The following is a 72,089-nucleotide window of genomic DNA, read 5'->3' on the forward strand; positions in this document are numbered from 1 at the left end:
GTGAGTCTGTCAGGTTCAAACACTGACGACATCTATTAATCAGACAAGAAGCAAGGAATCATGCAGAGAGAGAGTTCAATTTAGCTCATGGGGAGAACGCATGGAGCTGCACACTTAGTCACAGTCATCCAGCAGCATTCCTCCATTCCCGCGTCACAAATCCTTGTGTCTTGTCTCCCCGTGTTCCCTCTGGTTCTCTGGCTGCTTCTTGGATCTCTTCTAGGAACTTTGACGCCTCTCCAATTCCCCCGACTTCTTACCTGTTCTCTGGACCTCCCCCGCCGTGTTCACTTGTCTCGTGTTTTCCTTGTCGTCATCCGGCAGCATTCCTCCGTTCCCGCGTCACGAGCCGTGTGTCTCGTCTCCCCGTGTTCCCTCTGGTTCTCTGGTTGCTTCTTGAATCTCTTCTAGGAACGTCGACGCCTCTCTATTGCCCCTGACTTCTTACCTGTTCTCTGGACCTCCCCCGCCGTGTTCACTTGTCTCGTGTTTTCCTTGTCGTCATCCAGCAGCATTCCTGCGTTCCCGCGTCACGAGCCGTGTGTCTCGTCTCCCCGTGTTCCCTCTGGTTCTCTGGCTGCTTCTTGGATCTCTTCTAGGAACTTCGACACCTCTCTACTGCCCCCGACTTCTTACCTGTTCTCTGGACTTCCCCCGCCGTGTTCACTCTTCTCGTGTTTTCCTTGTCGTCATCCAGCAGCATTCCTCCGTTCCCGCATCACAATCCGTGTGTCTCGTCTCCCTGTGTTCCCTCTGGTTCTCTGGCTGCTTTTTGGATCTCTTATAGGAACTTTGACGCCTCTCTACTGCCCCCGACTTCTTACCTGTTCTCTGGACCTCCCCCGCCGTGTTCACTTGTCTCGTGTTTTCCTTGTTGTCATGCAGCAGCATTCCTCCGTTCCCGCATCACGATCCGTGTGTCTCGTCTCCCCGTGTTCCCTCTGGTTCTCTGGCTGCTTCTTGGATCTCTTCTAGGAACGTCGACGCCTCTCTATTGCCCCCGACTTCTTACCTGTTCTCTGGATCTCCCCCGCCGTGTTCACTTGTCTCGTGTTTTCCTTGTCGTCATCCAGCAGCATTCTTCCGTTCCCGCGTCACGAACGGCGTGTCTCGTCTCCCTGTGTTCCCCTCTGGTTTTCTGGCTGCTTCTTGGATCTCTTCTAGGAACGTCGACGCCTCTCTATTGCCCCCGACTTCTTACCTGTTCTCTGGACCTCCCCCTCCGTGTTCACTTGTCTCGTGTTTTCTTTGTCGTCATCCAGCAGCATTCCTCCGTTCCCGCGTCACGAGCCGTGTGTCTCATCTCCCCGTGTTCCCTCTGGTTCTCTGGCTGCTTCTTGGATCTCTTCTAGGAACTTCGACACCTCTCTACTGCCCCCGACTTCTTTCCTGTTCTCTGGACCTCCCCCGCTGTGTTCACTTGTCTCGTGTTTTCCTTGTCGTCATCCGGCAGCATTCCTCCGTTCCCGCGTCACGAGCCGTGTATCTCGTCTCCCCGTGTTCCCTCTGGTTCTCTGGCTGCTTCTTGGATCTCTTCTAGGAACGTCGACGCCTCTCTATTGCCCCCGACTTCTTACCTGTTCTCTGGACCTCCCTCGCCGTGTTCACTTGTCTCGTGTTTTCCTTGTCGTCATCCAGCAGCATTCCTCCGTTCCCGCGTCACGAGCCATGTGTCTCATCTCCCCGTGTTCCCTCTGGTTCTCTGGCTGCTTCTTGGATCTCTTATAGGAACTTTGACGCCTCTCCATTGCCCCCGACTTCTTACCTGTTCTCTGGACCTCCCCCGCCGTGTTCACTTGTCTCGTGTTTTCCTTGACGACATCCAGCAGAATTCCTCCGTTCCCGCGTCACGAATCCTTGTGTCTCGTCTCCCCGTGTTCCCTCTGGTTCTCTGGCTGCTTCTTGGATCTCTTCTAGGAACTTCGACGCCTCTCTACTGCCCCCGACTTCTTACCTGTTCTCTAGACCTCCCCCGCCGTGTTCACTTGTCTCGTGTTTTCCTTGTCGTCATCCAGCAGCATTCCTCCGTTCCCGCGTCACGAGCCGTGTGTCTCTTCTCCCTGTGTTCCCTCTGGTTCTCTGGCTGCTTCTTGGATCTCTTCTAGGAACCTCGACGCCTCTCTATTGCCCCCGACTTCTTACCTGTTCTCTGGACCTCCCCCGCCGTGTTCACTTGTCTCGTGTTTTCCTTGACGTCATCCAGCAGCATTCCTCCGTTCCCGCATCAGGAATCCTTGTGTCTCGTCTCCCCGTGTTCCCTCTGGTTCTCTGGTTGCTTCTTGGATCTCTTCTAGGAATGTCGACACCTCTCTATTTCCCCCGACTTCTTACCTGTTCTCTGGACCTCCCCCGCCGTGTTCACTTGTCTCGTCGTTTTCCTTGTCGTCATCCAGCAGCATTCCTCCGTTCCCGCGTCACGAGAAGTGTGTCTCGTCTTCCTGTGTTCCCTCTGGTTCTCTGGCTGCTTCTTGGATCTCTTCTAGGAATGTCGACGCCTCTCTATTGGCCCCGACTTCTTACCTGTTCTCTGGACCTCCCCCTCCGTGTTCACTTGTCTCGTGTTTTCCTTGTCGTCATCCAGCAGCATTCCTCCGTTCCCGCGTCACGAATCCTTGTGTCTCGTCTCCCCGTGTTCCCTCTGGTTCTCTGGCTGCTTCTTGGATCTCTTCTAGGAACTTTGACGCCTCTCCAATCCCCCCGACTTCTTAACTGTTCTCTGGACTTCCTCCGCCGTGTTCACTTGTCTCGTGTTTTCTTTGTCGTCATCCAGCAGCATTCCTCCGTTCCCGCGCCACGAGCCGTGTGTCTCATCTCCCCGTGTTCCCTCTGGTTCTCTGGCTGCTTCTTGGATCTCTTCTAGGAACTTCGACACCTCTCTACTGCCCCCGACTTCTTTCCTGTTCTCTGGACCTCCCCCGCCGTGTTCACTTGTCTCGTGTTTTCCTTGTCGTCATCCGGCAGCATTCCTCCGTTCCCGCGTCACGAGCCGTGTATCTCGTCTCCCCGTGTTCCCTCTGGTTCTCTGGCTGCTTCTTGGATCTCTTCTAGGAACGTCGACGCCTCTCTATTGCCCCCGACTTCTTACCTGTTCTCTGGACCTCCCTCGCCGTGTTCACTTGTCTCGTGTTTTCCTTGTCGTCATCCAGCAGCATTCCTCCGTTCCCGCGTCACGAGCCATGCGTCTCATCTCCCCGTGTTCCCTCTGGTTCTCTGGCTGCTTCTTGGATCTCTTATAGGAACTTCGACGCCTCTCCATTGCCCCCGACTTCTTACCTGTTCTCTGGACCTCCCCCGCCGTGTTCACTTGTCTCGTGTTTTCCTTGACGACATCCAGCAGCATTCCTCCGTTCCCGCGTCACGAATCCTTGTGTCTTGTCTCCCCGTGTTCCCCTCTGGTTCTCTGGCTGCTTCTTGGATCTCTTCTAGGAACTTCGACGCCTCTCTACTGCCCCCGACTTCTTACCTGTTCTCTAGACCTCCCCCGCCGTGTTCACTTGTCTCGTGTTTTCCTTGTCGTCATCCAGCAGCATTCCTCCGTTCCCGCGTCACGAGCCGTGTGTCTCATCTCCCTGTGTTCCCTCTGGTTCTCTGGCTGCTTCTTGGATCTCTTCTAGGAACTTCGACGCCTCTCCATCGTCCCCGACTTCTTACCTGTTCTCTGGACCTCCCCCGCCGTGTTCACTTGTCTCGTGTTTTCCTTGTCGTCATCCAGCAGCATTCCTCCGTTCCTGCGTCACGAGCCGTGTGTCTCTTCTCCCCGTGTTCCCTCTGGTTCTCTGGCTGCTTCTTGGATCTCTTCTAGAAACTGTGACGCCTCTCTATTGCCCTCGACTTCTTACCTGTTCTCTGGACCTCCCCCGCCGTGTTCACTTGTCTCGTGTTTTCCTTGTCGTCATCCGGCAGCATTCCTCCGTTCCGGCGTCACGAGCCGTGTGTCTCGTCTCCCCGTGTTCCCTCTGGTTCTCTGGCTGCTCCTCAGATCTCTTCTAGGAACTTCGACGCCTCGCTCCTGCCCCCAACTTCTTACCTGTTCTCTGGACCTCCCCCGCCGTGTTCACTTGTCTCGTGTTTTCCTTGTCGTCATCCAGCAGCATTCCTCCGTTCCCGCGTCACGAGCCCTGTGTCTCGTCTCCCTGTGTTCCCTCTGGTTCTCTGGCTGCTTCTTGGATCTCTTCTAGGAACTTCGACGCCTCTCCATCGTCCCCGACTTCTTACCTGTTCTCTGGACCTCCCCCGCCGTGTTCACTTGTCTCGTGTTTTCCTTGTCGTCATCCAGCAGCATTCCTCCGTTCCTGCGTCACGAGCCGTGTGTCTCTTCTCCCCGTGTTCCCTCTGGTTCTCTGGCTGCTTCTTGGATCTCTTCTAGAAACTGTGACGCCTCTCTATTGCCCTCGACTTCTTACCTGTTCTCTGGACCTCCCCCGCCGTGTTCACTTGTCTCGTGTTTTCCTTGTCGTCATCCGGCAGCATTCCTCCGTTCCGGCGTCACGAGCCGTGTGTCTCGTCTCCCCGTGTTCCCTCTGGTTCTCTGGCTGCTTCTCAGATCTCTTCTAGGAACTTCGACGCCTCGCTCCTGCCCCCAACTTCTTACCTGTTCTCTGGACCTCCCCCGCCGTGTTCACTTGTCTCGTGTTTTCCTTGTCGTCATCCAGCAGCATTCCTCCGTTCCCGCGTCACGAGCCCTGTGTCTCGTCTCCCCGTGTTCCCTCTGTTTCTCTGGCTGCTTCTTGGATCTCTTCTAGGAACTTCGACGCCTCTCCATTTCTTCCGAATTCTTACCTGTTCTCTGGACCTCCCCCGCCGTGTTCACTTGTCTCGTGTTTTCCTTGTCGTCATCCAGCAGCATTCCTCTGTTCCCGCGTCACAAGTCGTGTATCTCGTCTCCCCGTGTTCCCTCTGGTTCTCTGGCTGCTTCTTGGATCTCTTCTAGGAACCTCGACGCCTCTCCATTGCCCCCGACTTCTTACCTGTTCTCTGGACCTCCCCCGCCGTGTTCACTTGTCTTGTGTTTTCCTTGACGACATCCAGCAGCATTCCTCCGTTCCCGCGTCACGAATCCTTGTATCTCGTCTCCCCGTGTTCCCTCTGGTTCTCTGGCTGCTTCTTGGATCTCTTCTAGGAACTTCGATGCCTCTCTACTGCCCCCGACTTCTTACCTGTTCTCTGGACCTCCCCCGCCGTGTTCACTTGTCTCGTGTTTTCCTTGTCGTCATCCAGCAGCATTCCTCCGTTCCCGCGTCACGATCCGTGTATCTCATCTCCCTGTGTTCCCTCTGGTTCTCTGGCTGCTTCTTGGATCTCTTCTAGGAACTTCGACGCCTCTCCATCGTCCCCGACTTCTTACCTGTTCTCTGGACCTCCCCCGCCGTGTTCACTTGTGTCGTGTTTTCCTTGTCGTCATTCAGCAGCATTCCTACGTTCCCGCATCTTGATCCGTGTGTCTCGTCTCCCTGTGTTCCCTCTGGTTCTCTGGCTGCTTCTTGGATCTCTTCTAGAAACTGTGACGCCTCTCTATTGCCCCCGACTTCTTACCTGTTCTCTGGACCTCCCCCGCCGTGTTCACTTGTCCCGTGTTTTCCTTGTCGTCATCCAGCGGCATTCCTCCGTTTCCGCGTCACGAGCCGTGTGTCTCATCTCCCCGTGTTCCCTCTGGTTCTCTGGCTGCTTCTTGGATCTCTTCTAGGGACATCGACGCCTCTCCAATGCCCCCGACTTCTTACCTTGTTCTCTGGACCTCCCTGTTGTCTGTGGCGTCTCCTTCCTCCTATACAAACGTAGCAGATATTTTATAACGATGCTAGAACATCATTAAAATTGCACTAACAAAAGTTTTGTGACGGCCACAGCTCGACCCTGGAACAGACTATTTTCCGGGATGGAAATGAAAATGTTTTTCTGTGACAGATTGTGTTTGGCATGTTTCCAATGCTGCAAAGTACACGCTGAGATTGCTGGTGTGTCATCGACTGCAGTGTCTGTTTTATCTGGATGAGAAACGAGGGGTGCGGGGGAAGTGGGTAGGTGGGGGACATCGTCAGGTGCGAGAGAACGCAAATCCGAGGCGACAACTTTGACTGGAACACAATATGCGCTAAAATGGCATTTTTCTTGTCACATTCGACATGTGAGGAGGAGGAGGAGGAGGAGGAGGAAGGGGGGTGAGGCGGGCTAGTGTGTGGCCATGCGAGAGTACGTGTGTGTACCTCACTCCCAGACAGTTTGGGCTGAGAACTCGTTACTCAGGCGAGGATGACGAAAAGGGCGGGCCCAAGCCGACAAGGAGACGTGTGTCTGTTTGGTATAAATCAAGCCAAGGTCTTTCTTCCATGTCGCTGTCCTCCCCCAGCAGGACGAATGTCGGACAAAAATCAACAACAAAGTTTGTCTGGTCAAGGTCCTGACTCGGGAGTTTTTCCTGACCTCCGTCGCCAAAATGCTTAATAAAGAATAAGCATGTACCGAATTTTCCGGAGTCATATTATTATTATTTATTTCTAAATGTAAAAGACTTCCTTGTGGTCTACCTAACATGTGATGGTGGTTCTTTGGTCAAAATGTTGCATAGATGATGTTTTACAGATCATCTTCAAGCCGCTTTCTGACAGTCGCTTCAGGATGCGCCGTTTTGTAGGCGGTCTTATTCACGTGGTTCACCTTTGACAGCGTCTTCTACCCCGTCGTCTTTGTTGTAGCGGTGTAGCGTGCAAGGACGGGAGTGGAAAAAGTGTCAAAAGATGGAGCTAACTGTTTTAATGACATTCATACTTTACTTCAATCAATAATAGAGCAGTATCTCCTCATCCGTAGCTCACTAGCCGGAAATGTGTCCCGTGAAAAAAACTTCCGACCGGAACTCTCTAATAACTAAAGTTCCTTGGGTGAATAATGTAAACTCACTACACCGGTATGTTTTAGCGCTTTCATGGCGAGTTTACTGACAGATATACGTAAGAACGTCACACTACTTTATATTAGAAATGGCAACAGCGGAGGATGAATGTCCCGTAACTACGGCGTAGGCACGGACTACAAAGTTGGACGCGTGCAATTTTTCAGGACTTATGCAGATCCCAAATACAGATCAGCAGGTACTAGAAGGTAAGAAAAGTTGCTTTTGCATAATATTGCGAAACAAAACGCGAGATAATATGTCTTACCTTATACACACACCATAATAATACTCCTATGTTGAAGCACAGTACAATCCATGAAGCGGTGCGGCTTCATAGCTTACCAAAGTCCTACTAAAACATTTTCATAGATTTTTTCGCACCGTGTGTAATGTTCTTTATTTTCAATGGAACTTATAAAATGTTGGTGTTGTTCACTTGAGTCATATTGCCATCATATTGCAGTCTACACGTATCTCTTATGTTTGACTTCCATCTACTGGTCACACTTATCAATACAACATGTACCAAATAAAATAGATTCGAGGTCGGTAAGCTCAACCAAACATATTCCCTACATTAGGCACGCTGTCAAACTAATTATTTTAAGTGCACCTTATAGTACGGAAAATACGGTATTAAATCCTCCAGTCTCACAAAAGCAATTTTCATTATTCAAACCTCTACAATACAGGTGTGAAAATCAAGGCCCGGGGGCCAAATCTGGCCCGCCACATTATTTTAAGTGGCCCGCGAATGCATGGAAATAATATGCGTTAAAAACAAGATTAATCGTTTCTCACTAAATATATTTGTTCTTTCCCTTTTGACATTAAAAATCATGTACTGCATGCAATTGCACATAATTTAAAACTCAATATTATCAAAATCAAAATATTATATTATCATGTACTGCAAAAATATTTTTTGTTAAAATAAAGATACATACTGTGCTTAAATATCTGCTGGACTTATGATTTCAAAACAAATGATCAATCAAATTGTAGACTGTAAAATTGACAATAGATTTAGAGTTCTTTTGCCTGTAAAATCAACTTTGGTACTCTTTTTTTCCATATACAGTAAGACACTAAAACCATTATAAAACAAACAGAAAAAACATTAAAACAACAATATTTTACAGTAAAAACAAAACAAAACCGGCAGCTCTGTTGCTTGAATTTTACCGCTAAAAACTGGTATTGTTTCTCCATTCCATTCCATTTATTCCATTTTGTTATATGCTGTAAAAAACCCACCGTTTTTACTGTAATATTCTGGTGACTGAGGTGCCAGTTTTTGAAGTAAAATTTTAATATTTATTTTACAGCTTATGTATATATATATATAAAAAAAAAAAAAAAAAAAAAAAAAAAATATATATATATATATATATATATATATATATATATTTATATATTACTCATTGTTAAAAGCGGCCCTCTGAGGGCAACCATAACTGCGATGTGGCCCTCAATGAAAACCAGTTTACAACAAGTACTACAACTACAAAAAACACAATACACTACCACAACTACAAGATACTACAATACCCTACTAGAAGTGTTACAACTACTAAGACTATAAAAAGGACTACATTTACAAGATACTACAACAAAAAACTACAATACACTACTACTTCTACTACAACAATAAACTACAATACACTATTAGAAGAATCAGAAATACTAGAAACTACAATAATAGAAGTACTACAACTACAAGAACTACAATACACTACTACGACTAGTACTACTACAAGAAACTACAATGCACTACTACAACTACTACAGCAAGTACTACAAGTACAAACAACTACAATACATTTCTAAAACTACTCGAACAGCAAAAACAACTACCGGTACTATTACTACTACTGCAACAATACCTTAGTGGAAGTATTGCAACTACTACAACTGCAGAAACTACAATACACTACTTCAACTACAAAAAACACAATACACTACCACAACCGCAAGAATATACAACATACTACTACTAATACAACAAGAAACTACAATATACTACTAAAACCACAGTTCCCTACAAGAAGTAGTACAACTACAAAAAAAACAATACACTACTGCAACCGCAAGAATGTACAAAATACTACTACTAATACAACAAGAAACTACAATATACTACTACAAAGTACTACAAGTACAAACAACTACAAGACTATTCTAAAACTACTACAACAGCGAGAACTTCGTTGCACAACTACTACTATTACTACTACTGCAACAGAGAAACTACAATACCCTAGTGCAACGTTCCCTCTAAGGTGCGCACTGCTCAAGCGTCCTTTTGCAATGCAACTGTGAGTAACAGGTGACGAAATTATTGTAACGTCTGTGGATACACTTAAAGGAGGACAGGAATTCCATCGGCAATGTTCCCTCTAAGGTGCGCGCCTGTGCAATTGCGCACTGCTCAAGCGTCCTCTGTGCACGACAAATCTATGCCACGCACAAAATCAAATAAAAAGATGAGCGCATAACAATTTTCGACACGACACTGACACGACAGAGAAAACAATTTTCGTCATCATTGTTCAAATATTGTAATGTCTGTCGAGACGCTTTGAGGACATGAATTCCATCCATCACTTTACTGAGCAAAACTCTTTATTGTCGGCCATAAACACATCACCAAAACATTAGTAAAAAAAATGATATCTAGCAAAAGTGGTCATTTTCTGCAGTACAAACCAGACCAAAAGCAACTTTGTTATATCAACAGCAGCCGCTCGCTCTTTCTCACTTGCGCCAACACATGCACATATGGCACTTAGCCAGTGATGCGTTTACAGCCACACAAAAAGTCGGACAACTCCAACACCACACATAAAGTGTCATTCCAGGTCGTTACACTATGATTTACCAATCAAATGTGTGCTTATTCTAGTGTCATTTATTCGGAATCTTAATTTATAAATATTAATCATGAAATGCTGTTAGTATTTTAGATAAATACTAATACAAATATTTTTTTTACAAACAAGAAGTTGCAGGAATGTACACATGATCCCCTGCTTACATCTCATTGTGCAACATGTGAATGTTTTAATGGGAACTAAATGCAATGTCTGAAAGGGGTACAAATTATTTCCAAAACAGGACCTCCACCCAGACAAACAATACAAGTACACAGTTCATGAAAAACAATATTTGTTGTTATTGTCATTGTAAGTGGGCCTAAATACTTATTTTAGAAATGGAAATGACTGCTGTCATTTGATTATAATAATAAGTGAATGTTGTCTGTCTATCTGTGTTGGCCCTGCGATGAGGTGGGGACTTGTCCAGGGTGTACACCGCCTTCCGCCCGAATGCAGCTGAGATAGGCTCCGGCGACCCCAAAAGGGACAAGCGGTAGAAAATGGATGGCTGGATGGAGATTGAACTTGTTATTTAGTGAGGTTTGGGACAGGTGTGCTGCTGGTGTAGCCACAGTGTGCACGTCTGATGTTGCTCACATGGGCTCCACTCAATGCTCATAATACAGAGATCCCCAACCACCGGGCCGTGGCCCGGTACCGGTCCATGGATCAATTGGTACCGGGCCGCACAATAAAAAAAAATTAAAAAAAATGTTTTATTATTTTTTATTATTTTTATAAAATTAACATAAAAAACACAAGATACACTTACAATTAGTGCACCAACCCAAAAACCTCCCTCCCCATTTTCACTCATTCACACAAAAGTATTGTTTCTTTCCGTTATTAATATTTATGGTTCCTACATTATATATCAAGTATTATCTGCTCTCTTTTTCCTTGAACTGATTTATTTGATGGACTGAAACATGGCCGCCCTTTTCCCGACACTCCCTTGCAGCGCCTCACACACGCATTTGTCCATCAAACCATCTGGTGTGTTTACCAGCCATGACAAACGAGTGCAGGGCTTTGTGACGTTTCTCCGTGTGGCGTTGCTTGCGTGAGTGCAAACTTCTGGACAAAGGCATCATGGGATATATTCAGAGCCTCTCAACGCCACATCACAGCGTTGTCATTTTGGGAGAGACGTCATTGTTCGCCTTGGCACTCGCCACTCGCCACTCTTTTCATGTGTTTCAGTAGTGTGTATGAAAGAAAATAATTTCAGTAGTGTGTGTGAAAGGTTTTCAGTAGTGTGTATAAAAGGTTTTCAGTAGTGTGTATGCAAGGATTTTAGTAGTGTGTAATGAGAGGATTTCAGTAGTGTGTATGAATGCTTATCAGTAATGTGTAATGAGTGGATTTCAGTAGTGTGTATGAAAGGATTTCAGTAGTGTGTATGAAAGGATTTCAGTAGTGTATGAAATAAAATTATTTCAGTAGTGTGTGTGAAAGGTTTTCAGTAGTGTGTACGAAAGGATTTCAGTAGTGTGTAATGAGAGGATTTCAGTAGGTTGAATGCAAGGATTACAGTAGTGTATGAAAGGATTTCAGTAGTATGTATGAAAGAAAATAATTTCAGTAGTGTGTGTGAGTGTGTTTCAGTAGTGTGTATGAAAGAAAATAATTTAAGTAGTGTGTGAAAGGTTTTCAGTAGTGTGTATAAAAGGTTTTTAAAAGTGTGTATGAAATGAATTCAGTAATGTGTAATGAGAGGATTTCAGTATTGTGTATGAAAGGATTTCAGTATATATATATATATATATATATATATATATATATATATATATATATATATATATATATATATATATATATATATGTATACATATACATATAGAGAAAGATACATACATATCTCATAGTCATTCACATCGACGTCCCACTGGGGTGAGTTTTTCCTTGCCCTTATGTGGGCTATACCGAGGATGTCGTTGTGGCTTGTGCAGCCCTTTGAGACACTTGTGATTTAGGGCTATATAAATAAACATTGATTGATTGATTGATATACACATAGGTATACATATGCATATGCATATATATATATATATATATATATATATATATATATATATATATATATATATATATATCTATATATATATATATATATATGTATGTACATATATACATACATATACACATAGGTATACATATATATATATATATATATATATATATATATATATATAGGGATACTATATATATATATATATAAATATATATATATATATAAAAATACATACATATATATATACACACATATTTACATATATATATATACATATACTGTATATATATATATTTGTATATATATATATATATAAATACAAACATATTTACATATATATACTGTGTATATATATATATATATATATATATATATGTATGTATATGTACATATATACATACATATACACATAGGTATACATATACATATATATATAGAGATACTTTATATACATACATATGTATGTATATGTATATGTACATATATACATACATATACACATATGTATACATATACATATATATATAGAGATACTTTATATATATATACATATATATATATATATATATATATACATACATATATATATATATATATATATATATATATACAAACATATTTACATACATATATACCTATGTATGTATATATGTATATATATGTACGTGTATATATATATATATATATATATATATATATATATATATATATATATATATATATATATATATATATATATATATATATAGTAAGCATTATATTATGTCAGGATTACAGTAAGTTTAATATATGTACTTCTCAAATACCCTTTACACTTATTTTGACGACGTGTAGCAAAGCCTGCTTTTTTTTTATTATTTAAAAAAAAAAATTGTTTTACAAAGGCGTCTTCCCGGGCGGGTTCATCCAGCGAGGAGTGGGTCAGACGCGATAAAGGATTTTTTCCCCCCCCCTTGATGACGTCATAAAAAGGCACACACGCTAAAAAGCGAGTGTTCAAGCACGTCGTCTCTCCAAAATATATCAAAAGAAGTAAAAATGCTACATTTGCATGACTTTTGGTGTCCATAAACAGGATGTAGGGATGCATCATCCTGTTCACACATCATTACATGTCATATTACAAGCCTGGTCCCTCACTAACTAGCCTGGGAACGCAATGGTAAAGTGCAAGGCTCGGTATTAATATCAAGTAATATCTTGCTTAACTAAAACGTGACTAATGAGATGCGGGATGCAGGCTCACTATTTGGCGAGCGGTGCTTTATCTGCCGCAACGACTCTTTTTTTTTTTTTTCATAAGGGCATGGCTTGGTAATTAGTGCCTGCATAAATCCTTGATGAGGGTCGCCATTGTGTAACGTGGCTAAAATAAAATAAAAACTGGTGGAAAAACCTTGAGTTAATTATTGCTTTAATAATTCAGGTGGACTTAACGAAGGGAGTTGTCAGACTAAATCATTGCAGCTGGAGGTCAATGCGAGGATTATGATGACTTAAAACCTGCTTCACGTTATATATTGAAAGCCGATATCGGATTTCTGTGCTACCCGTTGGAATGGGTACCAAATTCGGTACCGCAAAATACATTTTTACATTGGTGGCACGGTTCAAGCGCTTGGCGGGCAAACAAGCGTATTCTTGGTAATATTGCAGTTTTCCATGTCAACGAAGAAATAGGACACAAGGGTATCACACCACTTTTCAACATTTTAGCATGCTAGCTTTTTAGCTCATTTAAAAAAGGTATATATTTTGGTATTTCACTGACGCTAACTGTAAACATGCTAACGTACTCTTAGTTTTTTTTTTCCCCCCAGCTCATTTTTCTCATATTTTTTTGCTATTTTGACGCCATCTGGCCAGCGTGCTAACTGTTAGCATTTTAGTTTGGCCATTATAAGTCAATAACAGCAACACACATGTTAGCATATTAGCTAACGTTAACGATGCCAGCTTGATTACATTTTGATTTTTCGTTGTTTTTTTTCACATTTTGACCGTCAGTGAAGAAAAATTCATAAGTTGCTTGCGCCGTTTTATATGCCGCAGGGTTCCAAGCGTACGAAAAAGTAGCGGCTTTTGGTTTGGAATTTACTGTAATGTTGTAGGTACACACCTCGGTCGTATTTTTACACTTGATGCATGCTAATGTTTAACATTTTAGCATTTTAAACACATTTTTCAGGTAGACGTACTTTCGTAGTCGACCCATTTCAACATTTTAGCATGCTAACATTACCATGCTAGCTTTTTAACTCATTTAAAAAGGCATACACCTTAGTGTTATATATTTTGGTGTTTGACTGATGCTAACTGTAAACATGCTAACGTTAACATGTCAGCATAGTACTCTTAGCTTTTTTTCCATCTCATATTTTTGTTATTTGACGCCATCTGGCCAGCTTGCTAACTGTTAGAATTTTAGTTTAGCCATTATAAGCTAACAATAGCAACACACATGTTAGCATATTAGCTAACGTTAACGATGCCAGCTTGATTACATTTCAATTTTTAGTTTTTTTTTACATTCTGACCGTTGGCGAAGAAAAATGAATAAAATACTTGCGCCGTTTTTATAAGCCGCAGGGTTCCAAGCATACGAAAAAGTAGCGGCTTTTGTTTTGGAATTTACTGTAATGTTGTAGGTACACACCTCGGTCGTATTTTTACACTTGATGCATGCTAATGTTAACATTTTAGCATTTTAAACACATTTTTCACGTATTTTGGTGTCTGACCCATGTTACAGTCAACATTTTAGCATGCTAACATTAGCATGCTAGCTTTTTAACTCATTTAAAAAGGCATACACCTCAGTGTTATATATTTTGGTGTTTCACTGATGCTAACTGTAAACATGCTAACGTTTACATGTCAGCATAGTACTCTTCGCTTTTTTTTCCATCTCATATTTTTGCTATTTGACGCCATCTGGCCAGCGTGCTAAGTGTTAGCATTTTAGTTAGGCCATTATAAGTTAATAATAGCAACATACATGTTAGCATAATAGCTAACGTTAACGATGCCAGCTTGATTACATTTTGATTTTTAGTTTTTTTTTACATTTTGACATTTTGGTGAAGAAAAATTCATAAATTGCTCGCGCCGTTTTTATAAGCCGCAGGGTTCCAAGCGTACGAAAAAGTAGCGGCTTTTGGTTTGGAATTTACTGTAATGTTGTAGGTACACACCTCGGTCGTATTTTTGCACTTGATGCATGCTAATGTTAACATTTTAGCATGTCAAACACATTTTTCAGGTAGACGTATTTTCGTATTCGACCCATTTCAACATTTTAGCATGCTAACATTAGCATGCTAGCTTTTTAACTCATTTAAAAAGGCATACACCTCAGTGTTATATATATTTTGGTGTTTCGATGATGCTAACTGTAAACATGCTAACATTAGCATGTCAGCATAGTACTCTTCGCTTTTTTTCCATCTCATATTTTTGTTATTTGACGCCATTTGGTCAGCGTGCTAGCTGTTAGCATTTTAGTTTGGCAATTATAAGCTAATAATAGCAACACACATGTTAGCATATTAGCTAACGTTAACGATGCCAGCATGATTAGATTTTTGATTTTTAGTTTTTTTTACATTTTGACATTTTGGTGAAGAAAAATTCATAAGTTGCTCGCGCCGTTTTTATAAGCCGCAGGGTTCCAAGCGTACGAAAAAGTTGGTTTGGAATTTACGATAATGTTGTAGGCGCACACCTCAGTCGTATTTTTGCACTTGATGCATGCTAATGTTTAACATTTTAGCATTTTAAACACATTTTTCACGTATTTTGGTGTTTGATCCATGTTAGTCAACATTTTAGCATGCTAAAATTAGCATGCTAGCTTTTTTAACTCATTTAAAAAGGCATACACCTCAGTGTTATATATTTTGGTGTTTCACTGATTGTAACTGTAAACATGCTAACGGTAGCATGTCAGCATAGTACTCTTAGCTAATTTTTGTCATATTTTTTGCTACTTGACGCCATCTGGCCAGCGTGCTAACTGTTAGCATTTTAGTTTGGCCATTATAAGTTAATAATAGCAACACACATGTTAGCATATTAGCTAATGTTAACAATGCCAGCTTGATTACATTTTGATTTTTAGTTGTTTTTTTTTACATTTTGACCGTCAGTGAAGAAAAATTCATAAGTTGCTCGCGCCGTTTTTATAAGCCGCAGGGTTCCAAGTGTATGAAAATGTAGCGGCTTTTGGTTTGGAGTTTACTGTAATGTTGAAGGTACACAGCTCGGTCGTATTTTTGCACTAGATGCATGCTAATGTTAACATTTTAGCATTTTAAACACATTTTTCAGGTAGATGTATTTTCGTATTCGACCTATTTCAACATTTTAGCATGCTAAAATTATCATGTTAGCTTTTTAACTCATTTAAAAAGGCATACACCTCAGTGTTATATATTTTGGTGTTTCACTGATTCTATCTGTAAACATGCTAACGGTAGCATGTCAGCATAGTACTCTTAGCTTTTTTTCCATCTCATATTTTTGTTATTTGACGCCATCTTGCCAGCGTGCTAACTGTTAGCATTTTAGTTTGGCCATTATAAGTTAATAAAAGCAACACACATGTTAGCACATTAGCTAACGTTAACGATGCCAGCTTGATTACATTTTGATTTTTAGTTTTTTTACATTTTGACATTTTGAAGAAAAATTCATAAATTGCTCGCGCCGTTTTTATAAGCCGCAGAGTACCAAGCGCACGAAAAAGTAGCGTCTTTTGGTTTGGAATTTACTATAATGTTGTAGGTACACACCTCGGTCGTATTTTTGCACTTGATGCATGCTAATGTTTAACATTTTAGCATTTTAAACACATTTTTCACGTATTTTGGTGTTTGACCCATGTTACAGTCAACATTTTAGCATGCTAACATTAGCATGCTAGCTTTTTAACTCATTTAAAAAGGCATACACCTCAGTGTTATAAATTTTGGTGTTTCACTGATGCTAACTGTAAAAATGCTAACATTAACATGTCAGCATAGTACTCTTAGCTTTTTTTCCATCTCATATTTTTGTTATTTGACGCCATCTGGCCAGCGTGCTAACTGTTAGCATTTTAATTTGGCCATTAAAAGTTAATAATAGCAACACACATGTCAGCATATTAGCCAACGTTAACGATGCCAGCTTGATTACATTTTGATTTTGATTTTTTTTTACATTTTGACATTTTGAAGAAAAATTCATAAATTGCTCGCGCCGTTTTTATAAGCCGCAGGGTTCCAAGCGTACGAAAAAGTTGGTTTGGAATTTACGATAATGTTGTAGGTACACACCTCAGTCGTATTTTTACACTTGATGCATGCTAATGTTTAATATTTTAGCATTTTAAACACATTTTTCACGTATTTTGGTGTTTGACCCATGTTAGTCAACATTTTAGCATGCTAACATTAGCATGCTAGCTTTTTAACTCATTTAAAAAGGCATACACCTCAGTGTTATATATATTTTGGTGTTTCACAGATGCTAACTGTAAACATGCTAACGGTAGCATGTCAGCATAGTACTCTTAGCTCATTTTGCTCATATTTTTGACGCCATCTGGCCAGCGTGCTAACTGCTAGCATTTTAGTGTTGCTTTGTCGCTTCGACATTCACACAATTCTACCGGAATTTCCTTTTTTACTTCTTTTAAACTAAACTATTTCTTCAGACGTCTCATTTTGACAAAAAACAACAACAATTTGAATGCTAACGCTAATGTTTCCGTCATCCGCCGCTTGGAATGCGTACATCCCAGAATTAAATTACCCTGACATTAAATTGTGTTCTCATCAAGCTAGAAGCAAGCAATCAAATGTGACCAAAATCAAAAGTAAATAAATCAATGCATACGGGAAGGATCACCAGCGTCTGGCCCGTGGCGGAAGGAAAGTAATAATGGCGAGCGCCGTCTTTCCGCACGTCAGTAAAGGTCGCGGCTGATTGCCAATGCGTGAGCGCCGTCTTTCCGCTCAGACGTCCATCACGCCAAAGGACAAGGATGCTGAGGAGGGGACGGACGAGGGAGGAATCCGGCATTAGCCGGAAGGACGGAATGTCACAAATCAAAGGAGATCTTAATAATAACAATAATAACTATAAAAATATTGATGGGCCTGCTCTCTGTGCCCCAGACCGCTGGCCGGGGGTCGCCGGAAGCCGCCGTACTTATTAAAAGGTGCCGAGTGTCTGAATGCGTGAGTTTTTAGGTGTAACTGTACAAAATGAGCCACAGAGGTAGGCTTAAAAAGTAGCATGTTGACAAAAAAAAAATGCTAACACATAGCATGTGTGCTAACGGTAGCATGATAACAGTCAGCATGTTTCACATACCAAGGGATATGACTCAAAGGTGTATAGTTGCGTGAATAGACGGGAAAAAAAGTGTAAAATTAGATGAAAAAGTTAGCAAGTTTAAGTTAGCTTGCTAGCATGCTATTGTTTGCATGCTAACAGGTAACAAATTTCACATATTATATACTGCGACTCTGGTGTAAACGGTTGCAAAACTAGCTCAAAAAGTTAGCACGCTAATGTTAGCATGTTAGCAAGCTAAGGTTAGCATGCTAACAGTTAGCTCGTGTCACATACCGAGTTATATGACTCTAAGGTGTATGGCTGGGGAATTAGAGTAAAAAGTGTAAAATTAGCTAAAAAAAATAAAGTTAGCACTTTAATGTTAGCACGCTAATAGGTAACAAATGTCACATACCATGTAATGCCACTCTGGTGTAAACGGCTGCAAAACTAGCTCAATATGTTAGCATGCTAATGTTAGCATGCTAACAGTTAGCTCGTGTCACATACCAAGTTATATGACTCTAAGGTGTATGGCTGGGGAATTAGAGTAAAAAGTGTTAAATTAGCTAAAAAAAAAAAAGTTAGCACTTTAATCTTAGCACGCTAACAGGTAACAAATGTCACATACCATGTAATACGACTCGTGTGTAAACGGTTGCAAAACTAGCTCGGGATGTTAGCATGCTAAGGTTAGCATGCTAACAGTTAGCTCGTGTGTCATACAAAGTTATGTGACTCTAAGGTGTATGGCTGGGGAATTAGAGTAAAAAGTGTAAAATTAGCTAAAAAAAGTTAGAACTTTAATCTTAGCACGCTAACAGGTAACAAATGTCACATACCATGTAATGCGACTCTGGTGTAAACGGTTGGAAAAAAAACTCGAAAAGTTAGCACGCTAATGTTAGCATGTTTGCAAGCTAAGGTTAGCATGCTAACAGTTAGCTCGTGTCACATACCAAGTTATATGACTCTATGGTGTATGGCTGGGGAATTAGAGTAAAAAGTGTAAAATTAGGTTAAAAAAAAAAGTTAGCACTTTAATGTTAGCACGCTAACAGGTAACAAATGTCACATACCATGTAATACGACTCGTGTGTAAACGGTTGCAAAACTAGCTTGGGATGCTAGCATGCTAAGGTTAGCATGCTAACAGTTAGCTCGTGTCCGTACCAAGTTATATGACTCTAAGGTGTATGGCTGGGGAATTAGAGAAAAAAAGTGTAAAATTAGCTTTAAAAAAAAGTTAACACTTTAATCTTAGCACGCTAACAGGTAACAAATGTCACATACCATACAATGTGATTCTGGTGTAAACGGCTGTAAAACTAGCTCAATATGTTAGCATGCTAACAGTTAGCTCGTGTCACGTACCAAGTTATATGACTCTAAGGTGTATGAATGGGGAATTAGAGTAAAAAGTGTAAAATTAGCTCAACAAAAAAAAAAAGTTAGCACTTTAATGTTAGCACGCTAACAGGTAACAAATGTCACATACCATGTAATGCGACTCTGGTGTAAACGGTTGCAAAAATAGCTCGAAATGTTAGCATGCTAATATTAGCAAGCTAAGGTTAGCATGCTAACAGTTAGCTCGTGTCACGTACCAAGTTATATGACTCTAAGGTGTATGAATGGGGAATTAGAGTAAAAAGTGTAAAATTAGCTCAACAACAAAAAAAAGTTAGCACTTTAATGTTAGCACGCTAACAGGTAACAAATGTCACATACCATGTAATGCGACTCTGGTGTAAACGGTTGCAAAAATAGCTCGAAATGTTAGCATGCTCATATTAGCAAGCTAAGGTTAGCATGCTAACAGTTAGCTCGTGTCACGTACCAAGTTATATGACTCTAAGGTGTATGAATGGGGAATTAGAGTAAAAAGTGTAAAATTAGCTCAACAACAAAAAAAAGTTAGCACTTTAATGTTAGCACGCTAACAGGTAACAAATGTCACATACCATGTAATGCGACTCTGGTGTAAACGGTTGCAAAAATAGCTCGAAATGTTAGCATGCTCATATTAGCAAGCTAAGGTTAGCATGCTAACAGTTAGCTCGTGTCACGTACCAAGTTATATGACTCAAAGGTGTATGGTTGGGGAATTAGAGTAAAAAGTGTAAAATTAACAAGAACAAAAAAAAGTTAGCACTTTAATGTTAGCACGCTAACAGGTAACAAATGTCACATACCATGTAATGTGACTCTGGTGTAAACGGCTGCAAAACTAGCTCAATATGCTAGCATGCTAATGTTAGCATGCTAACAGTTAGCTCGTGTCACATACCAAGTTATATGACTCTATGGTGTATGGCTGGGGAATTAGAGTTAAAAAAAATTAAAATTAGCTAAAAAAAAAAGTTAGCACTTTAATGTTAGCATGTTAACAGGTAACACATGTCACAAACCATGTACTGCGACTCTGGTGTAAGCAGTTGCAAAACGAGCTCAAAAAAATAGCACGCTAATGTTAGTTCGCTCATTTTCTTCATTCCTTCCTTTTTTAGTCCCTTCCTTTGTACCCACCTTTCTTACTCTCTTTCTTTTCTTTCTTCCTTTCCTCATTACATTTTCACCATTTTTCTTCCTTCCTTCATTCCTTCCTTCTTCAGCTCCGTCCTTTGTACCTACCTTTCTTACTCTCTTTCTTTCCTTCCTTCCTTTCCTCATTCAATGTTCACCTTTTTTCTTCCTTCCTTCATTCCTTCCTTCATACCTATTTCTCCTTTACTTCCTTCCTTTAAAACTACCTTCCTTCTTCCCTCTTTTTTCTTTTTTTCCTTCTTTCCTTTTGTCGCCTCTTTCCTTACTTCCTTATTTGCCCTTTTCTTTCCTTTCTTTCTTCACATTGTTCTTCTTTCTTTACTTCCTGCCTTCCTTCACAATATACCTTTCTTGCTTCTGTCTTTCTTTCTTACTTTCCTTCCTTCCCTCGCTCCTTCCCGCCATCTTTCTATCATTCTTTCCTTCCTTGCCTTTTTTCTTCCCTCCTTCATTCCTTCCTATCTTCTTTCCTTCTTCAGTTACATCCTTTGTTTCCTTCATTTCTCACCTATTTTCTTCCTTCCTTTTTTTCCTTCCTTTCTTCATACCTACCTTCCCACCATCTTTCTTTCCTTCCTTGCAGCTTTCTTTCTTTCCTGGCCTTTTTTCTCTCCACCTTCATTCCTTCCTATCTTCCTTCCTTCTTTAGTTCCGTCCTTTGCTTCATTCATTTCTCACCTATTTTCTTCCTTCCTTTTTTTCCTTCCTTTCTTCATACCTACCTATCTCCTTAAATTCCTTCCTTCTTTCCCTCTTTCCTTCCTTCCCTCTTTCCTTCCTTCGATTCTCACCTTTTTCCTTCCTTGCCATTTTTCTTCCTTCCTTGCCATTTTTCTTCCTTCGTATCTTCCTTCCTTCTTGTGTGCCGTCCTTTGTACCTACCTTTCTTACTTTCTTTCTTTCCTTCCTTCCTTTCCTCATTCAATTCTCGCCTTTTTCCTTCCTTGCATTTGTTCTTCCTTCCTTCCTATCTTCCCTCCTTCTTTAGTTCCATCCTATGTATCTTCCTTCCTTCCGTCTTTCTTTCCTTGCCTTTTTCCTTCCTTCCTCCATGTTTACCCTCCTTCCTTCCATCTTCCTTTACTTGTTCTCTCCCTTCCTTCTCTTTCCTTCCTTCCTCTACACTTTTCGTCTTATTTTTCTTCCTCCAATTCTCAACTTTTTCATTTCTTGCTTTTTTCTTCCTTCCTTCTTTCCTACCTTCCTTCATACCTTTTTTACTTGCTTCCTTCATACCTACCTTACTTTTTATTTCTTTCTTTACTCATCGTACCTTCCTGCCATCGTTCTTTCTGTTTCCTTCATTTAACTTGTCCTTCTTTCCTTGCTTCCTTCATTTCTTACTTATTTTCTTCCTTCCTTCCTTTATACCTACCCTTTTCCTTTACTTCATTCCTTTATAACTACCTTCCTTCTTTCCCTCTTTCCTTCCTTCCTTTCTCGCCTCTTTCCTTACTTCCTACTTTGTCCTTTTCTTTCTTCCTATCGTTCTTCTTTCTTTACTTCCTACCTTCCTTCACACTATACCTTTCTTGCTTCTGTCTTTCTTTCTTACTTTCCATCCTTCCCTCGCTCCTTCCCGCCATCTTTCTATCTTTCTTTCCTTCCATTCCTTTTTTCTTCCCTCCTTCATTCCTTCCTATCTTCTTTCCTTATTTAGTTACATCCTTTGTTTCCTTCATTTCTCACCTATTGTCTTCCTTCCTTTCTTCATACCTACCTTTCTCCTTTCTTTTATAACTACCTTAGACTTTCCTTCTTTCCCTCTTCCCTTACTTCCGTCTTTCCTTCCTTCCTTTCCTCTTTCCTTCCTTCGATTCTCACCTTTTTCCTTCCTTGCCATTTTTCTTCCTGCCTTCATTCCTTCCTTCCTTCTTTAGTTCCGTCCTTTGTACCTACCTTTCTTACTTTCTTTCTTTCCTGCCTTCCTTTCTTCATTCAATTTTCGCCATTTTTCTTCCTTCTTTAGTTCCTTCCTTTGTACCCACCTTTCTTACTCTCTTTCTTTTCTTTCTTCCTTTCCTCATTACATTTTCGCCATTTTTCTTCCTTCCTTCATTCCTTCCTTCTTTAGCTCCGTCCTTTGTACCTACCTTTCTTACTCTCTTTCTTTCCTTCCTTCCTTTCCTCATTCAATTTTCATCTTTTTTCTTCCTTCCTTCATTCCTCCCTATCGTCCCTCCTTCTTTAGTTCCGTCCTACGTACCTTCCTTCCTTCCTTCCGTCTTTCTTTCCTTGCATTCTTGTCTTTTCCCTTCCTTCCTCCGTGTTTACCCTCCTTCCTTCCATCTTCCTTTGCTTGTTCTCTCCCTTCCTTCTCTTTCCTTCCGTCCTCCACCCCTTTCTTCTTATTTTTCTCAACTTTTTAATTTCTTGCTTTTTTCTTCCTTCCTTCTTTCATACCTTTTGTACTTGCTTCCTTCATACCTACCTTACTTTTTCCTCTTTTTCCTTACTTATTTCCTTGCCTTTTTCTTTCAATCGTACCTTCCTTCCATCCTTCTTTCTGTTTCCTTCCTTCCTTTAATTTTTTCCTTCTTTCCTTGATTTTTTCATTTCTTACCTATTTTCTTCCTTCTTTTCGTCATACCTACCTTTCTCCTTTACTTCCTTCCTCTTTAACTACCTTCCTTCTTTCCCTTTTTTTTCCTTCCTTCTTTTCTTGCCTCGTTCCTTACTTCCTTCTTTGCCCTTTGTTTTCCTTCCTTTCTTCCTATCGTTCTTCCTTCTTTACTTCCTACCTTCCTTCACACTATACCTTTCTTGCTTCTGTCTTTCTTTCTTACTTTCCATCCTTCCCTCGCTCCTTCCCGCCATCTTTCTATCTTTCTTTCCTTCCATGCCTTTTTTCTTCCCTCCTTCATTCCTTCCTATCTTCTTTCCTTCTTTGGTTACATCCTTTGTTTCCTTCATTTCTCACCTATTTTCTTCCTTCCTTCCTTCATACCTACATTTCTCCTTTCCTTTATAACTACCTTAGACTTTCCTTCTTTCCCTCTTCCCTTACTTCCGTCTTTCCTTCCTTCCTTTCCTCTTTCCTTCCTTCGATTCTCACCTTTTTCCTTCCTTGCCATTTGTCTTCCTTCCTTCATTCCTTCCTTCTTTAGCTCCGTCCTTTGTACCTACCGTTCTTACTCTCTTTATTTCCTTCCTTCCTTTCCTCATTAAATTTTCGCCTTTTTTCTTCCCTCCTTCATTCCTTCCTATCTTCTTTCCTTCTTTGGTTACATCCTTTGTTTCCTTCATTTCTCACCTATTGTCTTCCTTCCTTTCTTCATACCTACATTTCTCCTTTCCTTTATAACTACCTTAGACTTTCCTTCTTTCCCTCTTCCCTTACTTCCGTCTTTCCTTCCTTCCTTTCCTCTTTCCTTCCTTCGATTCTCACCTTTTTCCTTCCTTGCCATTTTTCTTCCTTCCTTCATTCCTTCCTTCTTTAGCTCCGACCTTTGTACCTACCTTTCTTACTTTCTTTCTTTCCTGCCTTCCTTTCCTCATTCAATTTTCGCCATTTTTCTTCCTTCCTTTATTCCTTCCTTTTTTAATTCCTTCCTTTGTACCCACCTTTCTTACTCTCTTTCTTTTCTTTCTTTCTTTCCTCATTACATTTTCGCCATTTTTCTTCCTTCCTTCACTCCTTCCTTCTTTAGTTCCTTCCTTTGTACCTACCTTTCTTACTCTCTTTCTTTCCTTCCTTCCTTTCCTCATTCAATTTTCGCCTTTTTTTCTTCCTTCCTCCATTCCTTCCTATCGTCCCTCCTTCTTTAGTTCCGTCCTACGTACCTTCCTTCCTTCCATCTTTCTTTCCTTGCTTTCTTGCCTTTTTCCTTCCTTCCTCTGTGTTTACCCTCCTTCCTTCCATCTTCCTTTGCTTGTTCTCTCCCTTCCTTCCTTCCTCTACCCTTTTCTTCTTATTTTTCTCAACTTTTTCATTTCTTGCTTTTTTCTTCCTTCCTTCTTTCATACCTTTTGTACTTGCTTCCTTCATACCGACCTTACTTTTTCCTCTTTTTCCTTACTTCTTTCCTTGCCCTTTTCTTTCAATCATACCTTCCTTCCATCCTTCTTTCTGTTTCCTTCCTTCCTTTACCTTTTCTTTCTTTCCTTGAGTTTTTCATTTCTTACCTATTTTCTTCCTTCTTTTCGTCATACCTACCTTTCCCCTTTACTTCCTTCCTCTTTAACTACCTTCCTTCTTTCCCTTTTTTTCCCTTCCTTCTTTTCTTGCCTCGTTCCTTACTTCCTTCTTTGCCCTTTGTTTTCCTTCCTTTCTTCCTATCATTCTTCCTTCTTTACTTCCTACCTTCCTTCACACTATACCGTTCTTGCTTCTGTCTTTCTTTCTTACATTCCTTCCTTCCCTCTCTCTTTCCTCCCCTGCCTTTTTCCTTCCTTCCTTCCTTCCTTCCTTCCTTCACTTCCTCCCTCACTCAGTGCTTCCTCTAGCTGGCGTCATTAGCTGATTACTCATCCATCAGCATGAATTACTGAGCAGCACAGCTTGCATTTGCCCCGCTTGTCATACAGCCTTGTGGGTGTGTGTGTGTGTGTGTGTGTGTGTGTGTGTGTGGGTGTGTGTGTGTGCATGAGTGTGTGTGTGTGTGCGTGTTTACTTTCAATTGGCCTCATGCAATATGCAGCTCGTCCACAAAGTGCACACAAACACACAAGAGCACAATTTACAGCGCGCTTCATAACGTGACGGAACACCTCTCGCCTAAATTGGCCATAAAATCACAAGGCTGCATAAACAAGGGAACACACACTCGCACACACACACACGCACAAAAACACACACACACACACACACACGCACACATCTGCCCGTCAGGTCCTCGCTGCAGATGTTTGTTATGTAAAATGAAAAGGGAAAGAAGTGTGCAGACTTCACACTTGCTGTGCATCGATTAGCTCGTGCTTTGAATGAGGAGAAGAAGTCTTCCATCTGGTCTGTTCCAGTCTTGTGCAGGCCTACAATCTTGTCAGCTCTTTGGTCTTGCCCGTGCAGGCGGTGCACGAATGAAGGTAATGTTTGAGTGCCACAGGTGGGTTTTTTGGTAATATTGACATTCGGAGTACTTTCTCGAAAGGTTGTCTCGATACCAATATTTTGGTACCGGGTACCAAAATGTATTTGGATGCTTTTCGATACTTTTCTAAATAAAGGGAACCACAAAAAAAATGGCATTATTGGCTTTATTTTAACAAAAAACTATTTTTTGAATCGAGTCTTTTATTGCTTTCTAGCAATATGTGTTTGTCTCTGGGCGTGTGTCTCTCTAGGGCTCCAACTCCGACCACGTCTCTCGTTCCGGCTGCTGCTAATGAGGGCGGCAGGTGATTAGATAACAAGCCCCAGCTGGGCAATCTACTCACCAGCCGCTGACTTTGAGGCCGGTTTTTACACACTCCGCTTCGCGGCAGGCCCGCAGACCACGCCCCCCTCCACATAGTAATATGGACTAGATACGCTCCTCTACTTGGTATCATTATAGTGTATATATCAGGTGTAGATCCACCCATGGTGTTTGTTTACATTGTGACGCCGGTGAGCTATTGTATCCTCCTACGGTGTGTAGTGAAGCATGTTTAGCTATTCCTCGTCCTGCAGTGATAATGATACAAACCCCATTTCCATATGAGTTGGGAAATTGTGTTAGATGTAAATATAAACGGAATACAATGATTTGCAAATCATTTTCAACCCATATTCAGTTGAATATGCTACAAAGACAACTTTTTTTTTGTTGTTGCAAATAATCATTAACTTTAGAATTTGATGCCAGAAACACGTGACACAGAAGTTGGGAAAGGTGGCAAAAAATACTGATAAAGTTGAGGAATGCTCATCAAACACTTATTTGGAACATCCCACAGGTGAACAGGCAAATTGGGAACAGGTGGGTGCCATGATTGGGTATAAAAGTAGATTCCATGAAATAATCAGTCATTCACAAACAAGGAAGGGGCGAGGGTCACCATTTTGTCAACAAATGCGTGAGCAAATTGTTGAACAGTTTAAGAAAAACCTTTCTCAAGCAGCTGTTGCAAGGAATTTAGGGATTTCACCATCTACGGTCCGTAATATCATCAAAGGGTTCAGAGAATCTGGAGAAATCACTGCACGTAAGCAGCTAAGCCCGTGACCTTCGATCCCTCAGGCTGTACTGCATCAACAAGCGACATCAGTGTGTAAAGGATATCACCACATGGGCTCAGGAACACTTCAGAAACCCACTGTCAGTAACTACAGTTGGTCGCTACATCTGTATGTGCAAGTTAACACTCTCCTATGCAAGGCGAAAACCATTTATCAACAACACCCAGAAATGCCGTCGGCTTCGCTGGGCCTGAGCTCATCTAAGATGGACTGATACAAAGTGGAAAAGTGTTCTGTGGTCTGACGAGTCCACATTTCAAATTGCTTTTGGAAACTGTGGACCTTGTGTCCTCTGGACCAAAGAGGAAAAGAACCATCCGGATTGTTATAGGCGCAAAGTTGAAAAGCCAGCATCTGTGATGGTATGGAGGTGTATTAGTGCCCAAGACATGGGTAACTTACACATCTGTGAAGGCACCATTAATGCTGAAAGGTACATACAGGTTTTGGAGCAACATATGTTGCCATCCAAGCAACGTTACCATGGACGCCCCTGCTTATTTCAGCAAGACAATGCCAAGCCACGTGTTACATCAACGTGGCTTCATAGTAAAAGAGTGCGGGTACTAGACTGACCTGCCTGTAGTCCAGACCTGTCTCCCATTGAAAATGTGAAGCCTAAAATAGCACAACGGAGACCCCCGGACTGTTGAACAACTCAAGCTGTACATCAAGCAAGAATGGGAAATAATTCCACCTGAGAAGCTTCAAAAATGTGTCTCCTCAGTTCCCAAATGTTTACTGAGTGTTGTTAAAAGGAAAGGCCATGTAACACAGTGGTGAACGTGCCCTTTCCCAACCACTTTGGCACGTGTTGCACCCATGAAATTATAAGATAATGAATATTTGCAAAAAAAAGAAAATGTTTATGAGTTTGAACATCAAATATGTTGTCTTTGTAGTGCATTCAATTGAATATGGGTTGAAAATAATTTGCAAATCATTGTATTCCGTTTATATTTACATCTAACACAATTTCCCAACTCAAATGGAAACGAGGTTTGTACTTGTAAGAACCTTACTTTATTTGTCGCCATGGACGCAATGATTAGTGATTTGGAAGTAGCTCAAGTACTGCCGACTGCGGATGGACATTAGCTAGCCATGTCTTAAAGCACCTCTTCCTGTTATAACTTCACCATTATCCTTAGTTTTTAAGCCAAAATGCGTCCATTCTCCCTTTTCTGTCTACACACTGTGTCTGCTTGTAAGTACTCTGTGATTGTGCGCTGCCGAACATGCTCCTCTGCTCGTAAAACCAGCAATGTCATGACGTAACCGGTACTTTTCAGACAGAGTTTAGTACCGTTTTTGATTCATTAGTACCACGATACTATACTAGTACCGGTATACCGTACGGTACAACTCCAGTCAGGACTCATTTGTGTGTTTCATGGACACAACGCGCTTGATGCATGCTTGCTCAAATACTTATTTTCCCCCTGAGTTGTTTAGGATATAGCGTGTTTGCGGTTGCATATGTAGAATCCATGTGCCCTTGAAAAAGTTTGCTTATGTTTTGTTTTTTTCTCTGTGTTTGTTTTATTTCCTGCATGTCTCCCTGAGCGCTTGTTTCCCTCATCTGTTCCCGATTGGCAGTATGGCACACCTGGTGGCAACTGTCAATCAGGCTCCTATTTATACCTGACTCGCCCTCCAGTCAGGGCTGGAGTATTTCTAGCTGCATGCTGTGGACTGTGAGCTGTTCCTGTATGCTGAACGCTTTCCACTGTTTGCTGTCTCAAGTTTGCCTGTTTCCTGGTCCCTGTTTGCTGTCTTCAGTTCTTCCTGTTTCCTGGTTCCTGTTTGCTGTCTCCAGTTCTTCCTGTTTCCTGGTTCCTGTTTTCTGTCTCAAGTTTGCCTTTTTGCTGGTTCCTGTTTGCTGTCTCCAGTTCTTCATGTTCCCTGGTTCCTGTTTGCTGTCTCCAATTCTTCCTGTTTCCTGGTTCCTGTTTGCTGTCTCAAATTCTTCCTGTTTCCTGGTTCCTATTTGCTGTCTCCAGTTCTTCCTGTTTGCTGTCTCCAGTTCTTCCTGTTTCCTGTTTGCTGTCTCAAGTTTGCCTTTTTGCTAGTTCCTGTTTGCTGTCTCCAGTTCTTCATGTTCCCTGGTTCCTATTTGCTGTCTCCAGTTCTTCCTGTTTCCTGTTTGCTGTCTCCAGTTCTTCCTGTTTCCTGGTTTTTGTTTGCTGTCTCCAGGTCTTCCTGTTTCCTGGTTCCTGTTTCCTGTCTCAAGTTTGCCTGTTTCCTGGTTCCTGTTTGCTGTCACCAGTTCTTCCTGTTTCCTGGTTCCTGTTTGCTGTCACCAGTTCTTCCTGTTTCCTGGTTCCTGTTTGCTGTCTCCAGATCTTCCTGTTTCCTTTTTGCTGTCTCAAATTTGCCTGTTTCCTGGTTTCTGTTTGCTGTCTCCAGTTCCTCCTGTTTCCTGGTTCCTGTTTGCTATCTCCAGTTCTTCCTGTTTCCTGGTTCCTGTTTGCTGTCTATAGTTCTTCCTGTGTCCTGGTTCCTGTTTGCTGTCTCCAGTTCTTCCTGTTTCCTGGTTCCTGTTTGCTGTCTCAAGTTTGCCTTTTTGCTGGTTCCTGTCTGCTGTCTCCAGTTCTTCATGTTCCCTGGTTCCTGTTTGCTGTCTCCAGTTCTTCTTGTTTCCTGGTTCTTGTTTTCTGTCTCCAGTTCTTCCTGTGTCCTGGATCCTGTTTGCTGTCTCCGGTTCTTCCTGTTTGCTGTCTCCAGTTCTTCATGTTCCCTGGTTCCTGTTTGCTGTCTCCAGTTCTTCCTGTTTCCTGGTTCCTGTTTGCTGTCTCCAGGTCTTCCAGTTTCCTGGTTCCTGTTTGCTGTCTCAAGTTCTTCCTGGTTCCTGTTTGCTGTCACCAGTTTTGCCTGTTTCCTGGTTCCTGTTTGCTGTCACCAGTTCTTCCTGTTTCCTGTTTGATGTCTCCAGTTCTTCCTGTTTCCTGTTTGCTGTCTCCAGATCTTCCTGTTTCCTTTTTGCTGTCTCAAGTTTGCCTGTTTCCTGGTTCCTGTTTGCTGTCACCAGTTCTTCCTGTTTCCTAGTTCCTGTTTGCTATCTCCAGTTCTTCTTGTTTCCTGGTTCCTGTATGCTGTCTATAGTTCTGCCTGTGTACTGGTTCCTGTTTGCTGTCTCCAGTTCTTCCTGTTTACTGGTTCCTGTTTGCTGTCTCAAGTTTGCTTGTTTCCTGGTTCCTGTTTGCTGTCTCCAGTTCTTTCTGTTTCCTGGTTCCTGTTTGCTGTCTCCAGTTCTTCCTGTTTCTTGGTTCCTGTTTGCTGTCTACAGTTCTTCTTGTTTCCTGGTTCCTGTTTGCTGTCTCCAGTTTTTCCTGTTTGCTGTCTCAAGTTTGCCGGTTTGCTGTCTCCAGTTCTTCCTGTTTCCTGGTTCCTGTTTGCTGTCTTCAGTTCTTCTGTTTCCTGGTTCCTGTTTGCTGTCTTCAGTTCTTCCTGTATCCTGGTTCCTATTTGCTGTCTCCAGTTCTTCCTGTTTCCTGGTTCCTGTTTGCTGTTTCCAGTTTTTCCTGTCTCCAGTTCTTCCTGTTTCCTGGTTCTTGTTTGCCTTCTCCAGTTCTTCCTGTTTCCTGGTTCCTGTTTGCTGTCTCCAGTTTGCCTGTTTCCTGGTTGCTGGTTCGTGTTTGGACATTAAAATCATGTTTTCCTGCACCAAGCCTGCCATCTCTGCATCTTGGGGTTCGTCACCACCACTTCCTGACACATTGACTGCAAGGATGGTCCCACAATGCTTCTGAGGAGTGTTGCAGTGTCGTGTCTACACAGACATGACGAGTGTGTAAAGGGCGGGGGGGTCCGGACACGGTGGCAAAGAGAAGACATTTAACACACCAATGCACTTATGATCCCACGGATATGAAAGTCATAAATACACACAGTGTGTGTGTGTGTGTGTGTGTGTGTGTGTGTGTGTGTGTGTGTGTGTGTGTGTGTGTGTGTGCATGTCTCTCTTCCCAGAGAGCTTAATATCAGGAATTGGTGTCATCCATGGATAAAACCCGGATGATTAACCCCGGAGGTAGTTTTCAAAACATCTCCACTCGGCTTCACGCTGCTGCAGCTCCTGAGGGGCGACCCAATTAGCAACCACCAGCATGCAAATTCATACTTTGTTTTCCCGGGGTTCCTTCACACTTGTATTTTTTTCTGCCAACTGAAACCTTTTTTTTCCCCTTTTTTTTTTAACTGTAAAATCTGACAATTTTTTAGAGAGGTAAAAAGCTGTTGATGTAAAATTGTCTTAATGTTAAAAAAAAAACATGTAAAATGCTTGTCAAAGATTGTTTCAATAGCCTTTTTACAACAAAAGTTCCGGGTTTTTTGGACCCTCTAGTTCCTGGAACTTTGGGTTCCGGTATAAGTAAGTGGTTTGCAGTGGCGGGCCGTGTGTTTCCCACCTAGGCCTTCAGTGATGTCCTACTTCAGGGGTCCCCAAAATACGGTCTGCAGGCCGGCATCCAAAATCCAGCCCGCGAGAAGTCCCAAAATATATATATATATATATATATATAATTTTTTTTAATAATTATATTTTCAAATCTGTCCTTTCTAATTAATTTTCTACCGCTTGTTACTCTCTGTATCTCCTAGCTGCTCAGGCAAATCATATTGTCTAAAAATACATTTTCTCATCGATAACATGACATCGTCGCGCTCGGAATATATATATATATATATATATATATATATATATATATATATATATATATATATATATATATATATATATATATATATAAATCCCCTGAAATATATATATATATATATCTACATCCTGAAAAAAAATATATATATATATATATATCTACATCCTGAAAATATGCAAACAAAACTGTGTTTAGATAATTGATACTTCAAACTTGCATAAATAAATATTAAGGAATATAACATAACTTGGCTTCTGAGAGCTTCAAAATGTAATGAATAAAATGCTAAAGTTGTTGATAAACAAGCAATTATTTTAATAATTAAATATGGTCATTTTAAGTGAATTATTATGATAATTTAAAATTAATTATTTCAAATATGTTTATTTTTATGTATAATTCTAATGCCTGGATGTAATAAGGAGTCAGAAAAAATACAAATAAAAATACAATTAATTTTGATGTTTTTAGCAAAAATATAGTAAAAATTTATTTATTATTATTATTTTTTTTAATTAATAAATATATTTATTTGTAAGTAAGATGAACATAATAATACAATTTATCTCTAGTCTGGATGATTTATTTCTTGTCACCCAGTTGTCCTCCCGTCAAAGGCTGTCCTCACTCAGGTCCGCATGGAGCTGGAGGGGGCGTGGCCTCCAGCTCCGGCTGAAAATCGGGAGATTTTCGGGAGAATATTTGTCCCAGGAGGTTTTCGGGAGAGGCACTGAATTTCGGGAGTCTCCCGGAAAATTCGGGAGGGTTGGCAAGTATGCACGTACCCACTGCTGGCCATTGAACCACCTCAATGTGTACAAACCGGGCTATTTTTTGGCAAATTTAAAAATCAACAAACCCGCATCGGACGTGATACTGTCAAAACTACAATAATTGTACAAAACATATTGAATGTGAAAAAATATATTTGAACTCACAGTTTGTAAGGCCATTGATTCCGCTTGTAGTTGGTTGATTTGAGTGGAAGTGGCGGGCAAACCATTTCACCGCCGGGACAGCTTAACTCGGTTCCGGGGTTGATCGACCCTGTCTCACAAGATCTAGCCATCCATTCTTCCATCCATTTTCTAGTCTCTCTTTAAATATCATACATATATATATCAACGTTTTGTTCTGCTTCTTTGTTGGTTAAAAAAGTGAGTACCGCTGATTTCTCCGCTGGCCGGGTATGGCTCCGGTGCCACTTTCTGCTTTCGTAAATCACAACTTGTGATAAGTATCCAATCACAGTCACGTTCAACATAAGGCTACCTAGGTGGGCTACTGTCAACAGCTCGTGATCCGATCGGCTATCGCAACGACGTCCACAGTTTCCAAAAACAATTTGAAATGTGGACTCGTCAGACCACAGAACACTTTTCCACTTTGCATCAGTCCATCTTAGATGAGCTCGGGCCCAGCGAAGCCGGCGGCGTTTCTGGGTGTTGTTGATAAACGGCTTCTGCTTTGCATAGTAGAGTTTTAACTTGCACTTACAGATGTAGCGACCAACTGTAGTTACTGACAGTGGTTTTCTGAAGTGTTCCTGAGCCCATGTGGTGATATCCTTTACACACTGATGTCGCTTTTTGATGCTGTACCGCCTGAGGGATGCGTTCTAAAAACCTTGTTTCAACCAAACCCATGCAACACAGTAGGAGGGGGATTCATATGGCCTTGTTTGTCATTGTTTACCTGACACGTGAAACGTGACGAATTAAGGGGTGCAATATCTTCTTTGGCCGCCAGACGACAGTAGAGTGTTGTACGTCTTAAATTGTGTTTTGTGGCAATTCCGACTTTGAACACAGCGTCAGTTTGCTATGTAGAGTGGCGCTTTCCATAGTTTTCAGCAGACTGCATTGCAAAATGAACTTGAACTTTGCGCCTATTGCAGTCCGGATGGTTCTTTTCCTCTTTGGTCCGGCGGACACGACGTCCACAGTTTCCTAAAACAATTTGAAATGTGGACTCGTCAGACCACAGAACACTTTTCAACTTTGCATCAGTCCATCTTAGATGAGCTCGGGCCCAGCGAAGCCGGCGGCGTTTCTGGGTGTTGTTGATAAATGGCTTCCGCTTTGCATAGTAGAGTTTTAACTTGCACTTACAGATGTAGCGACCAACTGTAGTTACTGACAGTGGTTTTCTGAAGTGTTCCTGAGCCCATGCGGTGATATCCTTTACACACTGATGTCACTTTTTGATGCAGTACCGCCTGAGGGATGCGTTCTACAAACCTGGTTTCAACCAAACCCATGCAATACAGTAGGAAGGGAATTCATATGGCCCTGTTTGTCACTGTTTACCTGACACGTGAAACGTGACGAATTAAGGGGTGCAATATCTTCTTTGGCCGCCAGAAGACAGTAGAGTGTTGTACGTCTTAAATTGTGTTTTGTGGCAATTCCGACTTTGAACACAGCGTCAGTTTGCTATGGAGAGTGGAGCTTTCCATAGTTTTCAGCAGACTGCATTGCAAAATGAACTTGAACTTTGCGCCTATAGCAGTCCGGATGGTTCTTTTCCTCTTTGGTCCGGCGGACACGACGTCCACAGTTTCCAAAAACAATTTGAAATGTGGACTCGTCAGACCACAGAACACTTTTCCACTTTGTATCAGTCCATCTTAGATGAGCTCGGGTCCAGCGGAGCCGATGGTGTTTCTGGGTGTTGTTGATAAACGGTTTTCGCCTTGCATAGTAGAGTATTAACTTTCACTTGCAGATGTAGTGACCAACTGTAGTTACTGATAGTGGTTTTCTGAAGTGTTCCTGAGCCCATGTGGTGATATCCTTTACACACTGATGTCGGCTTTTTGATTCAGTACCGCCTGAGGGATGCATTCTAAAAACCTGGTTTCAACCAAATCCATGCAACACAGTAGGAGGGGGATTCATATGGCCCTGCTTGTCATTGTTTACCTGACACCTGAAACGTGACGAATTGAGGGGTGCAATATCTTCTTTGTCCGCCAGACGACACTAGAGTGTTGTACATCTTAAATTGTGTTTTGAGGCAATTCCGACTTTGAACTCAGCGTCAGTTCCTATGTAGAGTGACGCTTTCCATAGTTTTCAGCAGACTGCATTGCAAAATGAACTTGAACTTTGCGCCTATAGCAGTCCGGATGGTTATTTTCCTCTTTGGTCCGGCGGACACGACGTCCACAGTTTCCAAAAACAATTTGAAATGTGGACTCGTCAGACCACAGAACACTTTTCCACTTTGCATCAGTCCATCTTAGATGAGCTCGGGCCCAGCGAAGCCGGCGGCGTTTCTGGGTGTTGTTGATAAATGGCTTCGGCTTTGCATAGTAGAGTTTTAACTTGCACTTACAGATGTAGCGACCAACTGTAGTTACTGACAGTGGTTTTCCGAAGTGTTCCTGAGCCCATGTGGTGATATCCTTTACACACTGATGTCGGCTTTTTGATGCAGTACCGCCTGAGGGATGCGTTCTAAAAACCTGGTTTCAACCAAACCCATGCAATACATTCGGAAGGGGATTCATATGTCCCCGTTTGTCACTGTTTACCTGACACATGAAACATGACAAATTAAGGGGAGCAATATCCTCTTTGACCGCCAGACGACAGTAGAATGTTGAATGTCTTAAAATGTGTTTTGTGGCAATTCTGACTTTGACCACAGCGTCAGTTTGCTATGTAGGGTGACACTTTCCATAGTTTTCAGCAGACTGCATTGCAAAATGAACTTGAACTTTGCGCCTATAGCAGTCCGGATGGTTCTTTTCCTCTTTGGTCCGGCGGACACGACGTCCACAGTTTCCAAAAAACAATTTGAAATGTGGACTCGTCAGACCAAAGAACACTTTTCCACTTTGCATCAGTCCATCTTAGATGAGCTCGGGCCCAGCGAAGCCGGCGGCGTTTCTGGGTGTTGTTGATAAACGGTTTTCACCTTGCATAGGAGAGTTTTAACTTGTACTTACAGATGTAGCGACCAACTGTAGTTACTGACAGTGGTTTTCCGAAGTGTTCCTGAGCCCATGTGGTGATATCCTTTACACACTGATGTCGGCTTTTTGATGCAGTACCGCCTGAGGGATGCGTTCTAAAAACCTGGTTTCAACCAAACCCATGCAATACATTCGGAAGGGGATTCATATGTCCCCGTTTGTCACTGTTTACCTGACACATGAAACATGACAAATTAAGGGGAGCAATATCCTCTTTGACCGCCAGACGACAGTAGAATGTTGAATGTCTTAAAATGTGTTTTGTGGCAATTCTGACTTTGACCACAGCGTCAGTTTGCTATGTAGGGTGACACTTTCCATAGTTTTCAGCAGACTGCATTGCAAAATGAACTTGAACTTTGCGCCTATAGCAGTCCGGATGGTTCTTTTCCTCTTTGGTCCGGCGGACACGACGTCCACAGTTTCCAAAAAACAATTTGAAATGTGGACTCGTCAGACCAAAGAACACTTTTCCACTTTGCATCAGTCCATCTTAGATGAGCTCGGGCCCAGCGAAGCCGGCGGCGTTTCTGGGTGTTGTTGATAAATGGCTTCCGCTTTGCATAGTAGAGTTTTAACTTGCACTTACAGATGTAGCGACCAACTGTAGTTACTGACAGTGGTTTTCTGAAGTGTTCCTGAGCCCATGTGGTGATATCCTTTACACACTGATGTCGGCTTTTTGATTCAGTACCGCCTGAGGGATGCATTCTAAAAACCTGGTTTCAACCAAACCCATGCAATACAGTAGGAGGGGGATTCATATGGCCCTGTTTGTCATTGTTTACCTGACACGTGAAACGTGACGAATTAAGGGCTGCAATATTTTCTTTGGCCGGCAGACGACAGTTGAGTGTTGTACGTCTTAAATTGTGTTTTGTGGCAATTCTGACTTTGACCACAGCGTCAGTTTGCTATGTAGAGTGACGCTTTCCATAGTTTTCAGCAGACTGCATTGCAAAATGAACTTGAACTTTGCGCCTATAGCAGTCCGGATGGTTCTTTTCCTCTTTGGTCCGGCGGCCACAACGTCCACAGTTTCCAAAAACAATTTAGAAATGTGGACTCGTCAGACCACAGAACACTTTTCCACTTTGCATCAGTCCATCTTAGATGAGCTCGGGCCCAGCGAAGCCGGCGGCGTTTCTGGGTGTTGTTGATAAATGGCTTCGGCTTTGCATAGTAGAGTTTTAACTTGCACTTACAGATGTAGCGACCAACTGTAGTTACTGACAGTGGTTTTCCGAAGTGTTCCTGAGCCCATGTGGTGATATCCTTTACACACTGATGTCGGCTTTTTGATGCAGTACCGCCTGAGGGATGCGTTCTAAAAACCTGGTTTCAACCAAACCCATGCAATACATTCGGAAGGGGATTCATATGTCCCCGTTTGTCACTGTTTACCTGACACATGAAACATGACAAATTAAGGGGAGCAATATCCTCTTTGACCGCCAGACGACAGTAGAATGTTGAATGTCTTAAAATGTGTTTTGTGGCAATTCTGACTTTGACCACAGCGTCAGTTTGCTATGTAGGGTGACACTTTCCATAGTTTTCAGCAGACTGCATTGCAAAATGAACTTGAACTTTGCGCCTATAGCAGTCCGGATGGTTTTTTTCCTCTTTGGTCCGGCGGACACGACGTCCACAGTTTCCAAAAAACAATTTGAAATGTGGACTCGTCAGACCAAAGAACACTTTTCCACTTTGCATCAGTCCATCTTAGATGAGCTCGGGCCCAGCGAAGCCGGCGGCGTTTCTGGGTGTTGTTGATAAATGGCTTCCGCTTTGCATAGTAGAGTTTTAACTTGCACTTACAGATGTAGCGACCAACTGTAGTTACTGATAGTGGTTTTATGAAGTGTTCCTGAGCCCATGTGGTGATATCCTTTACACACTGATGTCGGCTTTTTGATTCAGTACCGCCTGAGGGATGCATTCTAAAAACCTGGTTTCAACCCATGCAATACAGTAGGAGGGGGATTGATATGGCCCTGTTTGTCATTGTTTACCTGACACGTGAAACGTGACGAATTAAGGGGTGCAATATTTTCTTTGGCCGGCAGACGACAGTTGAGTGTTGTACGTCTTAAATTGTGTTTTGTGGCAATTCTGACTTTGACCACAGCGTCAGTTTGCTATGTAGAGTGACGCTTTCCATAGTTTTCAGCAGACTGCATTGCAAAATGAACTTGAACTTTGCGCCTATAGCAGTCCGGATGGTTCTTTTCCTCTTTGGTCCGGCGGACACGACGTCCACAGTTTCCAAAAACAATTTGAAATGTGGACTCGTCAGACCACAGAACACTTTTCCACTTTGCAAAGATGAGCTCGGGCCCAGCGAAACCGGAGGCGTTTCTGGGTGTTGTTGATAAATGGCTTCCGCTTTGCATAGTACAGTTTTAACTTGCACTTACAGATGTAGCGTCCAACTGTAGTTACTGACAGTGGTTTTCTGAAGTGTTCCTGAGCCCATGTGGTGATATCCTTTACACACTGATGTCGGCTTTTTGATTCAGTACCGCCTGAGGGATGCATTCTAAAAACCTGGTTTCAACCAAACCCATGCAATACATTCGGAAGGGGATTCATATGTCCCCGTTTGTCACTGTTTACCTGACACGTGAAACGTGACGAATTAAGGGGTGCAATATCCTTCTTTGTCCGCCAGACGACAGTAGAGTGTTGAATGTCTTAAAATGGGTGTTGTGGCAATTCTGACTTTGACCACAGCGTCAGTTTGCTATGTAGAGTGGCGCTTTCCATAGTTTTCAGCAGACTGCATTGCAAAATGATCGAGATCTACCCAGGAACAGGGCTTTATGAATCCCTATTGTAGATAGTGTTTTGGCACATGTAAACATAACACATCTGTGTGTAAGTGGGGTCCTTTAGGGGTCTTTCGGGCCAGAGTAGGGTGCTACGCCTCTGCCTGTGATTGACAGCTCATGACCCTGACACGGATCAGTGCTGTAGAGAATGGACGGACAGATGTGACCGCTTTGACACGTCAGTCTTGTGGACGTTCTCCAAACAAAAACACGCCGATTCCGCAGCGAGACGACAGTGATGGACGCCCGCGTCCGTCGGAGCGTGGCGGCCCCCGCGCACCCATCACCTGCCGGATCACGCCGGAGGACGCCACCACGTCCACGTTCTCCCCAGTCTGACAGCCGTGCATGTGCGTGTCACTTCCTGTCTCCTCACCCGTGACACACGGACGCACACATGTTGTCTCGACGCTCTCATCACGGCAAAGGTCAAGCTAATTTGTGCTCGTTCGCAAGTGTTTTTTTTTTTTTTTTTTTGGTTTGGGGGGTGGGGGGGGGGGCGCTCTTCCTCGTCGTCTGACTCGTCTTGCTCACCTCAGTCGCTAACGAGTCCAGCGGGGGCAGGATGGTGTAGCGTGTCACTTAATTTGCTTCCCAGTGTGACACAAATTACCTCTTTCTCCACACAGAGTTTTTTTTTTCAGCACATTGTCTCTTCGAACTGTGCGGGCTAATTATAGAACTAGGGGTGTCCAAAGTGTCGTATTTTAGGCTTCATGATGCGCCACACATTTTCAAAGGGAGACAGGTCTGGACTACAGGCAGGCCAGTCTAGTACCCGCACTCATTTACTATGACCATACTTGCCAACTCTCCCGGATTTTCCGGGAGACTCCCGAAATTCAGCGCCTCTCCCGAAAACCTTCCAGGAGAAATTATCTCCCGAAAATCTCCCGAAATTCAGGTGAACTCAGGTCCGCTTTCCCACAATATAAACGGCATGCCTGCCTAATCACATTATAACTGTAGAACGATGGAGGGCGAGTTCTTGGTTTCTTATGTGGGTTTATTGTTAGGCAGTTTCATTAATGTCACGTTCAAACACTGAGGACATCTATTAAACAAGACAAAAGGCAAGGAATCAAACAGAGACAGAATTAAATTTGGACTCAATTGAGGAGAGACGGCGTCGACCTATAACCTCTTACAGTGTCTTAGCACGCTCTAACGAAGAAGGTTTTCGTCTCCTCTTTTATTTAGATGTTCAATGTTTACGCAACAACACCTGTCTCAGCAGGAATGGGGAGTATGTAAACAGTCATTGTTTTCGGTCACATTGAAGACAAAAGAAGAAGATCCCTCGGGCTTGAGTTCGTCCTGGATTCAGCTTGGGCAGGTTTTCGTGGAAAATGGATGACCCCTCCCGTCTCATTCCATCGTCCACAGCGGAATCTTCCAAGCGTTTGGCTTGGAGCAACAAAGACCGCTTCTTGTCTGTTCATTGAGAACTCAGAACGGAAAGTTTTTTGATAATTTAAATACAATTTTTCTGACAATTAATGTCGTCCCAGCGCGGGAACAACACACAACAACAGCAGTCACGTTTTCGTCTACCGTAAAGCAGTTCGTCTGCCGTAAACAGCAATGTTGTGACACGCTTAAACGGGACAATACTGCCATCTAGTGCATTTGATGAAAGCACTTTTGTGCGTGCCACACAGCAATGCATCATCAGAGAGGGTGTTCAGCATGGTTAGAAAAATAGTGACAGAGAATAGAACAAGGATGGACAATTCAACCCTTAACTCAACAAGTATATGTGTAAATAAATGAACACTGAAATTCAAGTATTTCTTTTATATATATATATATATATATATATATATATATATATATATATATATATATATATATATATATATATATATATATAATAAAATAAATATATAGCTAGAATTCACTGAAAGTCAAGTATTTCTTATATATATATATATGAAATACTTGACTTGGTGAATTCTAGCTGTAAATATACTCCTCCCCTCTTAGCCACGCCCCCCCCCCCAAGTATGACTATGAAGCCAAGCTGTTGTAACACGTGCAGAATGTGGCTCGACATTAATCTTGCTGAAATAAGCAGGGGCGTCCATGATAACGTTGCTTGGACGGCTCCAAAACCTTCAGCATTAATGGTGCCTTCACAGATGTGTAAGTTATCCATAACTTGGGCACTAATACACCCCCATACCATCACAGATGCTGGCTTTTCAACTTTGCGCCTAGAACAGTCCGGATGGTTCTTTTCCTCTCTGGTCCGGAGGACACGACGTCCATTTCAAAAACAATATGAAATGTGGACTCATCAGACCACAGAACACTTTTCCATTTTGCATCAGTCCATCTTAAATGAGCTCGAGCCCAGCAAAGCCGGCGGCGTTTCTGGGTGTTGTTGATAAATGGCTTTCGCTTTGCATAGTAGAGTTTTAACTTGCACTTACAGATGTAGCGACCGACTGTAGTTACTTAAAGTGGTTTTCTGAAGTCTTCCTGAGCCCATGTGGTGATATCCTTTACACACGGATGTCGCTTTTTGATGCAGTACCGCCTGAGGGATGGAATGTTGCTTTCCGGCCTTGCCGCTTACGTGCAGTGATTTCTCCAGATTCTCTGAAACTTTTGATGATATTACGGACCGTAGAAATCCCTAAATTCCTTGCAATAGCTGGTTGAGAAATTGTGTTCTTAAACTGTTAAACAATTTTCTCACGTATTTGTTGACAAAGTGGTATACCTCGCCCCGTCCTTGATTGCGAATGACTACGCATTTCTTGGAAGTTGCTTTTATACCCAATCATGGCACCCACCTGTTCCCAATTAGCCTGTTCACCTGTGGGATGTTCCAAATAAGTGTTTGATGAGCATTCCTCAACTTTCAGTCTTTTTTGCCACCTGTGCCAGCTTTTTGGAAACATGTTGCAGGCATCAAATTCCAAATGAGCTAATATTTGCAAAAAATAACAAAGTTTACCAGTTGGAACGTAAAGTATCTTGTCTTTGCAGTCTATTCAATTGAATATAAGTTGAAAAGGATTTGCAAGTTATTGTATTCTGTTTTTATTTACCATTTACACAACGTGACAACTTCACTGGTTTTGGGTTTCGTAGATTTTTTGCTTTTTTTGTTTATTTATTTGACAAATAATAGCTGTTATTATGCAAGCTTGTTTTTGTCGAACTTTATAAGTTTCCACCCCAGTCATATTTTAGTACGTGATTCATGATACAGTTAGCATTTTAGCATGCTACCACTAGCATTTAGCAGTTACATACCTCAGTGTAAATAAAAGGAATACAATGATTTGCAAATCATTGTATTCCCTTTATATTTACATCTAACACAATTTCCCAACTCATATGGAAACGGGGTTTGTACATTTAAAGCAGTGTGGGTGGCACCGGGAGCAGGTGGGTAAAGTGTCTTGCCCAAGGACACAACGGCAGTGACTAGGATGACGGAAGCGGGGATCGAACCTGGAACCCTCAAGTTGCTGGCACGGCCACTCTACCAACCGAGCTATACCGCCCAGTAGCATGTGTATGACAAATCCAATGTAAATCGCCATTGAGGTTTGCGCAATTTGAAAAGCAGAGCCTTATTTACTCTTTGTTTTGCCTTAAGGGCTCCTCTTTGTCGGCTCACAGAGCTGTTTTGGCCAGTTCCTCATCGATTTTGAAGAAGCAGCTGCGCTCCTTTTTGGCAGAGAGGGGCTGTTTTGGCTGTACATAAGCCGACTCTTTTTGTCTGGATTCAGGCCTCGCTTGCCGATACTATGGTCGCATTGTGAGGGCGGGTCTCCTGAAGCTTCAGTAAAACGTGGTATTGTACCGTTCTGTCTCTGTGGTCCTTTTTAATCAACATATTGTCAGGCTTGTCCCTGACAGTTTGACTGTGTTTTAGTTTTTTCTCTGCGTTTGTCTTAGTTTTCTGTCCAGCGCTTTTATTTTGTCTTTATTTCCTACTTGTCTCCCTGAGTGCTGTGTCCCCTCAGCTGTGGCTGATTGGCACCTGGCCACACCTGGTGTCAATCAGCCAGCTGCTATTTAAACCTGCCTTCCCCTCCAGTCAGTGCTGGATCATTGTCACTACTACCTGTCTTAACACGTGTTGTTGTAGCTCTGTATACTTTTGTTTCACTCTGCTCATGTCCTAGTTCCTTCGTGTCACAGTAAGTGTTTTTGTTTCTTGTCCACAGTTAGCCTCTGTGCTATTTTAGTTCATTTTGTTCTCCGCCTTGTGCGCGCCTTTTGTTACCTTTTTCTTTGTTGTTTTGCCATAGTGTTTAATTAAATCATGTTTTCTTGCACAACGCCTTCCGCCTTCTCTGCATCTTGGGGTTCGGCACCTACAAACTCTGACACATATACTGTATGTCATTCAAAAGAACTTGGGATCGACCAGTGCGTTTCATTGGCTGTACATAAGCTGACTCTTTTTGTCTGGATTCAGGTCTCGCTTGCCGATGCTATGGACGCATTGTGAGGGCGGGTCTCCTGAAGCTTCAGTAAAACGTGTTATTGTACCGTTCTGTCTCTGTGGTCCTTTTTACTCAACATATATGTCATTCAAAAGAACTTGGGATCGACCAGTGTGTTTCATTCCCTGAGAGGAAGACTGGTCGCGTGCAACAATACCTACAGAAATGCCTAGTTTGGTACCCATCCCTAGTGGCGTAAACAGTAATGTTGTGTCGTTCGTTCGAACGAATCTTTTGAGTGAACGTACTGAACCGAATCACTTCATGAACTGATTCGTTCATTTCTCAGTTCAGTTGAGCTCCGCCGCGACCATGCCGGTATGAGTGGAACTGGCGCATTCTGTGACTCACTGAACCCTCGACGTCGGCGAACGACGCAGCCAGCTACTCATCATGGGGGCGGGGCGAGGGACTGAGGGAACGATTCGTTCACCGCGGATTAACGACATGAATCACTCAGTGAATGACAGAATCAGGACTCGCGGACCTACTGACACAGAGAACTGACTGTGTCGCGGAGGAGGACGTCACATTGAGGCTCTAGTTCAGTCACTGTGCGCGTCGTTCATCGGGTGCTGAGGGCTTGTGTCGTTCGGGAACTGACACACACCGAGATCTGCCGCTGGGGAAGCTGTTACTGACTGACTCATGATTCGCCGACCTGCACACAGAACTGCTGCTGCAGAAGTGATTCAGGTTCACGTACTGAACTGTGCTGACTGTGTCACTCACTGCCTGGTGTACTGCATGCACAGAGCTGTGTCGTTCCCCCTATTTGCTGCTTCTCCCGCAAATGTCTGCACTGTACTGTACTACGCACGCCCCCGACTCAATTTAAGGAACTGATTCTAGTGATTCAGTACAGTCAAAAGAACTGCCGAACCCATCACTAGTAAACAGCACCTTTTATAGGTGACGCTGTATAATTAGGTACAGCTGATGTCCAATAATGAAGACACTATGAATTCATGGCTTTAAGCCTTTAGATCCCATCCTTCCAGACATTTTTAAATTCTGAGGATTTTTGACAGCTGAGAAGTTAGCATTAAATGTGTTACTCACCCCCACCACCGCCCGAACTCCCCGTCTCATTTGCCTACTTCAATTTATTTCCCACTGCTCTCATCACTGAAACCTCTTCATTTCCATCTGCTCCTTACCCCTTCCTTCATTTCAAAACACATTTCCTCCTCCACGCATTTCTTCCTGTTGCACGTTCTTGCTCGATGCGTCTCCCAAACCAAATTGAAACGGCTGCTTCTCCCCACTCAACTCCTCCTCCCGCCTTTCTTCCATGCGTCTGTCTGTCTTCCCTCAGTCAGACGTTCATAAGCTTTTCCCTTTCCTTTCTCGTTCATTTGGCCCTCCTTCCCGACACTATCTCTTTACCTGACTTGTCAACCTCATTACCTCTACCCTCCAGAGTGATCCACAGGATCTCAGTATTTTTATGACAGGAGAAAACATGAATAAACCCTAGAGTAGTAAGTGTACAGCTTGTATAACAGTGTAGATTGACTGTATTTCCAAACTACAGCGGAAAATGAAACCTAACCCTAACTCTAACCACGGTATATAAGGCACCCACTAAATTTTAGAAGACCATTGGGTGGAGTGCTCTTGTGGGGGCCCGGTTGCTGGTGGGGGAGGTGCGGTCTTCCCGTCCGGATGCGGGGAGTCTCTGGGCGCCTTGGGGCGTTCCGTCTTTCTGCCTGCGTAGGGTGTGTTTTCTCACTGGCTTGGGGGCTGGCTGTCTCCTGCTTCTCCTGTGCCTTGTCCTCTGTCGGGCGCGTCTGTCTATAAGTTGTTGTTATACTTAGAGTTCTCGAGTTTTCCAACTCACACCTCCACACGTCTTTCTGCCCACCTTGGGTTTGTTTTTTTGCTGGCTTGGGGGCTGGCTGTTCCTTGCTTCTCCCGTGCTTTGTCCTCTGTCGGGTGCGTCTGTCTATAAGTTGTTGTTATACTTAGAGTTGTCGAGTTTTCCAACTCACACCTCCACACGTCTTTCTGCTTGTGTAGGGTGTGTTGTCTCGCTGGCTTGGGGGATGGCTGTCCCTTGCTTCTCCCGTGCCTTGTCTTCTGCCGGGCGCGTCTGTTGTTATACTTAAGGTTGTCGAGTCTTCCAACTTACACCTCCACACGTCTTTCTGCCCACGTTGGGTTTGTTTTTTTGCTGGCTTTTGGGCTGGCTGTTCCTTTCTTCTCCTGTGCCTTGTCCTCTGCCGGGCGCGTCTGTCTATAAGTTGTTGTTATACTTAGGGTCGTCGAGTCTTCCAACTTACACCTCCACACGTCTTTCTGCCCACGTAGTTTTTTTTGCTGGCTTGGGGGCTGGCTGTTCCTTGCTTCTCCCGTGCCTTGTCTTCTGCCGGGCGCGTCTGTCTATAAGTTGTTGTTATACTTAGAGTTGTCGAGTTTTCCAACTCACACCTCCACATGTCTTTCTGCCCACGTTGGGTTTGTTTTTTTGCTGGCTTGGGGGAAGGCTGTTCCTTGCTTCTTCCGTGCCTTGTCTTCTGTCGGGCGCGTCTGTCTATAAGTTGTTGTTATACTTAGAGTTGTCGAGTTTTCCAACTCACACCTCCACACGTCTTTCTGCCCGTGTAGGGTGTATTGTCTCGCAGGCTTGGGGGCTGGCTGTTCCTTGCTTCTCCCGTGCCTTGTCTTCTGCCAGGCGCGTCTGTCTATAAGTTGTTGTTATACTTTGAGTTGTCGAGTTTTCCAACTCACACCTCCACATGTCTTTCTGCCCGTGTAGGGTGTGTTGTCTCTTTGGCTTGGGGGCTGGCTGTCCCTTGCTTCTGTCGTGCCTTGTCTTCTGCCGGGCGCGTCTGTCTATAAGTTGTTGTTATATTTAGAGTTGTCGAGTTTTCCAACTCACACCTCCACGCGTCTTTCTGCCTGTGTAGGGTGTGTTGTCTCACTGGCTTGGGGGTTGGCTGTCCATTGCTTCTCCCGTGCCTTGTCTTCTGCCGGGCGCGTCTGTTGTTATACTTAAGGTTGTCGAGTCTTCCAACTCACACCTCCACACGTCTTTCTGCCCACGTTGGGTTTGTTTTTTTGCTGGCTTTTGGGCTGGCTGTTCCTTTCTTCTCCTGTGCCTTGTCCTCTGCCGGGCGCGTCTGTCTATAAGTTGTTGTTATACTTAGGGTTGTCGAGTCTTCCAACTTACACCTCCACACGTCTTTCTGCCCACGTAGTTTTTTTTGCTGGCTTGGGGGCTGGCTGTTCCTTGCTTCTCCCGTGCCTTGTCTTCTGCCGGGCGCGTCTGTCTATAAGTTGTTGTTATACTTAGAGTTGTCGAGTTTTCCAACTCACACCTCCACACGTCTTTCTGCCCACGTTGGGTTTGTTTTTTTGCTGGCTTGGGGGAAGGCTGTTCCTTGCTTCTCCCGTGCCTTGTCTTCTGTCGGGCGCGTCTGTCTATAAGTTGTTGTTATACTTAGAGTTGTCGAGTTTTCCAACTCACACCTCCACACGTCTTTCTGCCCGTGTAGGGTGTATTGTCTCGCTGGCTTGGGGGCTGGCTGTTCCTTGTTTCTCCCGTGCCTTGTCTTCTGCCAGGCGCGTCTGTCTATAAGTTGTTGTTATACTTTGAGTTGTCGAGTTTTCCAACTCACACCTCCACATGTCTTTCTGCCCGTGTAGGGTGTGTTGTCTCTTTGGCTTGGGGGCTGGCTGTCCCTTGCTTCTTCCGTGCCTTGTCTTCTGTCGGGCGCGTCTGTCTATAAGTTGTTGTTATACTTAGAGTTGTCGAGTTTTCCAACTCACACCTCCACACGTCTTTCTGCCCGTGTAGGGTGTATTGTCTCGCAGGCTTGGGGGCTGGCTGTTCCTTGCTTCTCCCGTGCCTTGTCTTCTGCCAGGCGCGTCTGTCTATAAGTTGTTGTTATACTTTGAGTTGTCGAGTTTTTCAACTCACACCTCCACATGTCTTTCTGCCCGTGTAGGGTGTGTTGTCTCTTTGGCTTGGGGGCTGGCTGTCCCTTGCTTCTGTCGTGCCTTGTCTTCTGCCGGGCGCGTCTGTCTATAAGTTGTTGTTATATTTAGAGTTGTCGAGTTTTCCAACTCACACCTCCACACGTCTTCTGCCCGTGTAGGGTGTGTTGTCTCGCTGGCTTGGGAGCTGGCTGTCCCTTGCTTTTCCCGTGCCTTGTCTTCTGCCGGGCGCGTCTGTCTATAAGTTGTTGTTATACTTAGAGTTGTCGAGTTTTCCAACTCACACCTGCACACGTCTTTCTGCTCGTGTAGGGTGTGTTGTCTCGCTGGCTTGGGGGCTGGCTGTCCCCTGCTTCTCCCGTGTCTTGTCCTCTGCCGGGCGCGTCTGTCTATAAGTTGTTGTTATACTTAGGGTTCTCGAGTCTTCCAACTCACACCTCCCCACGTCTTTCTGCCCGCTTAGGGTGTGTTCTCTCGCTAGCTGGGGGGTTGGCTGTCCCCTGCTTCTTCCGTGCCTTGTCGTCTGCCGGGCGCGTCTGTCTATAAATTGTTGTTTTACTTAGGGTTGTTGAGTCTGCCAACTCACACCTCCACAAGTCTTTCTGCCCGCATAGGGTGTGGTCTCTTGCTGGCTTGGGGGCTGGCTGTCTCCTGCTTCTCCCGTGCCTTGTCCTCTGCCGAGCGCGTCTATTTATAAGTTGTTGTTATACTGAAGGTTGTCGAGTCTTCCAACTCACACCTCCACAAGAGCTTCTCCTGCATCTCAGGGTTGGGATTTTGAGTACGAAGGGCCGTATTCCGTGTTTCCAATGCTGAGCCGGCCAATCAGACCTATAGTCACAAGTAAGGACTTAAAAATGAATCTATAGTATTCATTTTCGGTGTATTCATGTGTTAATAAGTGTTAATTGTTTAATAATGAAATCAGAATTGTTCTTTAACATTTAACGGTGAGCTGATAATGATAACTGTGCTGTCCAGTTGTTGTATCATGTTTTCTCACACTTCCGAGTCTCATTTGCAAGTGTTTTAAATGATACACAGTGTGTTGCCCCAGCCAGGAAGTAGTCTTTGCCATTAGGTTGATTGTGCCAGTCTAGTTGTTTTGTTGAGTCCTACAAAGTGTTTGACTATAACGTGCATCTTAGTTGTAATTTTGATTACCAGATTTGGAAGTTTTGAAATCTCCATTTAAAATGCTAATGCTAACCTGTAATGTAATGTATATGGCACAGACAATGTAAATTAGCATCGAGCTAATGTATTTTGGAACAGTTTAGCCTTTTCTGTAAGTTTGAGCGTTTGTTATCAGGCATACTTGTTTTGTTGACATGGATAATTTCAAGATTACCTAGGCCTTGTTCACACTGCAGGTCAATTCCGATGTATTCGATGCCACTGCATTCTGAACGATCGGGTCCCATTCATTGGACCAAGCAATAAGCGCCAAAATAGACGGCTGTAAAATAAATAATTGACAAATGAGAAAAAAACATTATACAAATATTGTGTTTTCGGAACTTATGTCAATGATCCACCACCCATGATTCCGACTGCTCGCCCGCACGCTCTTCAGAGCAGACATAAAAGCAAATGTCCCACAAACCGCAACAGCCAAAATGCTTGCTTTCTTCTTTCTAAATCTTCAACGCACAAAAATGTTGACTTTGATTGCACAAAATCGTTTAATTTGCCACAGATGCATCAGAACTGAGACCTACTAGAATTGTATTTCCATATACACTGCAGCACAAGTGACATCATGACGGCATACGGGTCAGTTTGCGTTCACATTAGAAATCAAATGTTTTGTAATGTCAACAATTATAAAAAAAGGTCTGAATTTACTACAAATCTGAATGGGACATGGGCAGCACCATGGAAGAGGGGTTAGTGCGCCTGCCTCACAATACGAAGGTCCTGAGTAGTCCTGGGTTCAATCCCGGGCTCGGGAACTTTCTGTATGGAGTTTGCATGTTCTCCCCGTGACTCCGTGGGTTCCCTCTGGGTACTCTGGCTTCCTCCCACTTCCAAAGACATGCACCTGGTGATAGGTTGATTGGCAACACTAAATTGGCCCTAGTGTGTGAATGTGAGTGTGAATGTTTTCTGTCTATCTGTGTTGGCCCTGAGATGAGGTGGCGACTTGTCCAGGGTGTACCCCGCCTTCCGCCCGATTGTAGCTGAGATTGGCTCCAGCGTCCCCCCGCGACCCCGAAGGGAATAAGCGGTAGAAAATGGATGGATGGATGAATGGGACATCCTACCCTGCAGTGTGAACGTAGCCTAAGAGTCCCCTCTGAGTGTTGCTTGAGTGCTTGTTTCCCCGCCAAGTTTTGAGCCGGTGCCGAAAAAGACCAGCAAAGGTATCGAAATATGGCACCCAGCACCTGATACACAGGAGTGCGGACGGAATTTGGTTGCTACCTCTAAAAGTACCGATATCAGTACCTATCCTGAGTCACAAAGTGATTGGTATTCGTCATGGTGGCAGCCTCCAAACCCGATGGTGGACTCCAGGGGCCGGGGGCATCCATTTGAATAAGATAATCTTACCAAGCGCGGATGTCTTGTGGGACTCCTGAAGCAGCTGACTGTTACTGTGTGGCGTGGTTTTGGCGGTGGTTAAAGCAAAAACTTGGGTGTGGGATGTTTAGTGGGTACAATTTTTTAGTCGGCCCTGGCAATCGTTCAGACACCTTAGAAAGGTGAAGCAGTGCTCGGCACAGTCTATGGGAAGACAGAGGCCTGCTGACACCGACTGGGGATATAATCAGGCGGTGGAAGTAATATTTTGAGGCAAGTCTTAATCCAACTGAAAAAACCTTCTGTGGAGTTAGCAGAGTCTGAGGACACAAATGGTTACTTGTCCTTTACCGTAGCTAAAGTTGCTCAGTGGCAAAGCTGCGTGGATGGATGGGTTTCGCCCTAAATTCCCTCAGGTTCTGGATGTTATCTCTTCAATGCTACGTGGAAGTCAGAAACAACATCTCTGGATTGGTAACCCAGGATGGTGGTTGCTCTTTCCAAAAAGGGTGACCAGAGATGTTTCAAACATAAGGGGATCACACTCCTCAACCTCCCTGGCAAAGTCTATTCCAGACTGAAGAGTACGACGTAGGGTTGTCTCGATACCAATATTTTGCTTACTGCGGGGTTCGTTCCCCCGGGATGCAGACGGACCACTCCGGACAAGGCGTGCAGGTAGGAACATGATTTAATCTACAAAATTAAACACGTACCAAAAACAGAAAACACGCAGAAGGAACAACGTGCCGATCGCACGGGAAGCTAAGGTACCAAGTTAGCTCAGGAAGCATAAACTAGGAGTCAAGAAATACTAACATAACTTGTTGCGTTCAGCAAACAATGAAGCCAGACTGAGCGTGGCGAGAAGGGTGAATAAATAGCTCTCTGATTAGTGGCCGACCACTAACCAGAGGCAGGTGAACCCAATTAATCCCCATGGAAACTAAAACAAACCCAGAGGTGCACAAACAGGAACTCAGGGAGTCCAAAACTAACAGAAAATAACAAAACATGATCCGGGCCACAGATCAAGACACTTTGGTATGACTCGGCCGAGGTTTGAACTCACAACCCACCGACCTCAGGGCGGACACTCTAACCACTAGGCCACTGAGTACAGTGTTATAACTTCACGGTCATCGTTAATTTTTAGACTTAGACTTAGACTTAGAAAATCTTTATTGTCCCAGAGGGGCAATTTGGTTTGCAGCAGTAGTCATTAAAAAACAAGGTTCAACAGTAAAACGAGGTACAACAGTAAAAACAAGGTACAACAGTAAAACAAGGTACAAATACATAAAATCCATACAACATAGAAACCATCATGAAAGCATTGACCAAAAAAATTTGTAAAACAATAAAAACTAATCATCACACGTCGCTTCCCACTAAAGTGACTGCATAGCAGCTAAGCTTGTTTAAGAAGCTCATTTATGAAGGCAACAGCTGAGGGAACAAAGGATCTTATGTATCTGTTGTTTTTGGCCTTTCTATTAGTAGGGGTGTACCTGCATCCTGAGGGTAAGAGTCTAAACTCTGAGAAGAGAGGGTGCTGAGGGTTGACCAGAATTGCCTTTGCCTTCTGGATGACTCTGGCCTGATAGAGCTGGTTCAGGGGGTTCAAAGCAGTGCCTATGGTCTTTTGGCATACCTTGATTATACCACCCAATCTATTTTTATTGGCCACACTGAGGTTACCAAACCGGGAAGTGATGGAATAAGTTCAAACAGATTCAATACAAGATGAATAGAACATCCTCATCAGTGTCATAGCAACCTGAAAGCCCCTCAGTCTCCTCAAGAAAAAGCCTCTGATTGGCCTTCTTACAAATACGGCCAGTATTGGCACCAAAGGTCAATTTATTGTCTACAATTGTGCCTAGATACTTGTAATCACAGACTATCTCAGGGGTCGGCAACCTTTACCAGTCAAAGAGCCATTTTAACCAGATTCACAAATCAAAGAAATCAATGGGAGCCACAAAATTCTTTTAAAATTTAAAATGAAATGACACTGCATACAAAGTTTTATTTTTGCTTTGTGCTATGTATAAACCAAGGGTTTCGAGCTTTGTATGAATGGCGCTTGACAGCGTCATACTTGTCAAACCTACCAATGTTTCAACGTACTACGAAATTCAAGGCAACTATTCTCTCGAACGTGCCGTGATGGTACAGCATTTAGCGTCCACTACGACCATCGTGCCGGCACAGCCTTACTGGTATGGGACTTCTGCTTACTCACGTAAATGACAGCAAGGCATACTTAGTCAACAACCACACAGGTTACACTGACGGTGGCAGTATAAACTTTAACACTCTTACTAATAATGCGCCACACTGTGAACCCACACCAAATAAGAATGACAAACACATTTCGGGAGAACATCTGCACCTTAACACAACATAAACACAACAGAACAAATACCCAGAATCCCATGCAGCCCTGACTCTTCCGGGCTACATTATACACCCCGCTACCAAACCCCGCCCACATCAACCGATGCACGGTGTGTGGCTGTTGACCAAGTATTATTGCTGTCACTTACGTGTACAAGAAGAAAATGCGTACATCAAAAGGCCGGGCTGATATGCTATTTGTACAAATTGTAGAGGGTGCTAAATGTTGTACCATCATGACACGCCCTTATTATTGTAAGGGTGAAAATCGAAGAAAATTAATCCCGGGAGTTATCTGCGAGAGGCACTGAAATCCGGAAATCTCCCGGGAAAATTGGGAGGGTCGGCAAGTATGCAGCTGAGCCGTATCAGAGTGATCAAAGAGCCGCATGCGGCTCCGTAGCCGCGGGTTGCCGAACCCTGGACTATCTCAACAGCAGAGCCATTAATGAGAATGGGTGCTTTGGCAGGGGGGGTCACAGCGAAAGTCAATGTACATCTCCTTCGTTCTCCAGGTACGAATCATCGCACCATTTTACGAAGTTCTCCAGAACAGGACCGTGGTCTAACTCTTTGTCCTGCAGGAGGCTGACTATGACCGAGTCGTCGGCAAACTTAATGATGTACCTTGACTGAAGTGTGCTCTGACAGTCATTTGTGTACAGTACAAACAGCAGGGGGGACAGGACCCGTCCCTGGGGTGATCCTGTGGAGCATAAGCGAGCATCAGACAGTGTACTATTAACACGGGCCAAAATTGCGTCCATTCTCCCTTTTCTGTCTACACACTGTGTCCGCTTGTAAGTACTCTGTGATTGTGCTCCTCTGCTCGTAAAACCAGCAATGTCATGACGGGACGTGCGGTGAGGTTGATGGCTGGTGAGGCACTGACTTCATCACAGTCAGATTTACAAACATATGAACCCTAAAGAGTATCTTATTCACCATTTGATTGGCAGCAGTTAACGGGTTATGTTTAAAAGCTCATACCAGCATTCTTCCCTGCTTGGCACTCAGCATCAAGGGTTGGAATTGGGGGTTAAATCACCAAAAATGATTCCCGGGCGCGGCGCCGCTGCTGCCCACTGCTCCCCTCACCTCCCAGGGGGTGAACAAGGGGATGGGTCAAATGCAGAGGACAAATTTCACCACACCTAGTGTGTGTGTGACAATCATTGGTACTTTAACTTAACTTTAACTTTACACATACAAACTGTAGCACACAAAAAAGCACATTTAATAAAAAACGTTATTATGGTCTTACCTTTACTTAGAAATGCGCCGCTGTTGTGCTGGATTAATGAACCCCCTGACGGGAGTGTTATATCAACTAAAGCCCTCACTTCAACTTTCCACGTGCAAGATTGAATCTATTTAAAAAAGTGTAACCGAGGGTTTATAAATGTCGCCTATACTGTATGAAACTACAAAATAACAAACACGGAGGCTCCAGTTTACACGAGGACCACTTTATTTACCTCCTTTCAAAAACTTCCGCTCCACTCCAACGTGTCAAAATTCCGCTCTTAGCGCCTTCAAAATAAGAGCTCAAGGCATATGCTGTATAACAGCGCATAACAGGAACTTAACATCACAAAGACGAAAGCCCATAAAAATAGGTTACAAAAGTTATTTAATAAGAAGCCAAAAAGTGCAAAAACAATAATGTTCGTGTTGGAGGAGTTGTGAATTAGGTACACCTGCAGTCTGCAGGTGTACCTAATGTTGTGGCCCTGCAGTCATTCACAACTACTCCAACACGAACATTATTGTTTTTGCACTTTTTGGCTTCTTATGAAATAACTTTTTTAAATAGATTCAATCTTGCACGTGGAAAGTTTAAGTGTGGGCTTTAGTTGATATAACAATTCTACGGCGGGGGTGCAGGAGGCGGGATTACTGGAGCCTCAGCCAGTGCGTCTTTTGCAGCCGTTTTATGATCGCTCAGCACAAGAAATACTTTACACACATACAGTTGTTGACAAAATACACTGTACATTATATACCTCAGCTAACTAAACTATGGAAATGTATAATATAATTCATATAGCAATACGGTCTCACTGCACAGCAGACCAGCAGTTAGCCGAGTCCGCAATCCATGTTGAGGCACTGAGTGACGTGCCTCGACTGGCTGCTGTTCACCGCACCGTCTCTTCTCAGTATTTGAACGGCAAATGTGAAAATTCAGCGATTTTGAATAAAAATAATGTAAAACTAGTGAAGTTAAATGGAAAATAACTTTATAGTATAATCACTGGATACATTTAACAATTTACAATTTACATTTTTTTTCTTTCCATGATGGCAGGTGAGGCCCCGCCTCACCTGCCTCTAGTGACTGCACGTCACTGATGGCCGGGTACCGGTACTTAGTCGAGTATAGTACCGTATTTGATTCATTAGTACCGCGATACTATACTAGTACCGGTATACCGTACAAACCTAGTACGACGGTTCGCCCAACCTCGGCTAGAGGAGATGCAATAGGGTTTTCATCCTGGTTGCGGAACACTGGACCAGTAATACCCTGAAAGTTCGCCCATCTCCCACGACGCATTTCATCTTCAACGTGAAGTCATCACCTCGCTGGTCTGGGTAAACCACAGCTTAAAAGGTTAGCCAAACAAAAAAGCCTCATTTAGTTAGCTGGCTGCTGTGTTGTGTGAACCAGCAGAAACCCTCACAGCACGAGTAGGCTCAAGCGAGAGTCTGGAGGACCACTCGTCATGACATACACCTCTTCACACTGATTACTGCTGCCCGCATGAACAGCGATATTGATACAAGTACCACCTGCAAACAACAACATCTCAACGGGCAGTCGGCCAGAAGGGCTCTGTTGTTCACAACACAACACAACAACACAGCATGGGGCAACTTTAAAGCGAGGCTGTGATGTTTTTGCTTTCAAAATAAGAGCGTCGTGAACATGGGGATATCTGTTGGGTCACAGCTCATGTTTTGTTAGCATTAGCGATTTTGCTAGCAGTTCCTTACCTTCCGAGCGTTCTGCCAGCTTGTCATTGATTCATTAACGTACGTCTGCTTTCACACTCGCTCAACAGACACACACAAACTTTAAAACAGTTTGTATAGTGACGTGTATTTCTGGTCTTGTCACCCCAGAAGGGCGACACGTAAGGTTGCAAAATTCCGGGAATATTCAAAGTTGGAAACTTTCCATGGGAATTAACGGAAATATATGGGAATCAATGGCAAATTAATGGAAATAAACATTGAATGCAAGATTCTAGATCTTGCAGCATGATTATTAGCTAAAATAACCTGATTTAATGCAAATTCAGTTGAATTTTAACCCTGCACTGTGCATTCCTCACATGCTCAGATAATTCCCAGAATGCTACACACTACAACAGGGATATTGAGGGCCCACTAGTATTTGAGCCCAAGGACTTCATCCAGTCAGGTAAGTTTTGATGATATTACTGGGGTAAATACAAACCCCGTTTCCATATTAGTTGGGAAATTGTCTTAGATGTAAATATAAACGGAATACAATGATTTGTAAATCATTTTCAACCCATATTCAGTTGAATATGCTACAAAGACAACGTATTTGATGTTCAAACTGATAAACATTTTTTTTTTTTGCAAATAATCATTAACTTTAGAATTTGATGCCAGCAACAAGTGACAAAGAAGTTGGGAAAGGTGGCAATAAATACTGATAAAGTTGAGGAATGCTCATCAAACACTTATTTGGAACATCCCACAGGTGTGCAGGCTAATTGGGAACAGGTGGGTGCCATGATTGGGTATAAAAGTAGATTCCATGAAATGCTCAGTCATTCACAAACAAGGATGGCGCGAGGGTCACCACTTTGTCAACAAATGCGTGAGCAAATTGTTGAACAGTTTAAGAATAACCTTTCTCAACCAGCTATTGCAAGGAATTTAGGGATTTCACCATCTACGGTCCGTAATATCATCAAAGGGTTCAGAGAATCTGGAGAAATCACTGCACGTAAGCAGCTAAGCCCGTGACCTTCGATCCCTAAGACTGTACTGTATCAACAAGCAACATCAGTGTGTAAAGGATATCACCACATGGGCTCAGGAACACTTCAGAAACCCACTGTCAGTAACTACAGTTGGTCGCTACATCTGTAAGTGCAAGTTAAAACTCTCCTATGCAAGGCGAAAACCGTTTATCAACAACACCCAGAAAGGCCGTCGGCTTCGCTGGGCCTGAGCTCATCTAAGATGGACTGATGCAAAGTGGAAAAGTGTTCTGTGGTCTGACGAGTCCACATTTCAAATTGTTTTTGGAAACTGTGGACGTCGTGTCCTCCGGACCAAAGAGGAAAAGAACCATCCGGATTGTTATAGGCGCAAAGTGGAAAAGCCAGCATCTGTGATGGTATGGGGGTTTATTAGTGCTCAAGACATGGGTAACTTACACATCTGTGAAGGCGCCATTAATGCTGAAAGGTACATACAGGCTTTGGAGCAACATGTTGCCATTCAAGCAATGTTACTGTCAGGACTTGGACTTTGGCGTGGTTTGTTTTCCTATGGTGCAAAGGATTTGGACCGGACATGGCGTGAAGGTAAATACATGTTTAATTTTAACACTCAAAAAAGGAACAAACAAAAGGCGCTCACAGTGGAGGCACAAAACTTAACGCAGGGAACAATAAACTTGGACTATGCATAACTATGAACATGGCAAAACAAAAGACACTAACTGTGGCATAAATAACTACAACTTACTTGCGGAAGCAAAGAGCAGCATGAACGATGGTATCAAGAGTGTCAGGGGTGTATCGAGAGTGTGATGTCGCCAGGCTGATTGCCTGGCAACTACGGGCTTAAATAGTGAAGACATGATTAAAGACAGGTGCGTGAGTCGTGAGGACAGGTGAAACTAATGGGTTGATGTGGTGACAAAACAAACAAGAGTGCACAATGAGTCCAAACGTGGAACAGGTGAAACTAATGGGTAACCATGGAAACAAGACAAGGGAGTGAAAAAGCAGGAACTAAAAAGAGTCCAAAAACCAAGCAGAACATAACTTAAACAAAACATGATCCCAGACATGACAGAGCCCCTCCCTTATGGACAGATACTAGATGTACAAAAAAAACAAAAAAAAAAAACAAAGCAGGATCAAGAGTCATGGGAGGGCGGGAGGGGGACATGGCGGTGGGTTGCCAGACCACGTGTCCCCGAATCCACCGGGGCAGAGTTATGTGGTGACGATGCGTAGAACGCCGCTGCACCTGACAAGGTGGCCGACCTGGGAATTCCCACATCCGTGGCCGACGAGGAGGTCGGCATACCTGGCATGGTGGACGCCCATGGAATGGCCACATCCATGGCCGACAAGGAGGTGGATGCGTCGTCATCGTGGCAGGCGGTGAAGCTTGGCGTGCCGCGTCAGGCGGCGAAGCTTGGACTGGTGGTGGTGGTCGTGCTAGAGGCTGTGGCTTGGTGTGACGATGCTGAGCCACCCCACCTGAACAGTTCCCAGCCCTAGCACTCCCCCAGGGAGCGGATACCAGAACCCTTTTTTGGGGTGGGTGGAGGGAGGTCAGGAGGGGGGCAGAATCCTCCCCTCTAAATTGTCCAAATTGTCTTTTATTCTTCCCCACCTGTGCTTTTGTGGGTGGATAAAAAGAAAAATTCCGTGACGTGGGCGGGGCTTGAGTCTTGGGGGGCGGGGCATGAAATTGGGATGACGGAGATTGACATGCTTTTATTTCTAAAAACATGTTTTGATAATGTTCTATCTTGGACTTAGAGTCTTTTGCTGGAGGCAAAATAATTCAGAAAAAAAAAATCGTGATCTGTGACGTCACCCTTGAGCTGCGGGGCTGGCAGCAGCCTGCTTCCGCTCAGAGTGGGAGGAGCCTGCGGGAGTGGCACATCCTGTACCTTCGCGGAAGGCCTCCCCGACGTCCCTCGTCTTGAGCGGCGCTTCCATGGCTGGGAAGACGCGCCAACGTCGTCAGGGCACATGGAGCTCAATGGCACCAGTTAGCCGCCAGGACCCCAGACCAGGTCCTTACGCTCCACGGAGGAATAGCGCAGCGTCTCGGCCTCCATGGGGCGCAGCACCTCCCAAGAAGCCTCATCCAAACTGTCCAACTTCCGTGCGGAAAAACGTTTTTGCTGGTGACATTCTGTCAAAACGTGGATCTTGGGGGGGGGTTGGTTTTCCCGGAATGCAAAGGAAAGTTGGCGCGGGCAAGGCGTGAATGTAAGTAAATTATTTTTTTTTTAAACTCTAAACTACAAAAAAAAGGTGCAAACAAAAGGCGCGCACAAAGGCGGAGATAAACTTGGGCTAAGAAACAAAAAACACTTAGACAGAAACTAAGGACAAGAAAACTACACTTACTGTGACGTGAAAAGCATGAAGACTATGGCATGGAATACAAGCATGAAATAAGTCAGCACAGAGACAATCCAGAATGTCAGGGGTAAGATAGGATAATGTCACCAGGCCGACCGCCTGGCAACAACAAGCTTAAATACTGGTGACATGATTAGTGAAAACAGGTGCGTGACTCAAAATGTGAAAACGTGAGACAGGTGCGTGACATGAGGATGCGAACCAGGTGAAACTAATGGCTAATATGGTGACAAAGCAAGGGAGTGAAGACAAGAACTAAAAAGTGTCCAAAAACCAAGCAAAACATAACTAAACAAAACATGATCACAGACATGACACTCGTCAGACCACAGAACACTATTCCACATCGCCTCAGTCCATCTTGGATGAGCTCGGGCCAAGCGAAACCGGCGGCGTTTCTGGGTGTTGTTGATAAATGGCGTTGGCTTTGCATAGTAGAGTTTTAACTTGCACTTACAGATGTAGCGACCAACTGGAGTTACTGACAGTGGTTTTCCGAAGTGTTCCTGAGCCCATGTGGCGATATCCTTCACACACTGATGTCGGTTTTTGATGCAGTACCGCCTGAGGGATCGAAAGTCACGGGCATTCAATGTTGGTTTTCAGCCCTGCAGTGAATTTTGAAAATGAGTCAAATTAAGTGTTAAAGGTTAGTACTATTAGTGGACCAGCAGCACGCACAATCATGTGTGCTTACGGACTGTATCCCTTGCAGACTGTATTGATATATATTGATATATAATGTAGGAACCACAATATTAATAACAGAAAGAAACAACCCTTTTGTGTGAATGAGTGTATAAATGGGGGAGGGAGGCTTTTTGGGTTGGTGCACTAATTGTAAGTGTATCTTGAGTTTTTTATGTTGATTTAATAAAAAAAAAAAAAAAATAAAAATAAAAAATAACGATATCGATAATAAAAAAAACGATACAGATAATTTCCGCTATTACATTTTAACGCATTATTATCGGACATCTCTAATTTTCAGAGTTCCTTTCCCTCGTTTGAATTCGGGAGTCTTGTTTCACTTTAAGGTCATGCTGTTGTTTGAGGTCCGCCGTTATTTTCTGCTGAGTCGCACCTGGACAGCGACACAAAGGACGCCGCGCTGGTTCCTCTCTCAGCGGCAGAACTGGCTGCTCGGGATATTGAGCAGTAAAACACAACCGGACTCAATTTGGGTTCTGTCAGAACACATTAGGGCTCCGAGTGGCTCCACGCCAAGCCCACAATGCAACACTCTGCGAGACCCCGGGTGTCCTTGGACGCGCTGCCAAGTGCGGAGACGGCCGTCAGTCTGGCGGCGGATTCCCCATGCAAAGAGCTCGTTAGTCGCAGCTAATATCCTGCTCGTCTCTACCCTTTCAAATTTAACGTTATTACTCCCACAAGGATGAAGTGCAGAAAGACATAAAAATTGAACAATATCATGTTCGGAAGGCAGAGAAAGGAGACGTTGCACATCCTCTTGTTGTCATGGTAACGAGACAGTGGAGGAAACTTACATGTCGCACGCCAAGTGGGTAATATTTGTGTGACGTAAACCTGGGGCCGGGCAATAAAACAATATCTAAATATATTAGGATTAGGGCTGTACGGTATTCCAGTACAGCATGTTCGGCAGCGCACAATCACTGAGTACAAACCCCGTTTCCATATGAGTTGGGAAATTGTGTTAGATGTAAATATAAACGGAATACAATGATTTGCAAATCATTTTCAACCCATATTCAGTTGAATATGCTACAAAGACAACATATTTGATGTTCAAACTGATAAATATATATATTGTTTTTGCAAATAATCATTAACTTTAGAATTTGATGCCAGCAACACGTGACAAAGAAGTTGGGAAAGGTGGCAATAAATACTGATAAAGTTGAGGAATGCTCATCAAACACTTATTTGGAACATCCCACAGGTGAGCAGGCACATTGGGAACAGGTGGGTGCCATGATTGGGTATAAAAGTAGATTCATGAAATGCTCAGTCATTCACAAACAAGGATGGGGCGAGGGTCACCACTTTGTCAACAAATGCGTGAGCAAATTCTTGAACAGTTTAAGAAAAACCTTTCTCAACCAGCTATTGCAAGGAATTTAAAGATTTCACCATCTACGGTCTGTAATATCATCAAAGGGTTCAGAGAATCTGGAGAAATCACTACACGTAAGCAGCTCAGCCCGTGACCTTCGATCCCTCAGGCTGTACTTCATCAACAAGCGACATCAGTGTGTAAAGGATATCACCACATGGGCTCAGGAACACTTCAGAAACCCACTGTCAGTAACTACAGTTGGTCGCTACATCTGTAAGTGCAAGTTAAAACTCTCCTATGCAAGGCGAAAACCGTTTATCAACAACACCCAGAAACGCCGTCGGCTTCGCTGGGCCTGAGCTCATCTAAGATGGACTGATACAAAGTGGAAAAGTGTTCTGTGGTCTGACGAGTCCACATTTCAAATTGTTTTTGGAAACTGTGGACGTCGTGTCCTCCGGACCAAAGACGAAAAGAACCATCCGGATTGTTATAGGCGCAAAGTGTAAAAGCCAGCATGTGTGATGGTATGGGGGTGTATTAGTGCCCAAGACATGGGTAACTTACACATCTGTGAAGGCGCCATTAATGCTGAAAGGTACATACAGGTTTAGGAGCAACATATGTTGCCATCCAAGCAACGTTACCATGGACGCCCCTGCTTATTTCAGCAAGACAATGTCAAGCCACGTGTTACATCAACGTGGCTTCATAGTAAAAGAGTGCGGGTACTAGACTGGCCTGCCTGTAGTCCAGACCTGTCTCCCATTGAAAATGTGTGGCGCATTATGAAGCCTAAAATACCACAACGGAGACCCCCGGACTGTTGAACAACTTAAGCTGTACATCAAGCAAGAATGGGAAAGAATTCCACCTGAGAAGTTTAAAAAATGTGTCTCCTCAGTTCCCAAACGTTTACTGAGAGTTGTTAAAAGGAAAGGCCATGTAACACAGTGGTGAACATGCCCTTTCCCAACTACTTTGGCACGTGTTGAAGGAAGAATAAATAATTCCCAAGAAGAACAGCACGGGGTCCATTGTCTGGCGGTTGTTTGGCTTCAAGCGGGAAGATGTTGAACAGACAACTGTAATATGTCAAGTATGCGGCAAAAGCGTTGCTACAAAAAGTAGCATTACTGCTAATTTGTAGCATCATTTGAAAAAACACCCGCTAGAGCAGTGGTTCTTAACCTTGTTGGAGGTACCGAACCCCACCAGTTTCATATGCGCATTCACCGAACCCTTCTTTAGTGAAAAATAAAATGTTAGTTTTTTTTCAAATTCAAGACAAAGTTATACGTTTTTGGTAACACTTTAGTATGGGGAATATATTCTAAGTAACAATGAATTAATTTAGAGTTTTTTGGTTAGGGTTAGGGTTAGAGCATGGGTGTCAAACTCTGGTAATTTCACTTGGCCCTTGAGGCGATATCAAATTAACACTAAAGCTGGCCAGCCGATTATATATTGCGGCGGTGCCGTGGTAACACCGCATTCACCGCTAATTCTAATACTTGCCAACCCTCCCGGGAGTCTTCTAACCTTCAGCGCCCCTCCCAAAAATCGTCAGGTCTGCCAGCCAGCCATAACATGTGCGGATTCTGCATGCACAAACAATTGAATGCCATGCATACTTCATCAACAGCGATACAGGTTACACTGAGGGTAGCCCAATAAAAAAGTTTAACACTGTTAGAAATATACGCCACACTGTGAATCCACACCAAACAAGAATGACAAACACATTTCAGGAGAACATCCGCACCGTAACACAACATAAACACAACAGAACAAATACCCAGAACCCTTTGCAGCACTAACTCTTCCGGGACGCTACAAGGTGTGTGTGCGTGTGTGTGTGTGTGTGTGTGTGTGTGTGTGTGTGTGTGTGTGTGTGTGTGTGTGTGTGTGTGTGTGTGTGTGTGTGTGTGTGTGTGTGTGTGTGTGTGGAAAGCTATGCTGCAAAGGATTCTGGGTATTTGTTCTGTTGTGTTTATTTTGTGTTACGGTGCGGATGTTCTCCCAAAATGTGTTTGTCATTCTTGTTTGGTGTGGGTTCACAGTGTGGCGTATATTTCGAACAGTGTTAAAGGTTTTTTTATACTGGCACCCTCCGTGTGACCTGTATCGCTGTTGATGAAGTGTGCGTTGCATTCAATTGTGTGTGCGTGCAGAAGCCGCACATGTTATGGCTGGCTGAAAAGCAGACCTGCCGATTTTCGGGAGGGGCGCTGAAGGTTAGAAGACTCCCGGGAGGGTTGGCAAGTATTAGAATTAGCGGTGAATGCGGTGTTACCGCGGCACCGCCGCAATATATAATCGGCCGGCCAGCTTTAGTCTTAATTTGATATCGCCTCAAGGGCCAAGTGAAATTACACGGCGGGCCAAATCTGGCCCGCGGGCCAGAGTTTGACACCCGTGCTCTAACCCTAACCCTAACCAAATAACTTCTTCCGGGACGCTACAAGGTGTGTGTGTGTGTGTGTGTGTGTGTGTGTGTGTGTGTGTGTGTGTGTGTGTGTGTGTGTGTGTGTGTGTGTGTGTGTGTGGAAAACTATGCTGCAAAGGATTCTGGGTATTTGTTCTGTTGTGTTTATGTTGTGTTACGGTGCGGATGTTCTCCCAAAATGTGTTTGTCATTCTTGTTTGGTGTGGATTCACAGTGTGGCGTATATTTCTAACAGTGTTAAAGTTTTTTTTATACTGGCACCCTCAGTGTGACCTGTATCGCTGTTGATCAAGTAAGCGTTGCATTCACTCGTGTGTGCGTACAGAAGCCGCACATATCTTGTGACTGGGTCCGAACGATGTTAGAATGGATGGAAAGCGGACGTGACGATAGCTTGTAGAGTATGTTAAAGGCAGTGCATTTAAGGCACACCCCTAAGACTGTGGTCCGGGTGGACGAGATATAATGACTGATAAACACCTTCGTTCGATAATGAAGGTTGCCTCAGCTCAAAGCCTGAGCCCCGACATTAATGAACTAGCATCCAAGAAAAAAATGGCAGGTATCTGGCTTGGGCACATCAGATTAGATTATTGTAGTGGCGTTCCGTACAAAAAGTGCACTTTAATTTTGTCTTGTTTTGATATGTCATCTTAGTGCAGGGGTCGGCAACCTTTACCACTCAAAGAGCCATTTTGACCCGTTTCACAAAATAAAGAAAACAATGGGAGCCACAAAACTCTTTTGAAATTTAAAATGAAATAACACTGCATACAAAGTTTTTTTTTGCTTTGTGCTATGTATTAACCAGGGGTCTCAGACACGCGGCCCGCACCTTAATATGAAAATTGAATGTTAGTATGAATGCCGCTTGACAACATCACACTTGCCAAACCTCCCAATTTTTCCGGGAGACTCCCGAATTTCAGAGCAACTGTTCTCTCGAATGTCTGCTGATTTTCACCCAAACAACATTAATAAGGGCGTGCTATGATGGCACTGCCTTTAGTGCCACACATAAGTGACTGCAAGGCATACTTGGTCAACAGCCATACAGGTCACACTGAGGGTGCCCGTTTAAACAACTTTAACACTGTTACAAATATGGGCCACACTGTGAACCCACACCAAACAAGAATGACAAACACATTTCGGGAGAACATACGCACCGTAACACAACATAAACACAACAGAACAAATACCCAGAATCCCATGCATCCCTAACTCTTCCGGGCTACATTATACACCCCCGCTTGGTTGGTGGTAGCGGGGGTGTATAGTGTGTTTATGTTGTGTTACAGTGCGGATGTTCTCCCGAAATGTGTTTTGTCATTCTTGTTTGGTGTGGGTTCACAGTGTGGCGCATATTTGTAACAGTGTTAAAGTTGTTTACATCACAACCCTCAGTGTGACATGTATGGCTGTTGACCAAGTATGCTTTGCAATCACTTGCGTGTGTAAGCAGAGGCCGCATACTACATGTGACCGGGCCGGCACGCAGATAGCATGGTGCAAAAGCGGACACGACGACATGTTATAGAGCAGTGTTTTTCAACCTTTTTTGAGCCAGGGCACATTTTTTGCGTTGAAAAAATCCGGAGGCACACCACTAGCAGAAATTGTTAAAAAATGAAACTCAGTTGACAGTAAAAAGTTGTCGCAATTGTCGGATATGAATTCAATCCATAACAATAAACAAGCATGCATCACTATAGCTCTTGTCTCAAAGTAGGTGTACTGTCACGACCTGTCACATCCCGCCGTGAATTATTTTGAGTTTTTGGGTGTTTTAGTGTGTGGTGTTTTAGTTCTTGTCTTGCGCTCCTATTTTGTCGTGTACGGATGTACTTTGTGGACGCCATCTGCTCCACACGCTGTAAGTCTTTGCTGTCGTCCAGCATTCTGTTTTTGTTTACTTTGTAGCCAGTTCACTTATAGTTTCGTTCTGCATAGCTTTCCCTAAGCTTCAATGCCTTTTCTTAGGAGCACTCACCTTTTGTTTGTTTTTTTGGTTTAAGCATTAGACACCTTTTTACCTGCACACTGCCTCCCGCTGTTTCCGACATCTACAAAGCAATTAGCTACCTGCTGCCACCTCATGCTTGCCAACCCTCCCGAATTTTCCGGGAGACTACCGAAATTCAGCGCCTCTCCCCAAAACCTCCCGGGACAAATATTCTCCCGAAAATCTCCCGTATTTCAGCCGGAGCTGGAGGCCACGCCCCCACCAGCTCCATGCGGACCTGAGTGAGGACAGCCTTTTTTTCATGACGGGAGGACAACAGGGTGACAAGAACTAAATCATCCAGACTAGAGATAAATTGTATTATTATGTTTATTTTATCTAAAAATAAATATATTTATTAATTAAAAAAAACAAAAAACTAAATACATTTTTACTATATTTTGCTAAAAACATCAAAATTAATTGTATTTTTATTTGTATTTTTTTTGTGACTCCTTATTACATCCAGCCATATAATTATACATTAAAATAAACATATTTGAAATAATTGATTTTAAATAATCATAATAATTCATTTAAAATGACCATATTTAATTATTAAAATAATTGCTTGTTTATCAACAACTTTAGCATTTTATTCATTACATTTTGAAACTCTCAGAAGCCAAGTTATGTTATATTCCTTAATATTTATTTATGCAAGTTTGAAGTATCAATTATCTAAACACAGTTTTGTTTGCATATTTTCAGGATGTAGATATCTAATATATATATATATATATATATATATATATATATATATATATATATATATATATATATATATATATACATATATATATATGAAATACTTGACTTGGTGAATTCTAGCTGTCAATAAACTCCTCCCCTCTTAACCACGCCCCCAACCGGTGCGGTGAACAGCAGCCAGTTGAGGCACGTCACTCAGTGCCTCAACATGGATTCCGGACTCGGCTAACTGCTGGCCTGCTGTGCAGTGAGACCGTATTGCTATATGAATTATATTATACATTTCCATAGTTTAGTTAGCTGAGGTATATAATGTACAGTGTATTTTGTCAACAACTGTATGTGTGTAAAGTATTTCTTGTGCTGAGCGATCATAAAACGGCTGCAAAAGACGCACTGGCTGAGGCTCCAGTAATCCCGCCTCCTGCACCCCCGCCGTAGAATTGTTATATCAACTAAAGCCCACACTTAAACTTTCCACGTGCAAGATTGAATCTATTTAAAAAAGTTATTTCATAAGAAGCCAAAAAGTGCAAAAACAATAATGTTCGTGTTGGAGGAGTTGTGAATGACTGCAGGGCCACAACATTAGGTACACCTGCAGACTGCAGGTGTATCTAATTCACAACTCCTCCAACACGAACATTATTGTTTTTGCACTTTTTGGCTTCTTATTAAATAACTTTTGTAACCTATTTTCATGGGCTTTCCTCTTTGTGATGTTAAGTTCCTGTTATGCGCTGTTATACAGTATATGCCTTGAGCTCTTATTTTGAAGGCGCTAAGAGCGGAAGTGATGACACGGAGTGGAGCGGAGGTTTTTGAAAGAAGGTAAATAAAGTGGTCCTCGTGTAAACTGGAGCCTCCGTGTTTGTTATTTTGTAGTTTCATACAGTATAGGCGACATTTATAAACCCTCGGTTACACTTTTTTAAATAGGTTCAATCTTGCACGTGGAAAGTTGAAGTGAGGGCTTTAGTTGCGGCGCATGGACTTAATTTATAAGTAAAGGTAAGACCATAATAACGTTTTTTTAATTAAATGTGCTTTTTTTGTGTGCTACAGTTTGTATGTGTAAAGTTAAAGTTAAGTTAAAGTACCAATGATTGTCACACACACACTAGGTGTAATGAAATGTGTCCTCTGTCTTAAATGCGGATGGTAAAGAACCGCCTCCATGCTCTCCCGCCCCGCCGTCGCCGAGTTGCACACCTGCTCCCGCTCCAGTTACTGTAATTACGACGAAAACAAGCTGTGGCGTACTGGACTGGATTGTCGGGATGTGGGCGCTGATAAATGAGCGACGGCGGAAACCGCTAACGTAAGCGCGCCTTTCATTGGCGGTGAATAGCGAGTCTATGGGTTTAACTCACAGCTGCCGGCGCACATCCTCCAATAAAGATAATCCGATCACGCTCTTCCCGACACAGTCGGACAGGAGACAGTCTGCAGCGCTCAGTAATTGTTCTGCAATTTGGGTCCAGTAATTGGGTTTTCTTTGTGATTTGAATAAATGCCCCAATCAAGACACCAGTAAGGAAAAACGCCATACATTCTTCACCTGTGAATGATGGCATTGTGTATATAGTGGAGGTGTAACGGTACGTGTATTTGTAGTGAACCGTTTTGGTACGGGGGTTTCGGTTCGGTTCGGAGGTGTACCGAACGAGTTTCCACACTGAACAAGCTGCTCCACTTCGTTCTACCTGTCTCTGTCAGTACTCTACAGCACCCAGCATTGTCCCACCCACACAACCATCTGATTGGCTACACCAGAGCGGTAACAGCCAATCAGCAGTGCGCATGGTGTCAGTACTTGTGATGAGCAGGTAATCATCAGGCCGCGGATTATCCCCAAATTATAGTAAACCCCTCCCAGTCAACTACCGTACTAGTAACATCACTATGAGCCCGTTGACGTTCTAGAAACATAAACGGCAGCTCAGCTCGCTCGCAGTCCCGGCTTGAGGTGAAGGCTAATTAGCTTTTAGCATAATGTTAGCTCATTTTGCGGTGTGTGTGTTACGGACAGCAAAGCCCTGTCTGTCTGTTATTTCGCTTGACCTTTTTCTGTGTTGATTGAGCTGTGTTGAAGCAGGACATTATGTTAAATTGAGAGTTTCTGTCTCTGATAGTTGATATGTTGTACAAAATGCGGCTGCTAGACTTTTGACAAGAACAAGAAAGTTTGATCATATTACGCCTATACTGGCTCACCTGCACTGGCTTCCTGTGCACTTAAGATGCGACTTTAAGGTTTTATTACTTACGTATAAAATACTACACGGTCTAGCTCCGTCCTATCTTGTCGATTGCATTGTACCATATGTCCCGGCAAGAAATCTGCGTTCAAAGAACTCCGGCTTATTAGTGATTCCCAGAGCCCAAAAAAAGTCTGCGGGCTATAGAGCGTTTTCTATTCGGGCTCCAGTACTATGGAATGCCCTCCCGGTAACAATTAGAGATGCTACCTCAGTAGAAGCATTTAAGTCCCATCTTAAAACTCATTTGTATACTCTAGCCTTTAAATAGCCCCCCTGTTAGACCAGTTGATCTGCCGTTTCTTTTCTTTTCTCCTCTGCTCCCCTTTTCCTTGAGGGGGGGGGGCACAGGTCCGGTGGCCATGGATGAAGTGCTGGCTGTCCAGAGTCGGGACCCGGGGTGGACCGCTCGCCTGTGCATCGGCTGGGAACATCTCTGCGCTGCTGACCCGTCTCCGCTCGGGATGGTGTCCTGCTGGCCCCACTATGGACTGGACTCTTACTATTATGTTGGATCCACTATGGACTGGACTCTCACAATATTATGTCAGACCCACTCGACATCCATTGCTTTCGGTCTCCCCTAGAGGGGGGGGGTTACCCACATATGCGGTCCTCTCCAAGGTTTCTCATAGTCATTCACATCGACGTCCCACTGGGGTGAGTTTTTCCTTGCCCGTATGTGGGCTTTGTACCGAGGATGTCGTTGTGGCTTGTGCAGCCCTTTGAGACACTTGTGATTTAGGGCTATATAAATAAAGATTGATTGATTGATTGATATAATAATGTAATGTGTCGGTCCGAATCGCTCTCGCTGCTGGTGGCCATGATTGTAAACAATGTGCGGATGTGAGGAGCTCCACAACCTGTGACGATCGTCTGCTACTTCCGGTAGAGGCAAGGCTTTTTTATCAGCGACCAAAAGTTGCGAACTTTACCGTCGATGTTCTCTACTAAATCCTTTCAGCAAAAATATGGCAATATCGCGAAATGATCAAGTATGACACATAGAATGGACCTGCTATCCCCGTTTAAATAAGAACATCGCATTTCAGTAGGCCTTTAACACTGTTACAAATATGCGCCACACTGTGAACCCACACCAAACAAGAATGACAAACACATTTCGGGAGAACATCCGCACCGTAACACAACATAAACACAACAGAACAAATACCAAGAATCCCATGCATCCCTAACTCTTCCGGGCTACATTATACACCCCCCCGCTACCAACAACCCCCCCTCAATCTGTGTTGATTGAGCTGTGTTGAAGCAGGACATTATGTTAAATTGAGAGTTTCTGTCTCTGATAGTTGATATAATAATGTAAGTGCATCATTAAGCCTACATGAACTCCATGGTGCTCAGGGATGAATAGTCTCTCCTATTGCTATTGTACTATTTTTTCAACTGTAGTTACATTAATCATTAGTAATGGATAGGGATGTCCGATAATGGCTTTTTGCCGAAATCCGATATTCCGATACTGTCCAACTCTTTAATTACCGATACCGATATCAACATATATATGCAGTCGTGGAATTAACTCATTATTATGCCTAATTTGGACAACTAGGTATGGTGAAGATAAGGTACTTTAAAAAAATAAATAAATAAATAAGATAAATAAATTAAAAACATTTTCTTGAAAAAAAAGAAAGTAAAACAATATAAAAACAGTTACATAGAAACTAGTAATTAATGAAAATGAGTAAAATTAACTGTTAAAGGTTAGTACTATTAGTGGACCAGCAGCACGCAAAATCATGTGTGCTTACGGACTGTATCCCTTGCAGACTGTATTGATATATATTGATATATAATGTAGAAAGAATATTAATAACAGAAAGAAACAACACTTTTGTGTGAATGAGTGTAAATGGGGGAGGGAGTTTTTTTTGGGTTGGTGCACTAATTGTAAGTGTATCATGTGTTTTTTATGTTGATTTAATAAAAAAAAACAAAAAAAACAAAACAACGATACCGATAATAAAAAAAACGATACCGATGATTTCCGACATTACATTTTAACTCATTTATCGGCCGATATTATCGGACATCCCTAGTAATGGAGCAGCCTAGTTTTGAATGGCAGGGTCCCTGCTATCACATGTTGATATATATATATATATATATAACATTTGCATAATAAAAATCAACTACAGGCTTCCCAAATGCTGTAATAAATTAAGCATGATGAGTTGACTTGAAACTGTTTAATGTTGCACTTTTTATATGTCGAAGAAAAGTTTTGTCATTTTATCTAATCTGAGCAACAACTTGAGGCAGTTTAATGTTGATTAACGTGGGCAGAATTATTATAGTGTTCCCAATGTTAAAAGGATAAAGCAATTTACAAATTTGGTAAATAAATAACCAAAAAAAATTATATTTTGTTGTTTTCTTACTGTACCGAAAATGAACCGAACCGTGACCTCTAAACCGAGGTACATACCGAACCATAATTTTTGTATACCGTTACTTCCCTAGTATATAGCGCCTCCTATAGTTTCTGACTAGTGCGGCTCAAACAACATTGGCTTTGGAGTAGACCAGCTCAAGATGGCAGTAGCTGAATGTGTAGTATCAGGATTGGTAGCTGCATTAGAATCATCTCGGAGTAGACCACCACAAGATGGCGGCACCTGCATTAAAGTATCAGGAGTAGACCACCAAAAGCGTGTAGTAGCTACATTGTAAGTATATGGATCTGAATACCAGGACTTAGTATTAGCTGAATTCCAAGTATCAGGAGTAGACCACTACAAGATAGCAGGAGCTACATTACAAGATGGCAGTATCTGTGGTAGTCGTTAGCTTGCTGGTAGCTAGTAATTGGTGGAAGTTGTAGTTAGCTAGCTGATAGCGTGTAGCTAGTTATTGGTGGTAGTTGTAATTAGCTATAGCGTGTAGCTTGTGTGTAAGTATTGGAGGTAGCTGAAGTTAGCGAACTGGTACCGCATAGTTAGCTATCGGATATAGTCGTAATATAACTGTTAGTGTGTAGTTATTGGTGGTAGTCATAGTTTACCTGGTAGCGTGTAGCTAATATTGGTAGTCGTGGTTAGCTGCATTAGAATAATCTCGGACTAGACCACCACACGATGGCAGTACCTGCATTAAAGTATCATACAAAGGTGTAGTAGCTGCATTCTAAGTATTTGGATCTGAATACCACGACTTAGCAGTAGCTGAATTCCAAGTTTTAGGAGTAGAACACTACAAGATAGCAGTAGCTACATCACAAGATGGCAGTATCTGCATTTGAAGTGTCAGGAGTTGACTACACAGGATGTCGGTATCTGCATTTCTAGTACCAGGAGAAGACCACCTCAGAAGGACATTAGCCACATTTGAAGTATCAGCAGTCAACCAGTACAGGATGGCAGTAACTATGGCAGTAACTACACTTGAAGTATCAGCAGTCGAGCAGTACAAGATGGCAGTAACTACATTTGAAGTATCAGCAGTCGAGCAGTACAAGATGGCTGTAACTACATTTGCAGTATCAGCAGTCAACCAGTACAAGATGGCAGTAACTACATTTGAAGTATCAGTAGTGGCGCAGTACAAGATGGCAGTAACTAGTACACCACGACAAGATGGCATTAGTCACATTCAAAGTATCAGGAGTAGACTACCAAAAGATGGCAGTAACTACATTTGAAGTACCAGCGGCCGAGCAGTACAAGATGGCAGTAACTACATTTGAAGTATTAACAGTAGACCAGTACAAGATGGCAGTAACTACATTTGAAGTATCAGTGGTCGAACAGTACAAGATGGCAGTAACTACATTTGAAGTACCAGCAGTTGACCAGTACAAGATGGCAGTAACTAGTACACCACGACAAGATGGCATTAGTCACATTCAAAGTATCAGGAGTAGACTACCAAAAGATGGCAGTAACTACATTTGAAGTACCAGCGGTCGAGCAGTACAAGATGGCAGTAACTACATTTGAAGTACTAGCAGTCGAGCAGTACAATATGGCAGTAACTACATTTGAAGTATCAGCAGTCGAGCAGTACAAGATGGCAGTAACTACATTTGAAGTATCAGCAGTAGACCAGTACAAGATGGCAGTAAGTACATTTGCAGTATCAGCAGTCGAGCAGTAAAAGATGGCAGTAACTACATTTGAAGTATCAGCAGTCGAGCAGTACAAGATGGCAGTAACTACACTTGAAGTACCAGCAGCAGACCAGTACAAGATGGCAGTAACTACATTTGAAGTATCAGCAGTCGACTAGTACAAGATGGCAGTAACTACACTTGAAGTATCAGCAGTCGAGCAGTACAAGATGGCAGTAACTACACTTGAAGTACCAGCAGTCGACCAGTACAAGATGGAAGTAACTACACTTGAAGTACCAGCGGTCGAGCGGTACAAGATGGCAGTAACTACATTTGAAGTATTAACAGTAGACCAGTACAAGATGGCAGTAACTACATTTGAAGTATCAGTGGTCGAACAGTACAAGATGGCAGTAACTACATTTGAAGTACCAGCAGTTGACCAGTACAAGATGGCAGTAACTAGTACACCACGACAAGATGGCATTAGTCACATTCAAAGTATCAGGAGTAGACTACCAA

The sequence above is a fragment of the Nerophis lumbriciformis genome, linkage group LG01, assembly GCF_033978685.3.
Source record: "Nerophis lumbriciformis linkage group LG01, RoL_Nlum_v2.1, whole genome shotgun sequence".
In the NCBI taxonomy this organism is placed as follows: domain Eukaryota; kingdom Metazoa; phylum Chordata; class Actinopteri; order Syngnathiformes; family Syngnathidae; genus Nerophis; species Nerophis lumbriciformis.